This window comes from Mustelus asterias, chromosome 7, assembly GCF_964213995.1.
Source record: "Mustelus asterias chromosome 7, sMusAst1.hap1.1, whole genome shotgun sequence".
In the NCBI taxonomy this organism is placed as follows: domain Eukaryota; kingdom Metazoa; phylum Chordata; class Chondrichthyes; order Carcharhiniformes; family Triakidae; genus Mustelus; species Mustelus asterias.
This window is the reverse complement of record NC_135807.1, coordinates 59,384,877-59,456,965: the sequence shown is the minus strand read 5'-3', so window position 1 is coordinate 59,456,965 and position 72,089 is coordinate 59,384,877.

The window sequence follows — 72,089 nt, the reverse complement described above, 5'->3', positions numbered from 1 at the left end:
ATTCTGACTTTAACTCTTATGCACATTGGTTTCCTGGAACTCAAAGATTAAACATTTATTAGTGTCACAAGTAGGCTTCCATTAACACTGCAATGAAGGTACTGTGAAAACTCCCTAGTCGCCACACTGTGGCGCCTGTTCAGGTACACTGAGGGAGAATTTAGCATGGCCGATGCACCTAACCAGCACGTCTTTCAGACTATGGGAGGAAACCGGAGCACCCGGAGGAAACCCACGCAGACACGGGGAGAACGTGCAAACTCCACACAGACAGTGACCCAAACCGGGAATCGAACCCGGGTCCCTGGCACTGTGAGGCAGCAGTGCTAACTATTGTGCCACCATGAAAGGGGATAGCAGGAACTGATGACTGAGAATTGATAGGCAGGAAAGGCTGGTTCCTGTGGATGTGATTTTCAATACTTTGAAGGTCATTTCAGGAGCCCTGGAGCTTTTTACCGAGGATCTGCATGTTGCAGCTGCAACCTTCACAACAGCTCGGGAATAGTTAATGCAGCTTTACCTTGGACCGCAGCTGATGAGTAAGAATTGCAACACCTATTGCAAGAGGAGGAACAGCTGCAGGAAAAGCAGCCATTTTCTCCTAACCACAGGACGGGGGGGCGGGGGGGGAGGGGGGGGGGGATAAACACTGAGCTCCAACTCATAGGAGGCAATACCTCCAGCAGAGAGTATACAGGAAATGTTACCCGGACATGACAGCACACCAGTGCCTCAGGAAGTTCAGATCTTCTTGTCAAATGGTCACTACATTTTCAGCCTCTTGTAAAATGACCTTTATCCAAGAAGAGCAGATGGGCTGCAGTGCCAGTGGCCATCGAGGCAGGTGGGGAACACAGTGAGTTCAGAATGAATGTGTCTGCACTGCCAGGTTAAATGGCAGCTCAGTGAATGGCTAATGGTGTCTTCCCCACATCAAGCTTCTCCTCTCCCTCTCAAAGAGGCAGACATTCATCAGGCCCCTCCCCCTGGAATTCCAGCTCTCTGTGCTGCAGAATGGGTTAGGCAGCGGAGCCAGAAGGCCAGAATTTATTTGCTTCTGGCTCCTTCTGCTGATGATATTAGTTGAATCTCAGAACCTGTTGGCCACAAGTTTCACCTCAGAGACGACGGATGCCACGTTTACCAGTGTCAGTCAGAATGAGAGGGCACTTGGATTTGCTGCTCTGGCTGAATTCTCACATGTCCAGGGAGTCATAGATTGCACATATCAAAGTACATTAACTGAAAGAGTGTGACCAGGACTACCATCCAGATACATGCCTGAGGCCACCTGGAGCCTGACCATTGATGCCCAGGGAAGACACAACAAAAAGCACATTGGCACAAGATTTGTAATGGAATTAGAAACCAACACCCTAAAGTTGTGCTTCAGGTACCTGGACAGATCTGTGAGAAATAACTGAACCAGCCTGACGGTGCTCCGCTGCCTAACCCATTCTGCAGCACAGAGAGCTGGAATTCCAGGGGGAGGGGCCTGATGAATGTCTGCCTCTTTGAGAGGGAGAGGAGAAGCTTGATGTGGGGAAGACACCATTAGCCATTCACTGAGCTGCCATTTAACCTGGCAGTGCAGACACATTCATTCTGAACTCACTGTGTTCCCCACCTGCCCCAAGCACAAGGTAAATCCATAAACAATTCACCCTTCTCACTGATACTCATTGCTCATCTTTCACTCTTATCTTATCATTTTTCACAAAGATCAGTTGGCAGGTAGCAGTCAAAAGTGGAGAGAATGAGACAGTGGAATTATGAAATAAATGTTATGTTTCATAAACAAACAGAAAAGTGACCATGCAGCTGAGGGTTAACCACCCAGCCAAATATCCTTGTTCAACAACAAACTCTTTATCTTCTTTTGTCTCCCAATCCTATGGGGTGCAAATCCTGCGACTGCAGCTGAACTAAAGGCAACCTGCCCGATACGCTGTTCTAACTGCTCAGATGCTCTTGAGTGGCATCCTCTGGATTTTGGAGCTCATGAGGATGTAACCAAAGCCTACCTAAGCTGCACCTGTTCAGGGGCAGACTTTGCCATGTAGAGAGGAGGTGTGTGGCTTTGACTGATGGAGGGAGGAAAGTAGGGGCAAGAGATTATGAGTGGAAGTGTTTTGAGGGGAGTCCCCACTTCCATGTGGCCTTTCTCCATCTACTCATAGCTCACCTATACTTCTTTGTTAGTCATGAGTTGGAGACCAATTTGCTGCACTTGAGTGAGGCACTCGACAATCGAGCTGAAGTTTTCTTCAATCTTGCTTAAGGTGGCATTCTGAATGTGCAGCCCATTGGTGAGGGGCAGAATGCACTCAGTGGCCTGATGCGTCTGATGCTCCATGCAGGCGACCACTCATTCCATAGACATCAGCACAAAGATCTGAGACATTGTAGCACTCGTATAGAGATGGACTCTTCCAATTTCTCTCAAATCAGGCACAGTACCTCTGGGAATGTTGGCTGAATATCACACATTTTTTGTGCCTACTCCAGAAAAGTGTTTTTTTTCCAAAACCCAAAGTTCTGCATTTGCGTCCAGCCAAGTATAGCTTGAAGAGTCCTGCGCTCAGTGGTGGGGACTTTACTCTGCTGTACCTGTCTCTAACAGCTCCTGCTCACTTGATTGCTCACCAAGTAACAACCCTGTCCTGGCAGCTGCCACTGAGACATGCGTACCTGAGATGGTGGAAGGTGCCCATGAGTCATGTGGCAGTGCCTGCTCAGAATGAGGGATGATTGTAGACCGTGTGGGAGATGAAAGGCATCAATTAGAACTGACAAGGTGAGTGCGTTCTAAGTTATCATTATATAGATCATAATGTTTCAGTAGCTGCTGACATCAGGTCAACATGAGTGAGTGCTGCACATCCTGTGGCTCTGGTATCTTTAATTCTGTTACAAGTAGCTGGGAGACCCCCTTCTCTCCACTGTCAGTGACTTGGAATGCCGAGACTTAGTTATCTCCAGTGATTCCTCCTCAGCTGTCAAAGCAGAGATGTTGGAGGGTAATTTCCGGTTGTCTGCTTTTCTCTGGTGCTATATGCTCTTTTGTCCTACAAGGAAAGAAAGAAGAGATCGATGTGTGTAAACTGTTGGATGTTAGAATGGACAGAGGGTCACAGTGAGGAATGGGTGTGTTGTTGCTATAAGATAAGGATGAGTGTCAGCGATTTTTGGCCAGATGGAGATGTGAGGAGATGCCTTAACAAAGAGGGATGGGTTGCACATGTAAGGTGTGTTGGTCAGAGGAATGGTGTGCAGGAGAAGGCTGGGGAAAGAAAACTGAGAGGGTTCATACCTGAATGGGTCATGATCAGACCCTCAAACATCTTGCGGCCCAGTATGGAGGAACAAGGCACTACACCCCTGCTGCTAACCCACCTGGCCATTTGCACCTACGTGTGCTTGTCTTTTGAGGTTACCTTCTTCTTCTCGTCCACAGGAAACAGAATCTCCTGCAAGCCATTAATGCCTGCAGCATGTTGTTCAGAGGCACATTTAAGAAATCTGATGCTGCCTTTCTACATTGTGCCTCCATCTGTGAAGTTCCTGACTTTGTCACAACACTTCTATTATGTTAGTACATAAGCTCGAGTATTGCTGAATAAAGACACACGCTGTCAAAGCTTTTCACCTAACACCCATCAGGACAGAATACCATTTGTAAAGGGAGCAACAATTTATACTGGATAGAATAGAATAGATTGGAAGAGAGTAGAATAAAATAGAATCAAAAGAGAGTGCTAATAGGTTAGCAAGTGGACTGTGATTGATGAGTAACATGGTATATGAATTTCAATGCTGGTGTAATGCTATCCAGGTATGTAGGCTGTACATCCCAGTGACTTTCATTCCAAACAACACATCCCTTCAGCAGTTCACAACATGCAAAGTACTGACCATACCCAACCAGCCCAAGCTTGCAAAACTCAAAATGTAGGCCTGGACTTTCCACTTCCATTCGCGTTGGGCAGGTTTGGCCTCGAGAGTGGAAAATATCACGAGAAGATCTAATTCACGTTTTACATCAACATAATGGCAGGAAGCGATCATCCCCTCCTCCCATCAGTGGTAGGCCATTTTCCTGTCTTCAATGTCAGGGACTTTACTGTAACATATTAGCATATCATCATCAGGCCCATATACTGGAATCATAGCCCCACGTTAAATAATGCATCCACAGCAGCGTGCTGTCGGAACAGCAAGAAGTACGGCTGGTTTCAAAAGGCATGCATCTGATGAGCAGAACTCTGAGGGGAGCTCAGAGGGAGCACACTCAAGCTGCTTTGCATCTTCAGGACGGGGTGGGTGGCTGATTGAGGAGATGGGGGTAAATGGGCAGGAAAGGAGAGAAACTTGGGTGTAGAATGTTTCCTGTGTCTGGCAGCCATGACTTCACAGCTAACTCCAGAGTGTGCTAACTGTGCACTGGGGCACTCGGTGTCCAGATCATCAAAACACTAAGGCGATGGTGGGATGGGTGAATCAGAGGCCACACAGCATGGAACCCATGATTGCCAATTTTTATTTGTAAGTGCCACACAATACAGAGGAAAAAGCCACCATTGCCTTCGGTGGGCTCGATGTTGCATTTTCTGCCCACTATCAAACTTTGCCGATTTCTGAACTGATTCCACCCATACACTGGAATTCTACCGCCCCACCTGCCACAGAATCGGAGCAGCCAAGGGGCGGACAACGGAAATGTCTGCTGACCTCGGGTGGGAATTTCCAGTCTCGCCCGAATGAAGCTGTAAAATCCCGCCCACAGTGTCCAATATTATATGTGATTCTGCAATTGGACAGCACGTGCTAAACAATCCCGATGTTGCGAACAATTACATTGACAACCAATTTAAATGTGTCTGTCGGGCCCGCAGTGAGACTCACTTACTCGTGCTGGAGGCCAAATATATTTACACACAGAGGACTGTCCTTTTCAGTCAGAAGGAGCATATCCACACATCTACGCATGGACCTGCTCCTTCAACTAAACACAGCGGGCAGCCATTCCCTGCTTCATTCCTCATGGAAATGCCTTGACCCATCAGAGTCAACATGCCTGGTTTGAATTTAAACAAAATCTCAGAGGTTTACATTTGGCCACTTCCGGCTGCAATTCTGTATGCCGATAGCTTTCAGATCATGGTCATGGTTAACCTCCAGGACTTGGTTCTGATGCTGCTGCAGACTCTACAATTAAAATGCTGGTGAGTAAATGCATCATTAATATACAAACTTACGAAAAATGAGCAGGAGGAGGCCAGTCAGCCCATCAAGCCTGCTCCACTATCCCATAAGATCATGGTTGATCTGATAGTAACCTCAAATCTGCATTCTGCCTTCTTCTGATATCTGTCATCCCCTAGCTTACTACAAATCTATCCAGTTCTACCTGAGAAATATTTAAGACTCCGCTTCCACAATATTTTCAGGAAGTGTGTTCCAAAGGCACGCAACACACAAGAAAAAACACAAATAAAAAAGACCCAGGAGGCAAGAAGACAACAAGCCACAAGATAAGGGCAAGGCATCACAGGGAGCAACAAGGGTTGGATGTGAGCCGAAAGAAAAGTGGCAGAGCACGAAGTAAAGGGGACATGTCCTCTCTCTGTCCGACCCCCCAAAAAAACCCTCGGAGTAAAAAAGCTTTGCCTCATTTCCATTTTAAATGAGCGACCCCTTAATTTTAAACAGTGACTCCTAGTTCTAGATTCTCCCACAAGAGGAAACATCCTCTCCACATCTATCCTGTCAAGACCCCTCAAGATCTTAGCTGTTTTAATCAAGTCGTCACTTACTATTCTAAACTCCAGTGGATACAAGCTTAACCTGTCCAACGTTTCCTCATAAGACAATCCACTCATTACAGGTATTGGTCTGATAAACCTTCCCAGAACTGCTCTCAACACATTTACATCTTTCCTTAAATAAGGAGACCAATACTGTACACTACTCCAAACGTGGTCTCACCAGTGCTCTGTATAAATGATGCATAACCTCCCTACTTTTATATTCAATTCCTCTCACAATAAGTGATAACATTATATTTTGAGGCTAAAGGGATCAAGGGATATGGGGGAAAGGGGGGGATCAGGATATTGAATTCGATGATCAGCCATGATCAAAATGAATGGCAGAGCAGGCTTGAAGGGCCGAATGGCCTACTCCTGCTTCTAGTTTCTATGTCTATATTTCTATTAGCTTTCCTAATCACTTGCTGTACTTGCATAATAGCCTTTTGTGATTTATGCACCAGGACAGCCAGACCCCTCTGCATGCAGAGCTCTGCAATCTCTCACTATTTAGATAATATACTTTTTTTTACTCTTTCTGTCAAAAATGACAATTTCACTTTTCCCACATGATACTCCATTTGCCAGATCTTTTCCCGTTCACTTAAACTACCTATACATTTTGTAGCCTCCTTATGTCATCTTCACAACTTACTTTCTATATATCTTTGTATCATCAGCAAATTTGGCAACCATCCCTTCAATGCCTTCATTGAAGTAATTTATATAAATTGTAAACAGCTGAGCACTGATCCCTGTGACACACCACTCGCCACATCTTGCCAATATCTTGCCAACCTGGAAAAGATCCAATTTTGTGCACTCTCTGCGTCTGTTGCCAGCCAATCTTTTATCCACACAATAGGAAGCATCTAAATCACTTTAACCACTTACCTCCACTGTCCCAGCTGGGCAGACAGAGGGGGCAATTTTCAGCCCATGTTCGCCATCAGAGAGAACGGAAATGTGGGCTGAAAATCTGGAGAGAATCGGGAAATGCAATTCTCTCTGGAGAGATCACATTCCATGATTTTCCCTGCCTGTCTCCAGTAATGTTGCTAGGTTCACGCCCTCAAAGGGTGAGAGCCTCATTTAAGTGTATTTTAATAGATTTTATTATAATGAACATGTCCCCTGCCATATTCCCCCTCCCCCTGGCCATATTTTCAAACCTTTGATCGTGGGGGGCAGGGGGTGGGATGTGGCGGGAAGCCCCTAAGACCTCTGTGGTGGAGTGGGGGGAGGCAATTTCTGAGTCTGATGGGGTCACCCTTTAAAAAGGGTGGCCCAATGTCAGTGCAGCCGGTTTTACCAACGTGTTTAGGCCCCACTTCTCAAAATGACAAGGTGAGACATGTCCCCCCACTGTTTTGTTTTGATAAAGTGTCATAAAATCTGGAGAGAAAACCTATCTGTTTCTCTTGAGAGAAACAGACAGAGTACACTTTCCAACCATTCAACGCTCTCTTCTGATGCAGTATCAGTTGTTCTCTTTTCAACTGGCATTCTTGCAAATCTGTCCTGATGAGTACAAGATGAAAAAGTTCAACAACATATCTCTTTTTTCAGCAGTTTTTACAATGGTTCAGTGCTGACCCTCATTGGATCCTTTGAAACATTGGAGCTGAAATAGGTTATTGTGGGCTCTATCACACCCACCTTTTCTAATTGGTCAAGAAACTCAGAAGTCAGACGCATATGCAGTGAATGGTTTGGAAGGTGCTAACAAATGCACTGCTGAAACCTTCATGTTCTTGATGTGCTCCAAGCCTGACAATTACAATTCAGCCTAATCTACACATTTTGTGGACAATCTTGTATTGAGGTATGCAAGCTATTATTTAATCAAATTTAATTACAAAAACAGATGACAAAAATGGATTGTTGACATTTATATTGATGTCCCATTTATGTTGAAATGTTCAGTGCTTAATGATTCCATTTTAGGAGGATTATTTTAAATGTTACCTATTTCCATCCCTACACCAGTTCAATAACCAAGCAATAGCAAATGTTTAAAAGAGACATGAGGGAAATGGAATGAATCTGGTCCAATATTTCTGGAAAATTGTTGATCAGCTTATAGAGTTAACCACAAATAAATTGATGAAGGTAGATTATTAATTGTTCAAAAGTCAGTCAATATAAATAAGTAAACATTGCGTTCAGAGTAAAAGGATTTAGGCCTTTTTAAATATATATTCTGAAAGATTTCTGGCATAAATGATCTTCATAGCTTTTGAACGAGACAGTATAAATTGAATCAAGTGACAGTTAGATATGTTTGCAGAAGAGGAATGAATTACAAAATTGAAGCCTCAACTTTAACTATAAAGGCAAAGTAGACAGGATGCATCTAGAAATTGTCCCTTTAAGGGCAACACAGCCTGGATGACCAATCGGGACTCAGAGTTTGGAATCACCTCATGGTGAGATAGGCTCCTAGGCAGAGAGGTTTGGGAGCTAACTACAACCAGGCTGTACAATTCTTATTAATAAATACCTTTTGTGTTCACAAATGATGTCTGTGAAAGAGCACTTTCATGAAGTGTGTGACGGCATTGGCGTGAGGCTTGGGTCATTGTCATTCTTTAGCTTTATTTACATCTTCAAGGAGAGACTTCCCCCAAACCGGCATAAACATTGAAAAGGACGAGAGGCAGGGTCTTGATTTTGTACTGCGGAAGGTGTTGCCTGGAACCTGAGGGAATGCTCCCAGCACTCAGCTAATTGGTAGGAGGGTATCTAGAGATCAATATGGTCAGGAAAAGGGGAGAACTGACGTGGTGGAGGATGTTCTGGTTTCCTCATGGAATCCAAACGAACACTCCTAACAATTTACACCTATCTTGGCAACTTCCGGGAACTCAAAATTGTAATGTAAATTATTTTCTGCTTTTCTCCTTCATTTTGATTTTGATACTTTAGTTTAAAATCCTTACAGTCTTTATGTGTAGCATTCCTTCATTCATTACATGCCCAATGCTATAAGATTGTTCTAATGTTGGATGCCTTCTCATTTGTCACATGTGCGCTAGAAGTACACCTTCTATCCCACACTGCTCTAACTTTCCTTGCCTTCTCTTTTCTACATTTGAGCCGCTGAAATGAAACAAAAGACCCTGTCAAGTCCAGCCTTCATTCTCAGTGGAGAATGTTGCCTATACATGGCAAGAACATTGGTCTATATTTGGTGTTTTTCCTGAAAAACGCTGAAAGCCATGCAGATAGAGCTGATGGGGTGGAGAGGTAGGAGGGCCAGTAACAACTACAAGTTTACCTGAACCCTCAACAGATTGCCTGCATAATAGTTTGGGAACAAAAACACACTGTCAGGAAACATGAGTAGGCCCCTTCCAAGCAATGGAGGAGCTACCATGACAGTTGTGTAACTTTATTACATTGGTTCAATTAATTAATTTTTTTTCCATATAACTCAAACCAAGCCACAACTGAGAAAGAGGGGGAAGGAACAGACATTCCACCTCTGCATAACAACCCAAATGTGGTAATGTAATCAAACCTACTGATTTCACTCAACATCCCAGAGATAGCCACTGAAGGGACCAGAGTGTTGCTTTTTTACTGAGTGAGAAGCAACACTGTACATTTAGCCCGGTTCAATGCACTCTAAACAAGGACAATGCAAATCAATTTCTCCCCCATTATCTGCAGGAGGAAGATGAATGCATAGTTTACAATAATTTTGTCAGATTAATTAGCGATAGAATATTTGATATTTACACAGCCACAGCCCCTAGTCACAAATGCCAACAGATTTATTTGTGCCGTATGAAATGCGTAAGTTGATATCATCAGCACATGTCTAGCCTATTTCAGTCAGTCTCCCTATTTTATCATAAATGTTGATCAACACAAAGCTTTTTATCTGCAAGGTAATCATTTATAGTTTTCACTGAAGTTCAGATTTGTTTCAGTTCCACTGGCATGTCCTTAAATTAACATGACGCAACACACAAATGTAGCATGACAGTACTAATAAAAAAATGTATTCAGCAAATTTACCAATGTGAATTTTAACATCTGGAAAACAATTATCACAGTAATGCTGAAGAACAGAGATTCATTAATTTCAGGCAAGAATTGAATATTTCGAAACAATTTTTTTTCTTTTGTTGACGATGTGTTGTGAAACAAATTTTATGTTGTATGATTAATAGCCTTATTTTCTTCTAAAGTAAAAATTGACTAGTTTTTTTTCCCTTTGGATCCCTTTAACATCTAGGCAGTCTACAAGTATCTTTTTTAACAGCTGATGTGGCCTGAAAAATTGCATGGATTGGCTGATATTGAGTGAGCAAAGACCATTTTTCAGTCTAGGCACTGCAACCATCCAATTAGTAGAAATGTTCATACCTGAGCACCCAGAATGGTAGAAAATGGTTGGCAGCACCAACCAGCTAACACAGTGCTGGAATTAAAACAAAAACATGCAGGAAACTGTGATAAGTCTTTGGAGACAGAAGTCTCTTCACCAAAATCCCTTTATTTACAACTCTAACAGCAATACACAGAGTGCAGAAGTTAGCAGTCTATCTCCGGGAATGCCAGAGGAATTGACACTCGCGGTTATGTACAAGGCAAAGACTCCCTGATTGGCTCATCAATTGGATCCTTAATCATAGAACATAGAACAGTACAGCACAGAACAGGCCCTTCGGCCCACGATGATGTGCCGAGCTTTATCTGAAACCAAGATCAAGCTATCCCACTCCCTATCATCCTGGTGTGCTCCATGTGCCTATCCAATAACCGCTTAAATGTTCCTAAAGTGTCTGACTCCACTATCACTGCAGGCAGTCCATTCCACACCCCAACCACTCTCTGCGTAAAGAACCTACCTCTGATATCCTTCCTGTATCTCCCACCACAAACACTATAGTTATGCCCCCTTGTAATAGTTCCATCCACCCGAGGAAATAGTCTTTGAACGTTCACTCTATCTATCCCCTTCATCATTTTATAAACCTCTATTAAGTCTCCCCTCAGCCTCCTCCGCTCCAGAGAGAACAGCCCTAGCTCCCGCAACCTTTCCACATAAGTCCTACCCTCCAAACCAGGCAGCATCCTGATAAATCTCCTCTGCACTCTTTCCAGCACTTCCACGGGAGTTCATACTCCAATAGGCCACCCGCAATAGCTTGACTGAAGTCATTACAGAAACATAAACAGATAAGGCAGCATCGAGGAACAAATGATCAGGGGAGCAGGAGTAGACCATTCTGCCCTTCAAGCCTGTGCCACCATTTAATAAGATCATGGCTGATCTGGTTGTGCTTTCAACTTCACTTGGTGTCGAGAGAAGCAAAATTAATTTTTCAGGTTAATAACCTGTCACCAGAATTCAAGTCATTGACATGCAAGTTTGAGGGGTGGGGGGGATGGGGGTGGGATTTCCTGGCACCCCAGCACAGCGTGGTTCTTGATGGCAGGAGGAGGCCCACCATTGCCCAGTGGTGGGTCCTCTGGGCCGGCCACTATCGATAGTGTTTCCAATTGATCCCACCTCCTGCTGCCAGGTAATGTGCACCAGGGGGGTCACTGTAGGTGGGACCAAAAGATCCCACCGGTGGGAAGAGCTGGAAAATCATCCCCTATATCTTTCCATAGTGGCTGCCTGTCCTGTGGAGGATTTTGAGCATTTTCTGTTTTTATTTAAGATTTCCAGTATTTTGCTGGTTCAGCTGACTTGTATAGAGGATCCTCACAACAGATAAACTAGGGCCCAGCAGGCTGTCAAAAAATCCTGCAATCCGCCAACAAACATTTCTTCCACCACGGAATGCTTCAGAAGGGGTTGCAGCTTAGTTGTTATTGTTGTTAGCCATCACACACAATGCACTAGTAAAAGTGAAAAATACTGTAGCTAAACACACTCACAGTGTCTACACATTCTTCAATTAATTCGATAAATTTATGCACATGATTAGTACGTTCATTGTATTGAATTACAACAACGTGCATTTATAATAGTGCTCCTCACATCAAACAGATGTCTCTGAGCCTTTTACAGAGAGGAGTGGAAACTGGATATTAAGCAGGAGGGAAAGACCATATAGAATAATGATGGGTTCAAGACTGAAAAAGTGATTTGTGGAAAGTCTTCAGCAAGCAATTGAAAACAGGATGAGAGGAAGTGAGGTGAAGGGACATTGAGAAAGATTTTCAGAGTGGATGGGTACAATGGCAAGTGTTGGAGCAAAACAACAGGGAATTAAGTTGAGAAAGGAAGATGTGAGTGTTGGCACCTTGTTAAAAGAGATTCTCCACCTATGCCCATTGCCATTAGCTACTCAAAAATCATGTGCTCTCGTCACCCTAGCCTTTATCAGGGTCCGTTGGCTTCCTGTGTTCCTATGAATTAACTTCAAGGTTTCAACCTTAATTTCACATGCCTTCACTGATTTACCCATCCGGCATAATGTATCTCTTTTAACAATTCTCTGAATGTGCAGCACCCATAGTCCCTATCCTCAAACTCGATCATACAGTAAGAATCTGTGGGGATTATAAACTAACTGTAAATTGTCGAGCTCAGATAGGCAGATACCCAAATCCTAGAATTGAGGACCTCTACGCCAAATTAGCAGGGGGCCTGAAGAATTCCAGATTAGACCTCGTGCTTACCAGCAGCTGGAGTTGGATGAAGATTCACAGAGGTTGGTTGCTATCAACAAAAGGGGCTCTACCAGTACACACATTTACCTTTTGGAGTCTCATTGGCCTGTGCCATTTTCCAACATATGATGTAAAGTTTATTACAGACATTCCTAACCTAGTAGTGTATCTAGATGACATCCTAATTACAGGAGCCTCACTTTAGAAACACGGGTCAAACTTAGAGGGAGTTTTCAGAGGGTGGCACCGGGTGTTATAGTGCCACCGGAGGAATGGCTTTTATTACAGGAATTGCACGATGCACACTCAAGACAAAGTAGAATGAAAGCACTGGCCTGAAGTTATGTTGGTGGCCAGGGATCGATAAAGAAATCGAAAGAATGGTCAGCCAGTGCCTGACTTGTGAATCTGAGCAGGCATTGATGCCACTGGAGAATATGCATCCTTGGGAGTGGTCGAGTCGACTGCACTCATGACTGCACATGGACTTTGCCAGACCATTCATAGGACATATGTTTCTCATCTTGATTAATGTGCATTTAAAATGGCTGGATGTCCAGCTAATGTCCACGGGAAGGTGAGGAAAGGAATGGAGTGAGGTGGAGGATGAATGTGTGGCTGAGGGAATGGTGCAGGGGGCAGGGATTCAGGTTCCTGGACCATTGGGACCTCTTTAGGGGCAGGTGTGACCTGTATACTAAAAACGGGTGGCACTTGAATCCCAGGGGGACCAATATCCTGGCAGGAAGGTTGGCTAAGGCTACTGGGGGGAGTTTAAACTAGATAGGTTGGGGGGAGGGGATCAAAGTGACGTGACTGAGAGTGAGGAAGGTAGCTCGCAAACAGAGAAGGGTTATAGGCAGTGCAAGAGGGCAGATGGACTGGGAACAGAGAAGGGGAGAGGTCAGACCATAGGATTGAGATGTGTCTACTCTAATGCCAGGAGTATAGTGAATAAACAACTAGCTAAAGGAGGAGAGGGCTTGGGAGATGTTAGTAGCGCTTCAACAAACCGGGTCCAGATAAAGGCTGGCATAAAGACACTTTGCCTGAATGCACGAAGCATTCGAAACAAAGTAAATGAGTTGATGGCACAAATCCATACAAATGAATATGATCCAGTGTCCATCACAGAAACGTGGTTGCAGGGTGACCGGGACTGGGAACTGAATATATACAGGGTTATCAGGCATTTAGGAAGGATAGACAGGTAGAAAAAGGAGGTGGTGATAATAAAGGATAATATCAGGACGGTAGTGAGAGACGACATAGGCTCTAAGGAGCAAAACGTGGAATCGTTGTGGGTGGAGATAAGGAATAGTAGGGGGAGAAAGACACTGGTAGGCGTGGTCTATAGGCCCCCAAATAATAACTTAGAGGTGGGGAGGGCTATAAACAAGCAAATAATGGATGCGTGCAAAAGTGGATCGGCAATAATCATGGGGGATTTTAACCTACATATTGATTGGTCGACTCAAATTGGACGTGGAGGGCTTGAGGAAGAGTTCTTGGAATGCTGTCGGGATTGTTTCATTGAACAGTATGTTACAGAACCTACGAGAGAGCGAGCTATCTTGGATCTGGTTCTGTGCAATGAGACAGGTAGGATTAAGGATCTTCTTGTGAAGGATCCTCTTGGGATGAGTGATCATAATATGGTGGAATTTCTGATACAGATGGAGGGTGAGAAAGTAGGGTCCCAAACCAGTGTCCTCTGCTTGAACAGAGGGGAGTACGATAGGATGAGGGTGGAATTGGCTAATGTAGACTGGGCGAGCAGACTGGTTGGTAGGACAGCTGAGGAACAGTGGAGGATTTTTAAGGAGATTTTTTTAAGTACTCAGCAAAAATATATTCCGGTGATAAAGAAGGACTGTAAGAAAAAGGATAACCGGATGTGGATAACGAAGGAAATAAAGGAGAGTATTAAAATAAAATCAGATGCGTACAGAGTGGTCAAAAATAGTGGAGAATTAGTGGATTGGGAAAGCTTTAAAGGAAAACAAAGAATGACTAAGAAAGCGATTAAGAAAGGAAAGATAGATTATGAAACTAAACTAGCTCAAAATATAAAAAATGATAGTAAAAGTTTTTACAAGTATATAAAAAGGAATAGAGTGGCTAGAGTGAATGTTGGACCCTTGGAAGATGAGAGGGGGGATTTAATAGTGGAAAACGAGGAAATGGCTGAGACTTTAAATAAGTTCTTTGTGTCGGTCTTCACGGTGGAAGACACAAATAGTTTGCCGAATATTAGAGATCGAGAGTTGGTGGGAGGGGAGGTCCTTAATACAATTACTGTTACTAAGGAGGTGGTGCTTGGTAGACTAATAGGACTGAAGGTAGACAAGTCCCCGGGCCCGGGTGGAATGCATCCCAGGGTACTGAAAGAAATGGCTGAGGTAATAGCAGATGCGTTAGTAGTAATTTATCAAAATTCGCTGGACTCTGGGGTAGTGCCGGCTGACTGGAAAACAGCTACTGTTACGCCGCTGTTTAAAAAAGGAAGTAGACAAAAGGCGGGTAACTACAGGCCAGTTAGCTTAACGTCCGTAGTTGGGAAGATGCTAGAGTCCATTATTAAAGAGGAAATAACAGAGCACCTGAATAAGAATGGTTCGATCAAGCAGACGCAGCATGGATTCATGAAGGGAAAGTCGTGTTTGACGAATCTACTGGACTTTTATGAAGATGTCACTAGTGCGGTTGACAGAGGGGAACCGGTGGATGTGGTGTTTTTAGATTTCCAGAAGGCATTCGATAAGGTGCCTCACAAAAGGTTGCTGCGGAAGATTGGGGTACACGGAGTTAGGGGTAAGGTGTTGGCGTGAATTGGGGATTAGCTATCTAACAGGAAGCAGAGAGTTGGGATAAATGGGTGCTTTTCTGGTTGGCAGTTGGTGACCAGTGGCGTGCCGCAGAGATCATTGCTGGGGCCTCAATTATTTACCATTTACATAGATGATCTGGAGGAGGGGACTGAATGTAGGGTATTCAAGTTTGCTGATGACACGAAGGTGAGTGGGAAAGCGAATTGCGTGGAGGATGCGGAAAGTCTGCAGAGAGATTTGGATAGGCTGAGCGAGTGGGCGAGGATCTGGCAGATGGAATATAACGTTAGCAAATGTGAGGTTATCCACTTTGGAAGAAATAATAGTAAATTGGAATATTATTTAAATGGAGAAAAATTACATCGTGCGACTGTGCAGAGGGATCTGGGGGTCCTTGTGCACGAATCGCAAAAACTCAGTCTGCAGGTGCAGCAGGTGATCAAGAAGGCGAATGGAATGTTGGCCTTTATCGCGAGGGGGATAGAATATAAAAGCAGGGAGGTCTTGCTGCAACTGTACAAGGCACTGGTGAGGCCGCAACTGGAGTACTGTGTGCAGTTTTGGTCCCCTTATTTGCGAAAGGATATATTGGCCTTGGAGGGAGTGCAGAGAAGGTTCACCAGGTTGATACCGGAGATGAGGGGTGTAGCTTATGAGGAGAGATTAAACAGATTGGGTCTGTACTCGTTGGAGTTTAGAAGGATGAGGGGTGATCTTATAGAGACATATAAGATAATGAAGGGGCTGGATAGGTAGAGGTGGAGAGATTCTTTCCACTTAGAAGGGAAACCAGAACTAGAGGGCACAGCCTCAAAATAAGGGGGGGCCGGTTCAGAACAGAGTTGAGGGGGAACTTCTTCTCTCAGAGGGTAGTGAATCTCTGGAATTCTCTGCCCATTGAAGTGGTGGAGGCTTCCTCGTTGAATATGTTTAAATCACGGGTAGATAGTTTTCTGATCGATAAGGGAATTAGGGGTTATGGGGAGCAGGCGGGTAAATGGAACTGATTCGCTTCAGATCAGCCATGATCTTGTTGAATGGCGGGGCAGGCTCGAAGGGCCAGATGGCCTACTCCTGCTCCTATTTCTTATGTACTTATGTTCTTAATGAAGTCTACCATGACAAGCTGAGGCAGATTTTTTGCCATCCATGGCATTCCAGAGGTCTTAGTTTTATACATTCACAGTGGAGGTTTTTTGTAAATTTGTTAAGTTAAACGATATTCGCTATGTTCGGTCAGCCCCTTACCACCTGGCTTCCAATGGTTTAGCAGAAAAAGCTATACAAATGGTCAAATCAACAATGAAGAAACAAACTAATAGGCCATTACCCTTAAGTTTAGCAAGTTTCTTGTTGTCATTCAATACCACGCCAAATGCAACTACAGGGATCGCACTAGCTGAATTACGAATGGAAAGCTGCTTGTGGACATGAAGATGAAGACAAAATACTGAGGATATTGGAATCTGAAACAAAAACAGAAAATGCTGGAAAATCTCAAGCAGAACATGGACACGGGTTGGACATGATATTCCCAGATTTGGCGGGAGAGTGGAAGTTAGACAAGCCTCCCAGAAAATAAACCATGGCTCGAGAAAAAAGGACTGAGTTTTCCAAGTTGATGATTAGTTCTGGTCAGAAACTTCGCAGCAGGACTGGCATGGGTGGCTGGGAAAATTATGGGAAAAATGGAGTCGGTCTCCTACATTGTGGAAATAAAAGGTCATCGTGAAAAAAATGTGGATTGTTTGAGAGAGAAAGCTAGGCCTGATACAAGGGATCATCTGGCGTCTCCTGCAGTAGACTCGTGGACTCATGTTCAGCAGTTGCTGATACAGGGATCCCTGTTGTAAATGTGGAATTGGAGCAACTAGTGGTTTCTATAGCCGAGGAGACAGTAGTTACTGAGGAGGATCTTGACCCTAGATTGGTGAGTTTACATTTTGCAACAGCCCACCCAGATTCTTTACTCACTGAAGATTATAACACAGGATTGAGACATTCGTCCAGGGTCTGGAAGTCTCCGGAACGATTGAACTTGTGGTGGGTTTTTCCTGGGGCATTCATGATGCCTTTTTGAGTTTTGAATACCGATGTTTAGTGATATTCCTTTTGTTTCATTCAGAGGTGAACTAAGGAGTTAGGGGAGGAGGGGCATGGTGACATGGCCCCTTTAAGGGGGTCATCTTTTTAAAATTTATTCGTGGGACATGGGTGTCACTGGCTGGCCAGCATTTATTGCCCATCCCTAGTTGCCCTTGAGAAGGTGGTGGTGAGCTGTCTTCTTGAATCGCTGCAGTCCATGTTCTGTGGGTTGACCCACAATGCCGTTAGGGAGGGAATTCCAGGATTTTGACCCAGCAATTGCGAAGGGACAGTGACATATTTCCAAGTCAGGATGGTGAGTGGCTTGGAGGGGAACTTGCAGGTGGCGGCATTCTCATTTATCTGCTGCCCTTGTCCTAGATTAGTTGTGGATTAGTTGTGGATTTGGAAGGTGCTACCTAAGAATGTTTGGTGAATTGCTGCGGTGCATCTTATAGATAGTACACATTGCTACTACTGAGCATCGGTGGTGGAGGGATTGAATGTTTGCAGCTGTGGTGCCAATCAAGCGGGCTGCTTTGTCCTGGATGGTGTCAATCTTCTTGAGTGTTGTTGGAGCTGCACCCATCCAGGCAATTGGGAAGCATTCCATCACACTCCTGACTTGTGCCTTGTAGATGGTGGGTAGGCTTTGGGGAGTCAGGAGGTGAGTTGCTTGCCGCAGTATTCCTAGTCACATGGGCCACATGACTGGGCCGGACCCTATGGAGAGGCAGCGTGGGAAGTCAAGCCAATTGTGTGCAAGAGCGTGCATCTTGGGACTAGGTAGAACCTCAGTTGGAGCCAGGGAGGAGAAGAGAGTAGGCATATATGGCAGTTCTGTCAGACCCATGACTGTACAGATATAAATATTGTTGGTAATAAACCCTTTATAATTTGAAGCCACAACGAGCCACCTTCAAAGTTATTACATTAAGTTTAAAGGTACCAAAGACATGGATAAGCGTTTCAGCAGTAGAGGGGCAGCAACAGGGACAAAGTCTGACAATGTAACAGAGGTAGAAAGATGGGCGGGATTTTACAGCCTTGCTCATCCCAAAACTGTATAATCCCGCCTGACGTCAATGGACCTTTCCATGGTCCGCCCCTCACCCGTCCCGATTCCCTTGGTGGGCAGGATGGTAAAATTCCGGCCCTGGAGTCTGAGAGGTGACACAAATCTGAAGTCAGAAATTACACTGAGAAGATGGTGGTGAAATTTTACATGTCTCCTTGATCTGCTGTGGCCCTTGTGGTTACACAGTTCTCACAATATGTTAGCTAGGGTCGTGGTAACCTTGACAAGTTACTGACAATGTCACCTGAATTACAGATTTCTTGAGATTTCTGTGCAGAAGATTAAAAATTATGAGGCTATTATTAGTCTTAGTTCAGGCTATACCTGCATTGGGCACTTTAAAACACAGGAGGCTTCTTACACAAGAAGTATGAGATAGAGAATCGACTATGTTGAAAACCATGCATTGAAGTAAACCCTCAATTTTATTGCCTCATTTCCCTGGGGTGAATTTAATGGCCCACCCACCAGCTTATTTGAAGGCAGTTGGCGAAGGGTGGGTAGTTGGGGAGGGGAGGGGGCTATAAAAGAGAGTTCCATATTTGTTTTTAGTTCCCATTCCAAACTCCTTTCCTGAACAATAACTGTCTCCATCCCTGTCCCTGGCAACAGCCTGAGATTCCAATTTGTTCATAACCAAAGTGTTGGGCTGAGTTTCTGACCACATATTCGTACCATCACTAAAGACCACTTATTTTCCCCTCTATAACATTACCTGCCTTCACCCCATCTCAGCTGATCTGTTGATGACATTTTCAGTATTACCTTTGTTGCCTCTAGACTTGATTGCCCCTATGCACTCCTAGCTGGTCTTTAGGGAAAATCCGCCCCCCCCCCCCACCTGTAAATATGATGCTGATACCATGTAGGCTGTATTTGTTCACAGTACTCGTGTATAGTTACTGCCTAGCACTAACTTCACACTTTTAAAATAGAATTGCAGGCTGCCAACTGTGTTTGCTCAAAGATAGACTACCCTAAATAGTTCCTGCTACATATCCTCTGGGATCCCATCCGTCCAGAGACAGACACAATTTCATGGTGGGGCGGGCAAGGCTTCGGGCGGGAAACCCAACCTTTCACCTATTAAGACCCCTAAGTGGCCAGTTAATGGTCTTTATTCCCCAGCCTCAATATTTTAGGCTGGTGGGAGCGGGTGTGAGCAGGGTGAGAAACAAATAAACTTTTCTCAGGCGGGAAGTTAGGGGGGGCGGGGGGCAGCAGTGGGGAGTATGCCTCAATCTGAAGGCCCCTTGGGGTGCCCTCCCCTCTGGGACTTTGGATCTCCGCCAAGTGCTTGCCATCCTTCAGATTCTACCCACACATTCTAAAGTCTGCTTGGCTTCAAATTATTTTCAAGATGAAAATAATAGCTCAATTTTAAGGATTGTGAAGGTGTGTGACATTGTGCCTAGTCGTAAATATTATCTAATGGTTCCTGGGTTTTGGAATATACTTATTTAACTTTAGAATATAACCTGTAATTTGAATAATTAGAGCTTTAATTATAGAAAATGGGGTGAATGCAGCTTAAACAAGCTGGGAAGTTATTACACTTAAAAGATCAGAATCGGAGAGTTCAAGTTATAAAATAGCAGGTGGGTAACCTAAACAATACTTAACCAAACAGAAACTGAAAATGAAAACAGAAAAGAGAAACACAGAAAGGAAACTGACCCTCCCAGTTTCTAAGGCAACAAAAACTGAACCTGAGATTTGGAAACCAAAACTTATGTACAGGCTGAAAGTGGGTGAGGTTGTAAAAAGGGATGCAGAGCCACCAATGTAGGATTTTCAACTCAGACCTGGTGTGTGCAGTTTTCTACTCACTGAGACAAGATTGATAAAATAAATGACAGTTGGGTAGACTTGGACTGTAAGCAGAGTGTAAACTAACTTTACCATTCACTTAATCTCAGTCTGAATTTTGTGAGGGCACAGAGCTGGAAGATTGCCTGGTTTGAAACTATAGTAAAATAATCCATAACTGTCCCCATAAAGTTTTGTAGCAAGTAAAGCACCCATCAGATTAGCTTGGAAATATTGGAAAAGTAAGCAGAACAAGGGACTGAGGCATCGATAGCCAAGGGATAGTAAATGTAAGTTTTACCTCTGAGAATAGCTGGAGCGGAGGAAATTTAAAGTAGTCTCCAGGGGGCTGTGGCATACGTATGGGTGATCCTGACAGAATAATTCTAAAGATTTCATAAATTTAAGAGAATTCTTAGGGGAAGTAAGAAGTAAACATGAGTGCACAATATGGGTAGTAATATATCATATTGTTAAATTAATAATGCTTGCTTTGTTTGAGTCTCTTATATGAAATAAAACTGGTGTTTTTGTTTAAAAGTGTAAAATCTTGCAGCATAGTTCTGTTGGTTAGTGTTTAGATTTCTCTTCATATGTTAACAGTCCCCAGCCTGGAGGAGCCATTTCGAACAACAATGAAAAGAAGATAATCTCTTAGGCTGCAGAAGTCAGTGATGTCCCTATACCCCTGCCTGCTGAAGCCAGGCATTAGCTCGTACGATACATGTCAGATAAAGTCAGCTATGATTTGCCAAATGGAACACAAACATACAGAGAGCCACAGGTTCAGTCACATTTAGGGTTCCAGCTGTGAAGCTGCAGTAGATATAAAGATTTCCAGTATAGACAACAACCAGAAAAATGAGTGACATAACCACTTACACACACTGTACAGACAGTGCGGTGTGGTTCATCATATTCTGAAGAGACTTTCACTCTACTGAAAACAGCAAGAGCTGACTCATACCTATTGATTTTTCAATGTATCTTCGCACTGACTTATTTTATTGATACGGAACTTTCATGCTAAATAGAAATGTTGAAAAGCAGTGCCCAATATTGAGAATTATTATCTAATACTCTGATCTGTTCTGTTTAATGAAAAATATTTCTAAAATTCTGATATTTTAAAACTTATTTTCACCTACTTTCCAATTAAGGGTTCCATTGAAATTTTGAAAAGTAAGAGGTGGTATGTGACATGGTACAGAGACTTATCGTTAGTTATGAATACTTATTGTCACACCAAGAAATCATTGTTATACATCACTCATAAAACACACTCAAAGAAATCTGAACATGACAAGCAGTCAGATAAAAAGCTGATAGGAGAAGGTAAGAGAAATCTGAAGAGCTTGTTCAAAAAATAATCTTTTCTGAAAGGAAATGGATGGAAATGCAATCCATATGCAATCCTGAGTACCTGATCCCGGTAATGAGCCCTCTTCTTGAATCACTGCAGTCTTTGAGGCATAGGTACACCCACACTGTTGTTTGGAAAGGAGTTCCAGGGTTTTGACCCCGTGACTGCGAAAGAACAGCGATATATTTCCAAGTCAGGATGGTGAGCGACTTGGAGGGGAACTTGCAGGTGGTGGGGTTCCCATGTGTCTGCTGCCCTTGTCCTTGTAGGTGGTAAATGTTGCAAGTTTTGAAGGACATTTGACAAGTTCCTGCAGTGCATCTTGTAGATGGTACACAATGCTGCTACTGTGTACCGGTGGTGGAGGGAGTGAATGTCGTAGAGGGATTGTTTTGCCCTGAATGGTGTTGAGCTTCTTGAGTGTTGTTGGAGTTGTACTCAACCTGGCAAATGGAGAGTGTTCCATTACACTCCTGACTTGTGACTTGTAGATTCTGGACAAACTTTGGGGGAGGTCAGAAGGTGACTTACTCACCGCAGGATTTCTTAGCCTCTGACCTGTTCTTGTAGCCACAGTACATATATGGCTAGTCCAGTCCAGTTTCTAGTCAATGGTAACCCCCAGGATGTTAATGGTGGGGATTCAGTGATGGTAATGTAATTGTGTGTCAAGGGGAGATTATTAGATTTTCTCTTGTTGAAGATAGTCTTTGCCTGGCACCTGTGTTTCATGAATGTTACTCATCATTTATCAGCCTGAACATTGTCCAGGTATTGCTGCATGTGGACTATTTCACTGTCTGAACAGCTGTGATTGTCTCTAAACCTGTGGCTACCCAAGGTCGAAAATTCTGCCAATTGTTGTAAACTTGCCTTTCAAAAGAAAGCATTAGTATTAGCATGGTGAGATGTCTTGAGGATATCTATGTCAGTGTAGAAGAATGTTGATAGTGCATGAAAGATACTAATGGTATGAGAAGGTACGGGAAGTAATAACGCAGACAATACTCGGAGCAGAGTTTGGCAGGAGGAACAGAAGATGATGGAATTGAGTATACTGTAATGTAACTGGAGGTAGGTAATGGCATTTGAAGGGCAGAAATAGTTGGAACAGGTAGTGCAGGGTTAAACAGAAGGGAATGAAGGATGAGTTTGGATGTCTACCTTAGCAAACCTTGTGAGGTCATTAAAGTGGGCGACACGGTAGCACAGTGGTTAGCACTGCTGCTTCACAGCTCCAGGGACCTGGGTTCGGTTCCCAGCTTGGGTCACTGTCTGTGTGGAGTTTGCACATTCTCCTCATGTCTGCGTGGGTTTCCTCCGGGTGCTCCGGTTTCCTCCCACAGTCCAAAGATGCACGGTTAGGTTGATTGGCCATGCTAAAATTGCCCCTTAGAGTCCTAGGTAGGTTAGAGGGATTAGCGGGTAAATATGTAGGGATATGGAGGTAGGGTCTGGGTGGGATTGTGGTCGGTGCAGACTCAATGGGCCAAATGGCCTCTTCCTGCACTGTAGGGTTTCTATGATTCTAAGTTTATTTCAGCACCAGTCAGCCACCAATTATCAATCTTCAGGAGTAGATGATCATTCTCTGTCATGCTTATCTCTTATTGTCTCTGCATTAACTTCTTGCTGATTTAAGGCTGTGTTGATAATTGGAATTGGGGTGCTCCAAATTAACTTTTACCCATTAGGCTAGCATTAAAGGATTAGGCCCCAAAGAACCAGGCGCCCCTCTCCTTCTTCTACCCTGCTGCAGTAGACACAGGCCCTTTGCTTCTCCTTCGATTCCAAGACCATTACCAAGCAGCTGGTGGTGTATTCAAGAAGAATTCTCATCATCAATGTTGGAAATCTTGCTAAGTACCAATCAGTGCTGAGCGAGCATCTTCAGTACAGAGGTACCACAACTTTCTCATTGGTGATAAATTGTTATTAATACCGGCTATAATTCTGTCTGATTCCTGAGCTTGAGCTGAACTGCTGCACATGCAAAACTAAATGATCAAATCAGAACTGAAAAATGCTGTTCGAGTCGAATCACTGTTCTCCAATCAATGAATTAAAAGATATCACAGACAACTTTTGAAGACACTCCAATAAATAGATTAAATCACACAGCGTCACCTGAGCCCACAATGAAAGTAATTTTTTGAAAAGTAAATTATAATGCATTGTCCTTCATGTCAATGCTTAATGGTGAAATATTTCCTGATGTTTATGTATTCTGTTAAAAAAATCATAATAAGCCAGAAAGAATTCAGAATTAATAAAAGCGACATACATCTTGCGAGTTAATGGTGAGCATAGTCAACATGACTAGCTTAAACCACAACTTTTAAAATAGCTAAAAATATATTTGAAATATCAGAATTTGTTCGTGTGGGTACGACTAGTTTAGATGTCTTCATAGAATCCCTACAGTGTAGAAGGAGGCCATTCGGCCCATCGAGTCTGCACCGACAACAATCCCACCTCGGCACTGTCCGCATAATCCCATGTATTTACCCTACTAATCCCCCAGACACTAAGGGGCAATTTGCATGGCCAATCCACCTAACCTGCACATTTTTGGACTGTGGGAGAAAACCAGAGCACCCGGACCAAGCCCACTGTGGTGAACCATCATTGGTTCCCACTAGGTAGTACTGAGCCAGGGTCTGGCCAGTACTACGAGTCTGTATATATGTTGCTGTTGGGGTTAGGGATGGGTTGTTCTACTTGTTGCTGTTGGGGTTAGGGTTAGGCTGTTCTACCTGTATTATAGTTATTATGGTACATCCCAGTCGGGCTCCGCCTCCTGGGAGAGGTATAAAGGTCACTGCTCTGTCTGGGACCCCTCAGTCTGGGATCGTGTACTATACATGGTAGCTTCGTTGTAATAGTAAATAAAAGCCTTTATTTCCTTGAGCATCTCAAGCCTCGTGTGTGATAACGCGCATCACCCACGCAGACACGGGGAGAATGTGCAAACTCCATGCAGACAAATTGGCTCTTGTTTTTACATAGAAATTTGTCGTTTCCGACCAAAAAATTTCTGACAATGTTCCTTTTTAATATTTGTGTTCTTGAGGATTAACATCTTTGCATATTAGCAAGTACTGCTAGGCCAGGCGTGCAGCGGAGCATCGGTGCTGTGCTCCTTGATGTTGTTCCAGTAATCCAGTCTGAACCTCAAACAGGGAGGACAAAACAAAGACTATCAAAATTCTTTTAATTGGAACTCAATATAACCATCTGAAACTAGTGATGTTCCAGTCACACAACCATGATCCAGGATTCCTGAAGTGAAACAGTACAGAAATACAGACATTTTTCTCCCATGCACACTGTTTTGTGCAACAGTGTGGCCCCATATATATATAATGTGGTTATTAAAGCGTCAAATGCAGTTCTACAATCAAACATTTTCTCCGTGTGATCAATAAACATATTTTTGACTAAAAATGCTTAATAGTAATTACCTAAGGAGAAGTAATACTTGTAAATAAATAAGAAGTAGCAGCAAGAAAACTCAATCAACAATGTATGGGCCTGCAGCTCCTCATGAAGCCACATTCCCCATGATTAGCATGTGAAATGAATTGAAGTTTGCTGTCTTTCAGCCATGGCCCAATACTAACCAAGGGAAATGGTTCCTCAGTCACTCACCTAGCATCGTGGTTCCATTGCAAGTGTCAATTACACAAATTAAATTTTACAAAATCCGCAAGCCATGGCCTGAAAATGACATTGGAAATAAGTAAAACTGAAGGAATATGTGGTCAGACAATATGAACTCAGACTATGGGGGCGATTCTCCCAAAAGTGCTGAATTGGTGGGAAAACTGTTCTACATCACGACTGTTTTTTCAGTGCAACTTCTCACTTGAATCTCCCCACTCTGTGCACTGCAGAGGTCACAATCGTGAAGCTCATTAAAAACCCAGGGGGGTCAGGGCCTATTCGCGCCAGAGTTTGACAGTTCTGGAACTCTGCGCTTGCGCAATCGTCCCGATCTGTCAGTTTCCCCGTTTGCTGGGCAGCTCGATTGCTGGTCAGCTCGGGACACCCACAGTGCTGCCCCTCCAGCTCCCTCACGGCCCAATCGCGGCCGCCACAACAATTCTCGGGCCAGCCGTGACCCCCCCCCCCCCTTACCCCGGAGCGCTCCAATGTCCAGCCCCCTGCACCTAGCAATGGTGATCCCCCCACCCCCCCTCATCCTGCCAGACCCTCCCCTAATGACACTCCCCCCCCCCCGCCCCCCCCCCACCACCCCGGGGTCAAACCCTCCCGGGAGGCAAACCCCACCCGGCAGACCAACCCCACCCAGCCTGCCCCAATCACTACCCTCCCTCTAACCCAGACTGATCCCCACGCAGAGTGGCAATGGGACCCCCCACCCACACCTCCACCGATCACCCTAGGCCTCGCCCGCAGTAGGCTCTGCCCCCTTGGCACTACCCGATGTCCGATGGGCAGTGCCAAGGTGCCCGCTGGGCATGGCCAGGGGCCAATGCCCTGGGGGTGAAACCCCCCCTGCCACCCGACCCCCTTCATTCCGGTAAGATCTCTCACTAGTTCCCCGAACTTGGGGAATTGCTCTAAAGCCCGTCGGAATGAAGTACTCCTGGCAGGGTGGGAGATTCACTCAGGACTAGCAAGTTCCTGATAATGAAATGTAAAACATACTTAAACTATATTAAAAAATGATTCAAATCACTTACCTCTCTTCCCACCGGTTTTCAGCGTGGTCTGGACCCTAACTGTTCTCCGGCTCTGGGAGATGCACATGCATTCCTGCACATGCACAAATCCCTGAAAAATTTTGATTTTGATTTGATTTGATTTATTATTGTCACATGTATTAACATACAGTGAAAAGTATTGTTTCTTGCACACTATACAGTCAAAATATACCATTCATAGAGAAGGAAACGAGAGAGTGCAGAATGTAGTGTTACAGTCATAGCTAGGGTGTAGAGAAAGATCAACTTGATGCAGGGTAGGTCCTTTCAAAAGTCTGATGGAAGCAGGGAAGAAACTGTTCTTGAGTTGGTTGGTACTTGACCTCAGACTTTTGTATCTTTTTCCTGAAAGAAGAAGGTGGAAGAGAGAATGTCCAGGGTGCGTGGGGTCCCTAATTATGCTGGCTGCTTTGCCGAGGCAGCAGGAAGTGTAGACAGAGTCAATGGATGGGAGGCTGGTTTGCTTGATGGATTGGGCTACATTTACAACCTTTTGTAGTTTCTTGCGATCTTGGGCAGAGCAGGAGCCATACCAAGCTGTGATACAACCAGAAAGAATGCTTTCTATGATGCATCTGTAAAAGTTGGTGAGAGTCATAGCTGACATGCCAAATTTCCTTAGTCTTCTGAGAAAGTAGAGGCATTGGTGAGCTTTCTTAACTGTAGTGTCAGCATGGGGGGACCAGGACAGGTTGTTGGTGATCTGGACACCTAAAACTTGAAGCTCTCGACCCTTTCTACTTGGTCCCCGTTGATGTAGTCAGGGGCATGTTCTCCTTTGCGCTTCCTGAGGTCGATGACAATCTTCTTCACTTTGTTGACATTGAGGGAGAGATTATTGTTGCCGCACCAGTTCACCAGATTCTCTATCTCAGTTCCTGTACTCTGTCTCATCATTGTTTGAGATCCGACCCACTACGGTGGTGTCGTCAGCAAACTTGAAAATCGAATTGGAGGGGAATTTGGCCGCACAGTCATAGGTGTTTAAGGAGTACAGTATGGGGCTGAGAACACAGCCTTGTGGGGCACTGGTGTTGAGGATGATTGTGGAGGAGGTGTTGTTGCCTATCCTTACTGATTGTGGTCTGTGAGTTAGGAAGTTCAGGATCCAGTTGCAGAGGGAGGTGCCGTCTTCTTGAAGCAGATAGGGACCTCAGATTGTTGTAAAGAGAAGTTGAAGATGTCTGTGAATACTCCCGCCAGCTGATCCGCGCAGGATCTGAGTGCTCGTCTGGGTACCCCATCCGGGCCAGTTGCTTTCCATGGACCGACGACGCGCATCTCCCAGCCCGACCCGCCAGAAAAGTTGCGGGTCGCGATGGGAGAATCGCCTCCTATATTTCATAACTGAACTTTTGATGGAATTTTGTGCACTCATTAAAATGGAAAACAACAGATCAGCACTTTTGGGTCAGTGATGTCACAAGTCACGCTAAAGATGTGCAAGTTCGGTGGATTGGTCATGCTAAATTGCCCCTTAGTGTCAGGGGGTTTAGCAGGATAAATACATGGGGTAACGGAATAGGCCTGGGTGGGATTGTTGTCGGTGCAGACTCGATAGGCCAAATGGCCTCCTTCTGCACTGTCGGGATTCTATGATTCTATTCTAAGTTTCCTCAGTCTAGGGTTATCAATTGAGGACTCACCCCAATTTACTTGTTACTGTGCCTGTCAGTCAAAGGGAGAACAAACCGCTTCCTTCCATTTACTTAGCAGTTGGAATAGTTCTTCCTTTCTACCTGTTTTTAATGCCGTAAGATTTAAGCACAGCCACATGTTAGCACAGTTAAATGATATTGTTATAGTTCCACTGCACCCTCCACTGCCCTCTACACCAACCATGGGCCATTCCATTTTTCCACTGATTCGATTTTACCAAATATCGATTTCAATGGCCAACTTTACTGAGACCACCAACATTTCTGGCACTGGATAAGATATACAGTAGGACAGCATTTGGATCACAGCAGGTCCAGGCGCCTGGAATTGTAAGAGTGATGGTTCTCAGAGAGAGCTGATGGCTTTTCAGAATGCAATGCTTATTGATTGTTTCAGGGAAGAGCCATTCCACAAGTCAGAAGGTAAGTAATTCATATTTGTCAAGTTGAGTTGTTTGCACCAAACGCTGATCATAGAATCATAGAATCCTTACAGTGCAGGAGGAGGGCATTCGGCCCATCGAGTCTGCACTGACAACAATCCCACCCAGGCCCTTATCCCCATCACCCCACATATTTGACTCGCTAATCCCTCGATCCTACGCATCCCGGGACACTAAGGGGCAATTTAGCATGGCGAATGAACCTAACCCACACATCTTTGGACTTTGGACATCTTTTAATGATCATAGAATCATAGAAACCCTACAGTGCAGAAGGAGGCCATTCAGCCCATCGCATCTGCACCGACAACAATCCCACCTAGGCCCTATCCCTGAATCATTAAAAAGTGGTATCCATAATTATTATGAATTGCTTCTTTAAAAACCACATTGCAGAATAGACCCTTAGCATTTCCCCTCAGGCTTGATGCTGAGTGAAGAGCTGAAACTACACTGAAACTAGTTTCAATGGAAGCCCTGAAACCTAGCCCCAATCAGCCCACTGCATTGTACATTCAAATACTGCATTACTCCTAATTGTTTCGGGAAAAAAAACTATGATATACCTGCCAGAAATATTTTTTTTTCTGAGTTTCAATAAACATTTGTTGCTTGAAGCAATTGTATTGTATCTGAGGGTACATATTCATTTTAAATGACTCCCTTTCTTTGTGTGGCTATGCTTTATGTAAGTCTTCACACTGAGTTCAATTTGAAATGAAATATTCATTCAGGGTGTCAGTAAGAAAATAACTTCGGGGAGCTAACTGCCTATTTCCACTTTTCCTATGGAGGCAACTTACATATATTTAGCTTGTCCAATTTCCACCTTTTTCTGTCTTTCTCTCTCTATCAAAGGCGATTCTGCTTGCTACCCCTAGGTACAGCTCCATCAGTAACACAGGCGCTACACTGCGCCCATGTTGTGCTTTCCTCGGGAGCAGCTGAATTTCTCTTTTCCAGGCAATCTGTCAATGGGTATCCGTGGCTACACACTTGCTCTCAATACGGATTATCAGTGACTGATTTCGCTTATTGTTATAAAGCCTTGACAACATGGTGCTCAATCATCCTGCAACAACTTTCTTTTTTTCACTTGACCCTGTTTTACGTGGGCAAGTGAGAACAGTTTGGATTGATCGACTCAAATTAACTGAAACTTATTCCTGGCCATGCATCCATTTATACGCATTGCAATTGGCTACGGCTCGAAAGAAATAAAAGCTCAAAAATGCTTAATGTCAAAATAGGGAGTGTTTCCTTCAGGAAAGGAAATTAAGTATAACGTGAAACAATACAAAACAATGAATCAGATGGTAGATATAGACATAGCCGGGCTGACTCAGTTCCTTTATTTGATTTGAACTGGCAATGTTTGCACTCAGACCTTTTCATTAATGTTACTTTGCCCTTTGTTCAAGCAGTTAGGTTTCTGCATGGGTTTATGAAAATGGATCTGTGCCATTTCACCACTGGGGTTGCATTACTCAGTGTAGTGCCTCAGCACAGAAGGATCAGAACTCGAACCTTTCCCACAACTATATTAAAATATTGTAAAATAACTATTCACTCTTTGGATAGTGGCCTACTTAAGACCACACAGCACCTGAGACACAAATGAATGTTGCCTGAAGCTGTAAAGTTTATTAACTTTCCCTCATTATTGAGGAGTTGATCTCATGCAAGGGAGAATGGGCAAGCTGCATCTTAAAGCTGGATTCAGCCTCCTCTTCCTTAAACCAAAGGGAGAAATTTCAGTTGAAAATAAAACAGGGCAGGGAAGAAGTCTGAGAGCTGAGGAGGAAAAAGGATCACACGTAGATGGGTATGAGGGGACCATAGGGAGGTACAGAACTTTTGAAGGAATGCAGAGATAAAATCAGTGGCTATTTGCAGTATGTCAAGTCTCACGCTGTACTCCGATGGGTTCATGGATGTAATCCATTTGAATGCCATGAATAATTATTAGTGTAAAACTTTTAAAAATAAAGTCCTACCTTCAAGATGAAGTTCGGAATGCACAAAAATCTCAAGGCATTCAGTTAAGATTTGTTCAAGGTGCAGTTCAGCAGTTGGCTTGGTGCAGTTGTCATTTCAATTCTGCACCTTGCTCCCACTCTAGCCTCTCTGACCTTGCCCTGCTGTAGTGGAGCTCATCGCAAGCTCAAGGAACAGCACCTCGTCGATACTAATAAGCCTTCTGGACTCAACATTGAGTTCAAAAATTTGGGGTCATAACCTTTGCTCCCATCTTGATTTGAGTGTATATTTTTTTGTTCGGTGGTTTGGTTTTTATCCTGTTTCTTTCTTAATCCCTTTACTTTGTATTTGGATGGCTGTTATCCAGCCATTCACACCTCAACTAGACGCAACTTTTGTTTCATTACTTTGCTCATTACAAATCTCTTTGGTTTTTGCACCATAAAACCTTTTGTCATTTAATCTCTCTTGCCCTCCAACCTACCACACACCTCCTATTTTGTTCTTTCTCCCCCTTTCCCTTTCACTTGCTCAAAACCTATTTTCAATGGTTCTGATGGAAGGTTATAGATCTGAAACAATGGGACAAATTTTCCCATTCCGCCCACCACGGGAATTGTAAAGGGCGAGGGGCGGACTATGGAAAGACCCATTGACCTTGGGAGGGATTTTCCAGTTTTGGGGGGAGCGCAGTTGGAAAATCTCTTCCATTAACTCTATTTCTCTGCACAGATGCTGCCTGAGCTGCTAAGTATTTCCAGCATTTTCTGTTTTTAGTTCAGACAAGTTGGTGACATAGCTACATCGAAAGGTTCCAGAGGATAACAATGCTTCTGGAGACTCAGGCCTAAATGTTTCTGCTGATGGAAAGCTTCTCCGTTGTTACAAAAATGGCACTGGAGGCCTGAGTGAGGAAGCCCCACCTATGAGCCCAGCTCAGGTGTGGGGGAATGGTCAATGAAATTGGGCGCGTGTGTTTAAGAGGCAGCTGCCCACATAAAATTGCCTCTGCCTGCAGTCTGGTCTGATTTTTGTCGGCTCGGAGTGGTAAGTACAGTACAGATTTGACCTGGTAGGAGCAGGTCTACATTTTGCAGAGTTTCTTGGGGCCCCTTTTGAAAATGCAGCAAAGTTGCAGTAACTGCCACGAAGCTGGGGAAAATCATTTCCAAGTGTCTTATTTTAACCTGCGGGAGTAGGGAGTTCATAGACTCATCGAGGTTCCCAGCATGGAAACAGGCCTTCGACCCAACTTGTCCATGCAGCTCCTTTTTTTTTAGCCACTAAGCTCATCCCAATTGCCCGCGTTTGGCCCATATCCCTCTATACCCATCGTACCTATGTAACTGTCTAAACACTTTTTGAAAGACAAGATTGTACCCGCCTCTACTACTACCTCGGGCAGCTTGTTCCAGACACTCACCACCATCTGTGTGAAATAATTGCTCCTCTGGACCCTTCTGTATCTCTCCCCTCTCACCTTAACCCTATGTCCTCTCGCTTTAGACTCCCCTACCTTTGGGAAAAGATATTGACTATCAATGCCCCTCATTATTTTATAGACCTCTATAAGATCACCCCTCAGCCTCCTACACTCCAGAGTTGGGACAATTGTACCTGACATGCTAATTTATTTGCCCCCTGCTGACTTGGGCACAGAGATAGCAAGAGCAAGAGAGAGCCAGCAAAGGGCGTGTTACACATTGTGCCAAAGGAGAAACAATATGGACATGGCACCTTCACGCATTGGCACCATAGAGGCCAGAGGAGGACACAAGGTAAAGACAGTAAGCATGAAGGAGGAAGGAAGAGGGCCAAGAACCAGATCCTGTTGGTAGGGGTGTACTGGTCTTGGACATCATACCTCAGTATAACAGAAAAACAATGCTGAAGGCAGCTGAGATTAAACTAAAAAATAAGAACATAAGAATTAGGAGCAGGAGTAAGTAAATCAGTCCCATGAGCCGGCTCTGCCATTCAATATGATCATGGCTGATCTTATCTCGGCCTTATCTCCACCTTCATGCCCGTTCCCTATAACCCTTCATCCCACTATCTATCTCCTCCTTAAACCTGTTCAGTGTTCTGGTGTCCACAGTGCTCTGGGGGAGAGAATTCCACAGATTCATGCCCTTTGAATGAAGTAATTCTCTTCAATTCTGTTTTGAATCTGACACCCCTTAGCCTAACACTATGGCCTCTCATTCTAGAATCTCCAACAAGGGAAATATCTGCTCTACATCTACCCTGTTAATCCCCTTTAGTATCTTATATACCTCAGTTAGATCTCCTCTAATTCTTCTAAACTTTAGCGAGTATAGGCCTAAACTGTTCAACCTCTTTTCATAAGAAATAGTTATCGTCATGCATGGTGTGGCATAACAACATCGTTTACCACAGTCCATCAACCTTCATGCCCTAAAGCCCTTCCTTTCTCTCAATGTCCTGGTAGTTTGCGACCATGGTAAGGTTTTTCTGAACATTTGTGCAAGGTTCCCTGCTAGTTGCCAAAGCTCCTTCATACTGAAGAGTTCCCACCTCCTTCATCCACCTTCACAAATTCATGGTTGGCTTCTGACGAACAAGGGGGTACTACTTAAGGAAGTGGTAATGACTCCATATAGGCAGCCATAACTGAGCCTGATTGTAAATACAGCAGCCATGTGGTCACACAGAGTACAATTGAATAGGCTATTGGCATTCTCCAAATGCTCTTCAGGTGCTTTGACCACTGAGGTGGAGCTATATGCAGTAGCATTGTACAAGTCTATCCAGGATTGCAATAGTGTGCTTCATGCTGCATGGCATTACACAGCTGGGGACCTACAACTGGAAAAGGAAGATGTCACAGCCAGAGCTCCAACATCTGAGGAGGGGAATGAAGAGGAAGATGAACAAGAGGCAGAAGTTCCTGTCCATTCTCAGGAGGGTGAGGAGGGTGGCAATGCCTGAGTAGCACAGTGGCATGGCCATGTAGCTGAGGCTGATTCTGTGCTGGAGGGTGGCCATCACCAGATGCATCCTGGTACCAAACAAATTCACAGAGGGTTCTTAGGTCTAACGCTTGCTGTCAGCCATTCCCTGGTGAGCAGCTTCCACATCATGAACCTTTTATATGGAAGCCACAGTTACTCAGGGAAATGCCCATTCAAAACAGGAGAGGAAAAACAACATCAATGGGTTTGGTTTATAACATAAAAATGACCCTATCCATCATAATCACATCGACATATGGTCAACATAGAGCGCAAGCACCTCGGGAGAAGTTATTCACAACCTGAACCCTTCACCTTACCAGTAATGGCTGTCAATGAGTTGTCAAAGCTGCCACTTTGTGCTTACTCAAACTGAATCCACAATGCTGAGAGTGTCAGGAGGAATTATCACGGCACACCCAATACTTGCTGATGTGATTAAATTTGCCAACATACATGCAGATAATGCAAATTGTACAGGGTGAAGCCACAACCATGCAAGACCAGCACTTTGAATGACCTGGAGTATTAACCATTCACCCCATGGTCCAGTTTCAGGACTGGGTGGCATCTGCAACATGCAATGCTGCTATAAATCTCGGCTCCCCACAAACCACTGCCACCTGGAATACAAAGGCATCCAAAGTATTAGTGATACTAATAATTGAGTAATCTTCCCTGGAACATACACATTGGGCCCGATTTTACCATCGCATTGCGCCCGGTTTCGGGCATGAAAACTTGGTAATGTCGGGTGTGAGGCGAGTAGTGCGATCCGCTCCCGCCTCCGCGCCAGTTCCCCCTTTACCAAGGCCCGGAAATGACCATGATCGGGACTGCGCCTGAAATGGGCGCGACGGCCATTTAAATGCATTTGCATGCATTTGAATTGACTTAATGGGCTGCACACCCAACTTTACCAGCACTTCCCCCTTTACCACCGCGTTCGCCCATCCAGAATCAGCACGAAACAGACATGCTCCATAGAAGTCCGAATCGGGAGCTCCAGTTAGTGCGTAGCATCCGACGGCTTTCTGCTTGAGAGTGGTGGGGAGGGTGGGGTGAGGGGGGGAAGAGGGGTCCACTGCCACTCTGCCTGAGATCAGTGGTGGGGGAGGGGAGTCCGCTGCCACTCTGCCTGAGATCAGTAGGGGAGAAGGTGGGTCCACTGCCACTCTGCCTGAGGTCTGTTGAGGGGAAGGCGGGTCTGCTGCCATTCTGCCTGAGATCGGTGGCGGGGGGGGTGGGGGGCGGGGGGGGTGGCAGGGGGAGGGGGTCCGATGCCACTCTGCTTGAGGTCGGTGGGGGGGGCAAGGGGGGTCCACTGCCACTCTGCCTGAGATTAGTGGAGGGAAAGGGGGGTCTGCTGCCACTCTGCCTGACATCAGTGGGGGGGAAGGGGGGAGAGGGACCTGTGATTGGTCTGGGTGGCGGGGGTGGGGGGGGGGCTGTTGGGAGGATAAGGGGGTCAGTAATGTTGTGGGGATGGAGCAATGTCTGTGGGGGCCAGGGGGAGGCATTATCCGGCCCGGGAGGGATGTGGCAGGTGAGCAGCATTCTATTTTTTTAAATCTGCGCTTGCGCAGTTGGAGGCGCCGATTGGAGCTGTAGGATTTTGGGCACGTTAACACCCGCCCACAGGCTTGTACAGCATGATTCAGAATCACTGATATTTTTGCAGGCAGAGTGTGTATGGGGCGCCTCAGAACGGGCCCAGAAGTCGGATCTGAAACACTCTCAGTTTCAAGTCTGCCCAGCACTTAGAATCAAAATGGTAAAATAGGGCCCATTGTATCTTGACATGCAGATCTCACAGAGACAAAGTTGTGGTGTCAGAGTTCTCACAAACTCCCAAACAACTCATCAACCTAACTCTCCAGGCACCACCTGCCCAAATGTGGTAGCATTTTCAGATTGCACATTGGACTTATCAACCATCTCAGAGCCCATTGAACTGGAATGGAAATAAGTCACATTGACCCTGAAGGACTGCCGAAGAAGGAAAGGTGTGATCTCTGCTCTTGACTCTCATCAGAGGCGCGAGCTGCAGCTCCATAAGGTGGTCCCAATGCCATGGCGAAAGCTGGCAAGAGGAAAGGCAGCTGAAAGTGACTGAAGTTCTCGACTGCCCAGTGTCTTCATTTTCCCGAATGGTGGGGATATGATTCTGACCGTGGCCATTTTATAAATTACTTAGTCGATTAATGGGATTGTTTTTAAACCAAAATAAAATTTCATCGCAGGGTTTTTGAGAAGAGTTTTGAATGGGGATTGTGTCACAATACAATCCAGACACTCGCAAAGCAGAAAGCGATCTAGGCAGGTCCCTTGATAGCCTCATTAGCGATACAAACAGATATAAAGTCTTCAGTTGTCAGTGATGAAAGTTTTATTATTCAAGGCAAACTAAATAAGCTAATTATCTAAATAATTCTGCATGATATAAGCAATCTAACAAGCAAAAACAGTTAATGCAATCTCTATTCTGAGAATCTATAGAAGAATCATACTGATTGACCCTAACCTCTGCCACTAATGATTAGGGTGATGAGGGCTGGAGTACAATATTAGTGGCCCCACTTTCTTTTCTTGTTTACACTAATGCCTAATCTTTGACTTTTTTTGATCCTAATTTCTCATCAAAATAATAATATTTTAGATGCAATGTTATAGCAGAAAGTGAAAGATAATGAATTATAAAGGTAGGGACTGCATTTGATGATCTCAGTGAGTGCTGAGGGGTCAGATGATATCCAAGCCTCAGAGATCCAGTATCCAATTGTTTTAATTTGGAATGGAGGAGATTCCTATACTTCCCTCGGGCTTTCAATTTCCAACACGAGAAAGCGTTCCATTTTAATTTTTTTTTGGGTCCTCCAGCAAGCCGAGTTAAAATGCATTTTTCCTAGTTTTCATTGGCTTCTGGAGCCTGCGGTTTATGAGTCTGCCACCAGTTCTACAAAAACATCTTGACAGCACTTATACCCTGTAGTTGCCTGTTGGAGGCTGGTCTTCAAGAATCGGAATTAAAAGTGGAACAGTTTGAATATCGCGGATTGAGTTTTGTTGGTGTGCCAGAAGTCCTGATGCCAGGTCAAAAAAGCAGGGGGGTAGCCCTGGTTGCTATGGGGACCCCCCCCCCAACCATATTTATCAGTGCTCAGGCAATGAACAGCCTGGCGGAAGTGTTGCCGGCCAATCAGAGAGCTGGCAACTCCTCATTCATTCCTCACAGCGACACCCAGAGCGGAGGCCACTGCTGGGACTGCAACTGCCAGAAATGGACGTCAAACTCCCACAAGTTGAGGGTCGCAAGAGGCCAATCAGCAAGGCCCTGGTGAGGGGTGGAGTGCTGCTAAGGGAAGAGGGAAGCGTTTCTGTGGGAACAGCCCTTGTCACCAGCATCCCCCTCTTCATCCTGCCACTCCCGTGTTCCTGGGAGTGCCCAATTAGGAGGACTAAATCCAGCCCGCAGGGACGCTGTCAGGTTTTACTGGATGGTCTCATTATCTGGCAGGGGAAACACCACCCCCCACCTTTACTTGCCATTTTATGAACCCCCCCCCCGGCGCCCGCACCACCTCCCAGTCCATCCTTAAAGAGTTGATAAAATTCAGCCTGATTAATCAGATTCCAATAAAGAGTGACATACTCCAACAGGTGAAAAACTGAAACAGAAAAGGCACGAAACACTGACCAGATCAGGCGGTATCAGTGCAGAGAACAAACAGACCAACATTTTGGGTTGGACACTTTGTCAGGAGGAACATTTGAAAATGGAATAAGTACATTAATAGAGTGGGTCCAAGCAACACAAACTGGGCACGATTCTCAGGGACTGTTCGCCACAGGCGCAGATCCCATTATGGCCACTAACTCTTGCCAGAGGGCCAAACCGGGGTGGCAGCGGCGAGATCTCAGTTTGAGATGTCCCCCTCCACCGCACCCCCCCCCCACCAGTGAGGTAATCAGATTCACGCCCAAAGGGGCCATGAAGCTGATGTTCATGAAGTTGACTGTATTTAAATATCATTACATGGCTTAACACCATTGTTTCTGGGAGCACTAAATGTTTCCCCTGCTGACATAATGTCATGCCAGTCAGATTGACTTCTGGTTTTCAAAACATAATCCAATCCGAATGACCATGCTGAGGCTGTGGAGGTAAGTATAGCACCTAGGCGGTGAGGGATGTGACAGGGCAGCACCCTGGCACTGCCCCCTTGCACACTGACAGTGCCAACCTGGTTAGCACTGCCAAGCCAGGCTCTCTGTGCAGTTCCATTGGGCATTCCCTTATGTGTGGGGGGCATTGCCCACATCCAGGAGGGGTCCCGATATTCTGTGGGGGGTCCCGATGTCTGTGTGGGGGGCCTTTAGCTTTACTTTGAGATTGGAACACCCTTTAAAAATGGTGCCCTGATCTCTGAATCCTAGGTTTGCTGGTATGCGTAGGCCCCACACTCCCAGCTGGTTGTGTGATCCTCACCAGCACTTTGAAATTGTACAGAGTGCTCTTTCATCAGGCTGGAAAAGGCCGCTGTGAAACCAATGAATTTTACACAGCTTATCTCATCTGCTCCAGCACTCTGTGCAATTTTTGTAAAATTCCACTCACTGTTGGACCACATATTTAACTTTCATTGTGGTGTATTGTGGCACAGTGGGCAGCATCACTGCCTTTGAAGTTGAAGCTTCAGGTTTTATTCTCATTCCAGGACTTGATGACCAAGGAAGATGAATTTCAAGTCAACTTGCAAATCCTACCAACACAACAGTAAGAGAAGGTGGGATTCCTGGTCAGCTACATGATGGAATGAAAATTGGAGCCCATACTATCACCATTCATAGCTCCGGAATACAACATGCATGTAAAAGTACATGTTACCACAACAAATCGGACTTATTGGTGGATTGGAAGGGAGGGATGTTGTTGTCGGTGCCAAAGGGCATGGGGTTTGATTCCCTGTTCCCGCTAGGGTGGATTTTGCACAACCTCTTTGCCCTACCTGTGGTGAAGATTACCTGACTGTGTACCTCATTGTGGCTTGGACCTCCCTTTCGGCAGAGAACTGAAAAAGAAGTGTTGGAATACGGTTTGCTATATTGTGCATTCCTGCTACTTCTGGAGAAAAAACGCCCAGGAAGTAGGAGAACCAGTACAGCAGCTCCTGAAAACATTTTATGTTCCAGCCATGCAAATTATGCTGGGGAGTCACTGCAACTCAAGCAGAAAATCTAAACCTACAACTCCAACACAAGGAGAGTGTTGAATACCTTCCTGTTTCAGTCTATTGGCTTATGTAGGCATGGTTTAGAATTTTAAGATGAATTATCTGTAATCTTATGTTGCAGACAAGTCTCCTGACATCACCATTGCTATTTAACACATCACACACTGCCTTAATAATCCGAGAGAGGACTGATAATCTCTCCTGAGAGGCCATTGGCTACATTGGGGTCAGAAGAGGGAAAAACATTTTCATTAAACTCTTCCCGATTCAAGGCAACCCTCCAATATTCTGACCACAGCAGGCACCGTTGAAGCACCCTTGTTGGTGTGTTGCACCTGACTATATAATGACCCCTGACCTCACAATTTACCTAGGCTTTTGGGCATGGATGAATGGATTTCTGCTGCTTTGCTTTGATGCTGGAGTACCCAAGCCAACGATTTCTTTTCCCCCAACCCCTGGGATTTCAGCGTCAGGAGTCTCTGAGAGCCTGTTAATGCAGTAAATGCGTTAACAAAATGAAGCTGTGATAATAGAGGTACACCAGCCTGAATTTGAGGTTGTAAGGCTAGGATAATGCTGGATGAATTCTGCCCCTTATGTGCTACTTAACTCTGAAAGCCATAAAAATAATTGTTGAGAGCCACCACAATGCACACACTCCTACAATGCCAGTACACTCATTCAGCTGTAATAAATTCAGGTGTCCAGATACTTTTGATTGAATTTAACCATGCATAATGCTATAAACTACATGCTGGTGTTTAAACTGCTTACTACATTATAGGCTAGAACAGGCTTGTCCAACACAACATTTTCACGATCATCTTCTCATTCAGAGGCTGCAACATTTGGGAAGTATAACAATAAAGTTTCCAGTATATATTCATCATCCACAACCCCCCCTCCCACCCACCCCCCCAAACGCCCTCACAGACAGATAGTTGCACTCTCGCAGCCTTCCTCACCTTGCAGCCTCTCTTGCACCAATACCCCCTCCCTACCACCACCCCCACAGCCACACAGCTGCTCTCACAGTCTCATGGTGTTGGCCGAGGTTCAGGCAATGTGGAGATTATTGCGGTATCTCCACAATCTCATCATAGGTTCTCGAGTCTGGTTTTTCTGGCTGCACCAGACTTCACAGGAGGTTTAATGATTTCCCCCCATGATGCTCAGGATGGTTGGGATTATTATGTCTGCTGCAATTTTGTTTGGTTGGACAATGCATTTGAATATTTCAGTGTATGTGCTCCACTGCTCAGTGTTCTCATCATATGGTCCCACGGTACCAAAAACTCTTTCCATTTTTACTATGGCAAGGCTTGCATAAGCACAATATGCCACGAAGTTTTTAGCACTACCTTTTTTATTTTTCTTTCAAACAAGGTAACCCTGATCTCAGCCTGTTTCTTTCTGGGTTTTTCAAAACCCCCAGCTCTAAATAAATATTTCAGGATATTATTTTACTCACAATACTCTGTGTACTGATCCATGTCTTTTGAGCAGAGTACATGGCAAGCTTCTTTTCAATATTGTTTTCTTCAAAATGTTTGTTTAATTTTCGGTTCCTTCAATGGCTGTGACCATGATTCGGCACTCCAGCTTTGGTGTAGCGGTGTTTTTATCTTCTTAATCCTTTTCAGATGTCTGCAGTACGGGTTGACGATTTTTCTGTTTTTATTATTTCTCCGAGTGTCTGCCAGTGTGGTTCTGACCTCCTCCTCACCAGTTCTCTTTGTGGTATTTTTAAAAGATGGGTTTGTAGACCACAAAGGTACAAACAAACAAGGGTTTATTGAAAAGATGTTGACTCTACAGGCTGTTGGGATAGACTGTCCAAATGTCCAAGGACATCATCAATACATCATGTAATCAGACTCTGAAAGCGACCTCATGGAATAGAATCCCTACAGTACAGAAGAAGGCCATTTGGCCCATCACATCTGTACCAACCACAATCTCACCCAGGCCTTTTTCCCATAACCCCACACATTTATCCTGCTAATCCCGCTGAAATCCCTAGGGGATTTTTGCAGTAACTTCATTGCAGTGTTAATGTAAACCTACTTGTGACACTAATAAATAAGCTAAAAATAAACTGAAACTAGGGTCAATTTAGCATGGCCAATCAACCTAACCACACATCTTTGGAGCACCCAGAGGGAACCCACACAGAGAAAGTGCAAACTCCACACAGACAGTGACTAAGGCCAGAATTGAACCTGGGTATCTGGCGCTGTGAGGCAGCAGTGGCTAACCACTGTGCCACCGTGCCACCCTGTGACCTTGTTCTAACTAGGACCAAACATGAATACACAACACCCTTGGCAGACAGGGCTTTCTTCTCGAAGTGCAAGATCAGAAAATCTCCTAATCTCTTTAAAGTATGTTTCAATCCAACTTTGGCAAGATTAAAGTGTAGATTTTATGAATTTGCACTTCTGGCAAGGAGATTAAAATGGAAAAATCCTGCAGAGTGTGTTGATCTCCATAACTGAACTTTTGATATACATCCCAGCACACAAACCTTCACATCAGAGTGTAAATTATTAAAACCTACCCTTAAAATTAATTAGTATGGTGTAACAATAAAACCCACACCCATATTGGAATTTGACAAGAGTCTGCATCATGCATTATGCAACGTTAACATGATTTGCTTTGTACAGCTGCTACTAATTGTTGCATACTTACAGTCAAGTAATTTTTCCTACATTACAAAAGTGACTACACTTCAAAAGTACTTAATTGGCTGTAAGGTGCTTTGGGACATACTAAGATTGTGGAAGGTGCTGTATAAATGAAGTTCCTTATTCTTTCTCGCTGCAGTCTTTGGAAAATATGATGATTCGTGTGTGACAGAATGGATAGATCCTACCATCCAACAGAGAATGCACCATCCTACCATCCAACAGAGAATGCACCATCCTACCATCCAACAGAGAATGCACCATCCTACCATCCAACAGGGCGGCACGGTAGCACAGTGGTTAGCACTGCTGCTTCACAGCTCCAGGGACCTGGGTTCGATTCCCGTCTTGGGTCACTGTCTGTGTGGAGTTTGCACATTCTCTTCGTGTCTGCGTGGGTTTCCTCGGGTGCTCCAGTTTCCTCCCACAGTCCAAAGATGTGCGGGTTAAGTTGATTGGCTATGCTAAAATTGCCCTTAGTGTCCTGGGATGCGTAGGTTAGAGGGATTAGTGGGTGGATATGGGGGCAGGGCCTGGGTGGGATTGTGGTCGGTGCAGACTCGATGGGCCGAATGGCCTTTCTCTGTGCTGTAGGGTTTCTAAGATTCTAAGAGAAGGAAGAGGTCATGAGGGTGTGCCAATAGGTCAGACTTGCTTTGTTTGAGCAGTTAACTTGGAATTCCAGTCTTGCTGAATGCCTTTCCGCTTGCTAAGGAACCAATGGGCTTTTCAATCACAAGTGTTGAGGGTTCTTTTCTAACTCAGCCATGACAGGAAGTGATAGGAGAGTGTCAAATGGATTGGGAGATCACGGGAGTACAGTTCACAGTAAGGTTTTATCCAGTGGGACATCTTTTTACTTCTGTAGGTAAGTAGTTCAGCATTTGCTGATTTCAGGAGGGCAGTGACAGTAGCACCAGGAGTCCTTTTGATCCTATCATACATACCAATGGATTTCTGTTGCCGAAGGTGATTTGGATTTCTTGCCATAGGTTGATGCAGTGTTTAATTGCACAATTGTCTCAACTGCTCAGGCATGGAAAGTTTCAACTACTGCCACAACTCAATGACCTCCTCCTCTGTAACGGAAGAGGATCCATTCCACAGAATATGAGTGATGTGAAAATCATCACCCTATACAAAAACAAAGGTGACAGAGGGGATCGCAACAACTGCAGGGGCATCTCACTGGGAAGCCATCACAAGGTTCATTTTCAAAGACCCCATCCACTGCAGATCGAGTATATCCAGAAGCACAGTGCAGTTTCTGTACTGGCAGGTTTCCAGTGGACTTGACCTCCTCCATACACCAGCAACAAGAGAACTATAGGGGACAGAATATACTTTGTTACCTTACTCCCATAGGCCTCACTAAAGCAATCATCACTGTCAGCTGATCAGGCCTCAAGATTTGGGGGAAAATTGATACCCCAGCAAAGCTCCTCAGACTGAGACTCCTCTGCCTCATCCGCTCCTTTCCTAGCAGCATGTACTGTACTGTATAATTTGGCAACAACACCACTGTTTCAGGGTGAAGGCTGGAGTGAAATAGATGGTGGTGTAATGGTAATATCACTAGACCAGTAATCCAGAGACCCAGGGTAATGCTCTAGGAACCTGGGGTCAAATCACAACAGATGGCGAAATTTTAATTCAATAAAAAAAATGGAATTAAAAGTGTAACCGTGAAGCCATTATTGATTATTGTAAAAACCCACCTGCTTCACTAATGTCTTTTACAAAAGGAAATCTGCTGTCCTTACCAGGTCTGACCTACACGTGAGTCCAGACCCACATCAATGTGGTTGACCCTGAAATGCCCTCTGAACAAGGGCAATTAGGAATGGGCAAAAGATGCAAGCCTAGCCAGCAATGCCCGCATCCCATGAATAAATAGAAAAAAAATGCCTATGTCCTAGTTCCAATTTGTATGATTATCTTCTTTTGCAGCTCTTACCTTTGCCTTCCCTGCAGATATGGAAGCAGTCAACCTGGATACCAGGTCAGCTAACTCGACAATCTGTCACGACTGAAAACAAAAACTAAAATGTAGAAGCTCTTGCTCAGGGAATTCCTCTACAATGATGGCACCACACTAGTCACTCAAACTGAAACTCAGCTTCATGGATTATCTCTCCAATTCCTGTAACCTATTCACCCTGACTATAAACATGAAGAAAACCGTGGTTATTGGACAGAGTGTCACATCTTCGCCCTTGATCACACTAAATACCCCCTTGAAAGTGGTTTGAGAATTCTGAAACATTGCTGTCTAAAACTTGGTGACGGAAAAGCCATTCCTTGATGCAGAACTCGACACAGGGATAGAGAAAGCAGTTATCACCTTTGGCTGACTCACAAAACGTGCATGGAATAATGTCAAGCTGACTATTAGGACCAAGGTGCGGGTTAATGAGGCCTGTGTTCTCAGCACCTTGTTGCACAGCTGTGAAACACGGAAAACTTCCAGCTAACAAGGAAGGAAGCTCAACAACTTTCATCTTCACTGTGTGTGGCACATACTGGGCATCTCATAAAAAGACAAAATCACAAATGTGGCAGTCCTCTTAAAGTCTAAACTCTCAAGTATGTTGCCACTCATCGAGCAGAGGCAATTTCACTGGATCTAGCAGACAATTTTCTGTTTGGTGAGGTTGCAGAACTAGGTGGCCAGTAGGCCACCCAAAGTTCCACTTCAAAAATGCTTGCACGCGAGACATGAGGGCCCTAAACGTTGATTTTCAAACCTGGGAGACACTTGCATATGACAGAAAAAATTGGCAACATTGCATTGGGCCGGCTTGTACAACCATAAAGATCAGTGACCACAGTGTCATGGCAACAAGCGCCAATCCCAAAAACAACTATGCACGACAGCGCCTAATAACCACTGATGAAGCATCATACGACTCAAACCGTTAACTCTGCTTCTCTCTCCACAGTTGCTGCCAAACCTGCTGGGTTTTTCCAGCACTTTTGGTTTTTAAACCACTTGACATGTGGTACTTGTGGCAGAACCTGCTTCTCATGGATTGGTCCAGTCAGCCACCAGCAAACGTGCACCGAGTGAAGCTATGGCAACAGATTTGATTTTTCTGGATGTCCACCGTATTACCCTGATGGAAGGGTGCTAATTAGACAAATGGCTTTCTTTCTCTATAGATATGTGAGATGAGAGCAGCTCTTTGAAAAGAAATAAATTCTGCTTTTGCATTGAATGTGATCATTAACACTTCAAAGTAGTGTTTCCCACAGTTCTGACATCATGTGAAAATCTACTGGGGTACAGATTTATAAATTAGTGCCTCCGCCGAAGACCCTTGTGCAACAGAAATGCATATCAAGAATTCACAGTCCAACGTCCAAATATGTGCAGGTTGGTTGGTTGGCCATGCTAAATTGACCCTAGTGTCAGGGGATCAGCAGAGGTAAATATGTAAGGTTACGGGAATAGGGCCTGGGTGGGATTGTGGTTGGTGCAGACTCAATGGGCCGAATGGCCTCCTTCTGCACTGTCAGGATTCTATGATTCGATTACTCTATGAAAGCCAACAAGCTCCCATTACTGATAATAAGGAAAATCTCTTACGCCAATATTGGTTGACACCAGACTGCTTTCTTGGGGCTCATTTTAAATTATTGCACAATATCAAAGTCTACTCCAGTCTGGCAAAGTGTTATTTTTACATCTACCAAAGGAGCATATGGTGGGCAGCCTGTACTATTTCCAGTTCAAGTGTAACAACGTATCTAGGTTCATACAATCCTGATTCCTGCTTTAAGGACAGATAACAAGCATTGGGAAACAACTCTACAGGTAAATTGTTGGCCGTAACAAGACATTAAATGTTCCACTGCTGAGGATCTTTCAAAGAGAGTTAAATAATTAAGTTGATTTAAGATCATGTTCACTGACCCTAAAAGTGTGAAAGACTATTTTGCTACTAACATTTTCTTTTGAGAAAGGAAGACTTCAATTCCTATTGTGCTTTTCACAGCCACCAAATATCTCAAAGTGCTTTACAGCAAATTAAGAGCTTTTGAAGTGTCATCATTGTTGCCATGTGGGAAATGCGGCTGCCAATTTGCTCACAGCAACCTCCCAAGCAATGTGATAATGATCAGAAAATCTGTGATGAGGGATCAATATTAGCCAGGATATTGAGAATAACTCCCCTACTCCTCTTTGAAATAGTGATCTTTTATGTCCACCAGAGAGGACAGAGACTTGGTTCAACATTTCATCTGAAAGATGGCACCTCCAACAATGCAGCAGTCCCTCAGTACTGCACTGGAGTGTCAGCTTTGATTTTTGTGCTCATAGGTTGATTGTAGGAATTCATGTCCCTGAAGCAACGCTTCAGGTGATAATAGTGTACATTGGGGATATGGACATTGAGTTGAGGACAACCTGAGTGATTTATCATTCATTAGATTTTGATGGATAGAAAATTGTCAAGAATCAATAGACACTGCACCTGAACCCTCCTTCTGTATTCCCAATAATGTGAAGTTCTCTAACAGGAGTGATAACTTATAAAATTTAAACACATATTTCACAATTTTGTGATTGGGACTATGAAAGCCTTGAAAAATCCCAGACCAGAGGCCTGATCGGAGTTTCCACCTCTGGTCCAAGTCAATTTTGTTATGGCTGAATAAAGGAGCATCATTCAAAAACAGGCACAAAAGTCCAGGATAAGTGCTTAAACCGAAAGAATGGCAGCCCCCCACCACAAATTTCCCTGGATGCAGCTGTTTCAACAGAGTAATGGATGTTGAAGCTTTCAGCCAAGAATGCATAATGGGGCTTTGCTGAGAGCCCAGACATGAGAATGTTGAATCAGCTGTGCCTCAAAGAAAACATTGTTTGATTGACAGTTCTTGCTCTCTGATCTATTCTGTTCATTGCACAATGTTTATTTACACAAAATAATGAGATTTGAAGTGATTCCAATTTCCACTATTTATGCTTTGAAAGGTTTGACATTTTCATTGGGTTGTAGTGAAAAGGGATTATTTGAGGAAGTGGCAAGTTATGAATGAATTTATTTAAAGCAACTTAAACAAATCCTATTGTCATTATAAGATGTGGAGATGCCGGCGTTGGACTGGGGTAAACACAGTAAGAAGTTTAACAACACCAGGTTAAAGTCCAACAGGTTTATTTGGTAGCAAAAGCCACACAAGCGTTCGGAGCTCTAAGCCCCTTCTTCAGCCTCTGATATTTGGGTAAGCGTTCTCCAAGGCGGCCTTTGCGACACACGACAGCGCAGAGTCGCTGAGCAGAAACCGATAGCCAAGTTCCGCACACACGAGGACAGCCTCAACCGGGATATTGGGTTCATGTCACACTATCTGTAACCCCCACAGTTGCGTGGACCTGCAGAGTTTCACTGGCTGTCTTGTCTGGAGACAATACACATCTTTTTAGCCTGTCTTGATGCTCTCTCCATTCACATTGTTTTGTTTCTTAAAGACTTGATTAGTTGTAAGTATTCGCATTCCAACCATTATTCATGTAAATTGAGTCTGTGTCTTTATAAGCTCTGTTTGTGAACAGAATTCCCACTCACCTGAAGAAGGGGCTTAGAGCTCCGAAAGCTTGTGTGGCTTTTGCTACCAAATAAACCTGTTGGACTTTAACCTGATGTTGTTAAACTTCTTACTGTCATTATAAGATGCATTGGTCAATACAGAATTCATAGTACGTTAATGGAAATTGAAGTATAATAGATTGGCATGAAAGGTATGAGGGGCTGTGGGGGTGGGTGGAGGAGCATAACTTCATATGGATGCTATCTGTGGCCAAGCGGATGGGTGGGGACATAAGATGGCATGGATTTGATTTGATTTGACTTGAACTATTATTGTCACATGTATTAGCATACAGTGAAAAGTATTGTTTCTTGCACGCTATATAGACAAGGCATACCGTTCATAGAGAAGGAAAGGAGAGGATGCAGAATGTAGTGTCATAGTCATAGCTAGGGTGTACAGGAAGATCAACTTAATGCGAGGTAGTCTGACGGTAGCAGGGAGGAAGCTGTTCTTGAGTCGGTTGGTATGTGACCTCAGACATTTGTATCTTTTTCCCGACAGAAGAAGGTGGAAGAGAGAATGTCCGGGGTGTGTCGGGTCCTTAATTATGCTGGCTGCTTTGCCGAGGCAGCGGGAAGTGTAGACAGAGTCAATGGATGGGAGGCTGGTTTGCATGATGGACTGGGCATAGGAAGGAAGTGAGCGAGGATTAGGGGCAGTGAGGGTTAGGGAGCTGTACTTTGTTTTCCGCTCATTATTCCAAAGTCCCACGACACTGAGGCAAGCCTTTTAAACATGGACTGCTTTGGCACTCGGCAGGCTTTGGCTCCTGCTCCCTGCTTTGAAGATGAAAATCCAGCCCTATATCTCCATTTCTTCACTATCACTGAACAAAAACCCTGGCACCCACTCCTTAACAGCACTGTGAACATACCAACACAGTAGACTGCAGCAGTTCAAGAAGGTGTTTTGCCACCAGCTTCTCAAAGGCAATTAAGGATTTGCAATAAATTCTGGCTTTGCTAGTCACACGCACATCCTATGAACGAATAGAACAAAATATATTTCCAAAATATCTAGTTATTCTGACTAATCAATCTTCCACTGTAAGATTTGAGATTTAAGATTTAAAGGACTTCCTGATACTTCTCATGCTGGCTCCTATTTTCCAGTAATCTCTCGAGATTGGTATCACCGTAAAGCGCTGTGATCATTTTTGCTGCATTAAAATTTTATACAATTGCACATAGTAGTTATTGTTAATGATTTTGGTGCTTAAGATACAGGATAAAGAGGGAAAGTTAATCCAGTGGACTAAACCATTGTCTTATGCCTATATTCACCCTTGATTTCCAGTATCACTATAACTATTATTATAAAATTGTCTCTAAAAATCAAACTAAGCATTTCAACAAATAATTGTTGAATAAATAAAATAAAACTAAGAAAACAAATAATTGGGGGAGGCGATGGCCCAGTGGTATTATCGCTAGACCATTAATCCAGAAACTCAGCAAATGTTCTGGGGACCTGGGTTCGAATCCCACCACAGCAGATGGTGGAATTTGAATTCAATAAAAAATATCTGGAATTAAGAATCTACTGATGGCCATGAAACCATTGTTGATTGTCGGAAAACCCATCTGGTTCACTAATGTCCTTTAGGGAAGGAAATCTGCCATCCTTACTTGGTCTGGCCTATATGTGACTCAAAGCCACAGCAATGTGGTTGACTCTCAACTGCCCTCTGAAATGGCCTAGCAAGCCACTCACCATCACCTTCTTAAGGGCAACTAAGGATGGGCAATACATGCTTCCTTGTGACTCAAATTAATTAAAAAAAACAAATGCATAATTAATTGTCACATTCTGAACCTTGAATAAAAATAAACAACAGGCCCATCAATGTTTCTAATATATGTTAATGCTGGTCAGGTCATTGACGATCATCTTTCTTTTTCTGTTACTAATTGGACTATTTTCCAGTACCACCATTTTATCCAAGATTTATATTTTTGTTTTCTGATTCACAGTTGCCATATGGAGGACAATGCATCAAGGTTTGGAAATCTATGACTTTCCTGGCAATATCACAAGATAATTTCTCCAAGTGTATCTGTGTACCCAACAATCACCAAGGTCAAATTAGCAAAGTGTCAGACTTTGCACAGAGTCTCTGGACTCTGTCATTATGCCACCTAACCTAGAAAAACAATCTTTAAGCACCATTTTTTTGTTTAATTTTGACCTCATATACAGCACATCATTTTTAAAATAAAAAATCCACTCTTTGGCCCAGGCTTAACGATCTTCAGCTGATGAGGTGTGCTGTTCAGCTTCACTGACCCATTTACTGCAAGCTTGATGTCCTTGGTTTATGTGCTTCAGCTTACGAGAAATTACAGTTACTTTCAAGTCGGCAGTTTTTAGCACTGAACGTGCCTCCGTTGGTGTAGGTTAGGTGCAGAAGATCAGCCCTTACTTCAGTTACTGAGAAACACTAATTCCCACTGGGAGAGACATGACCTATTCTAGTGCAGTCTTTAGGTGGAGATTAGACAGCAGGGTTTCTGATCAACTGAGCTGGTGTTTTGGGCACAGATCAAGCAGAGGATTGGAAACTTAACCGAGTAAGTCTTTGGCAAGTTCCTCATTTAATTCCTTCTGCTCAATTATAGAAATTCCTTCTTGGAAATATTTATTTTTGGAAAGAAGCATTTATGCTTAACTTTTATTTATTCTTGATAATAAGTACCATTGTATTTCTGTAATATCCCCCACTAAAGCCCACTATTGTCTGCTAAGTCACTGGAAACATTTTCAAGACTTCAGTAGAACGTAAACAAATAAAAAGCGAACATATGAAAAGGAGTTCTTCGAAAACCAACCATCACCTGTGTTTAAAGAGCTACACAGGATATCTAAGTGTAAGCTGGAGTCGTGATAACATAAGGGCTGAGATTCCACTCTGTGCACCTTGATGGATCCCATGCATTTGCAATTTTTTTTTGTGAGAAGTACAGAAGGCTTGTGCTGCTCCATGGTACAAACTTCATTCATGCATTCATTGGGAGTGGGTGGCTGGAGGAGGTCCTGGCTGCCTTGAAAACTCCATTGTGCTGGTCTTTTCCTGAAGTGTTTTGAATAGGAGCTGTACAAATTAAATTGAAACAGAACAAACGGGAATAAAATTACTGAAGAAACAAAAAATCAAAACAATGCAAGGAAACCAGAAATGATCCAAAAAAAGTTTGAGTTTGATCAAAAGGTTAGGATGGCCAGTACTGAACCACTTCCAATAGCCCTGCTGTCCGAAGGAGTATGAATAGTTCCAGCTTTCAAAGATCCATATTATTAAAAATCTTCAAATCCCTATCAGTTTCTCCTTCCTAATATTCCAGAAAGTAGAGTTTCCTCGTCACTACAATCTCAAGAATTAGTCTTGATGCCACACCCACAATCCTCCCCATGAGGTCTTTCTTGTAATACAAAATGGAAAAGTTTCTAGATATTTCAGCAAGGGCAGTAATATCTCAACATCACCCATGAAGTTAAATTTTGACTTGATTTGATTTTACTATTGTCACATATATTAGTATACAGTGAAAAGTATTGTTTCTTGCGTACTATACAGACAAAGCATATCATACATAGAGAAGGAAAGGAGAGTGCAAAATGTAGTATTACAGTCATACATAGGGTGTAGAGAAAGATCAACTTAATGCGAGGTAGATCCATTCAAAAGCAGGGAAGAAGCTGCTCTTGAGTTGGTTGGTACGTGTCCTCAGACTTTTGTATCTTTCCTGACAGAAGGAGGTGGAAGAGAGAATGTCCGGGGTGCGTGGGATTCTGATGGCTGCTTTCCCGAGGCAACTGGAAGTATGGACAGAGTCAGTGGGTGGGAGGCTGGTTTGAGTGATGGACTGAGCTTCGTTTACGACCCTTTGCAGTTTCTTGTGGTCTTGGGCAGAGCAGGAGCTGTATCAAGCTGTGATACAACCAGAAAGAATGCTTTCTATGGTTCATCTGTAAATGTTGGTGGGAGTCGGAGCTGACATGCCAGATTTTCTTAGTCATCTGAGAAAGTAGAGGTGTTGGTGGGCTTTCTTAACTATAATGTTGGCATGGGGGGACCAGGACAGGTTGTTGGTGATCTGGACACCTAAAAACGTGAAACTTTCGACCATTTCTACTTCGTCCCCATTGATGTAGACAGGGGCATGTTCTCCTTTACGCTTCCTGAAGTCGATGACTATCTCCTTCATTTTGTTGACATTGAGGGAGAGATTATTGTCATCGCACCAGCTCACCAGATTCTCTCTCTCATTCCTGTACTCCGTCTCGTCATTGTTTGAGATCTGGCCCACTACGGTGATGTAATCAGCAAATTTGAAGATCGAATTGGAAGGGAATTTGGCCACAAACTCATTGGTGTATAAGGAGTATAATAAGGGGTTGAGGGCATAGCCTTGTGGGGCACCGGTATTGAGGATAATCATGGAAGAGGTGTTGCTGCCTATCCTTACTGATTGTGGTCTGTGGGTTAGAAAGTCAGGATCCAGTTGCAGAGGGAGGAGCTGAGCCCCAGACCACGGAGTTTGGAAATGAGTTGTGTAGGAATAATGGTGTTGAAGGCTGAGCTGCAGTCGATAAATAGGAGTCTGACACAGGTGTCTTTGTTATCTAGGGGTACCTCTAGCTAGACCTCCCAACATCTCACTTGCTTTCTTCACACTCTGCCAACATAATGAGTCCTTACAACATTCTAGGTGACACTATTGCCTAAAAGTCCAGTTGTATCAGTTACGCTAACACACTAGCCAAAATAGCAAGACAGAACATAAGATATTCTGCAACAAATGGTTTTCCTCCTGAGCATTCAATGGATCCTCACAATTAACAAGATTTAAGACAGGAGAGTGATAGAATATTCACCAATTCCCTACACAGCTTAGCAGCAATAGTCAAGAAGTTCAACAAGGACAGAATGGTTTACTTGATCAATGACCATGTATACAATATCCACCCTTCCATCACAGTGGTGACAATATGTACTGTCCACAGCAGTGGTTCCCAACCTTCTGTATGTCATGGCACACCTCTACACTGTAAAATACTTTGGAGACCCACCTCCTATTTTCTCTATTTTCCCTCACTGGGAACTTCATTTTTAAATTCTCCCCGTCCTCACAGCTGTTCTTTGTTAAACCACTCTCTGTCTCTCTCACTTCTCCCAGGGGTTTGGGGAATTTTGAGTTTTTGCTTTTTGTGTGGGTGCATGGGACCTTTGTCTCCAGCTCCAAGTCCCGTTGGACCTGACCAATGTAAAAAATCTAAACCATGCATCTGCGGCTCTTTCCCAGACCATGCGTGGGAGGCCCAAGCTTCATCAGGTCTTGGAGATGCCAAACACAAAGCTGAAGACTGAGGTTAGTTTTAGTTTAATTACATGAGTTTTGAATAATTTTGCATCTTTTTTCACGGCACACTTGGGGGGGTCTTCACAGCTTACCAGTGTGCCGTGGCACAATGGTTACAAACTACTGCTCTACAGGATGCACTGCAGCAACTTGTCAAACTTATTTCTTTGACAGACCTCCCAGTCACATGACCTCGACCACAAAGAAGGACAAAAGCAGAAATGCCATCGCTCTTCTCCAAATCACTGGGTAGATATCAATGTTCTTTCATTGACACTCAATCAAAATCATGGAATCCCTATCTAATACCATCATGGCGGCACTGTCACCAAAAGAACTGTGGACGAAGAGGACGGCCGCCACCACATTCTGAGGGCAACTAAAGACGAGTAACATGGATGAGTGGAGCAGGCTCGTGGGGCCTACTGGCCTACTCCTGCTCCTAATTCATATGTATAGCCTTGTAAACATTTACCACCTCTCATGAATCATTTACAATAAACACTGAACTGATAACTTTTCAATCAGCGGGTTTAGTAATGGTTGATTTGGATGGGCCCCAAAAGAATATTTCATGGTTTAAGTATTACAAGCTAAAATAAGACATGCTGGGAAAATTAGCTAACCTAACCCATACTGACCACATCTGCATAGCCCCTACCAAGTATCCATTCTAACCCTCCTACTTCACATCCATTTACTGTCTTTAGTGATATAACCTAAAAATGCAGCATGAGTTTCCACATGTATGCTGGTGATGTCCAATTCTACCTTAGCAACACCTCTTTCAACCCCTCCACTATCTCTGGTTTGTTAGACTGCCTTGTTCAACATCCAGTTTAGGATGAGCTTTAATTTCCTTCAACTAAATCTGGGAAGACTGATGCCATTTTCTTTGGTCCCTACTGTAGCTTTGTTTGCTTGCCACCAACTTTATCCCTCTCCCTAGACACTGCCTGGGACTGAACCAAACCATTCGCAACCTTGACATCCTATTTGGCCCTTGGCATGTGCTTTTGGCCACATATCCGCTCCTTCAGCAAGACCACTTACTTCCATTTCTCTAGGATCGCCACTCCTCCCTCTAGTCAACTAGTAAAACACCATCAATGCCTTTGTTAGGTCTGGATTTGATTATTTCACTCTCCTGGATATTGTTCCATCTTCCACCCTTCAGAAAATTGAACTCGTCCTAAACATTCCTCCCCATCTCCTAACTCATACCAAGTACTGTTAACCCATCTTCTCTTTGTTCACTGTTCTATATTGACTCTCGGTCCAGCAACACTTCAACTTTAAAATTCTCATTCTTGTTTTCAAATCATGGCCTTGCCTCTTCCTGTCTCTGCGACCTCTGAGATCTCTGGGGTCCTCTTGTTCTGAATTCTTATGAATTCCTGTTTTTATTCACTACGTAAGAAGTCTCACAACACCAGGTTAAAGTCCAACAGGTTTATTTAGTATCAAAAGCCACTTGCTTTCGGAGCGCTGCTCCTTCGTCAGGTAAGTGGGAGTTCTGTTCACAAACAGGGCATATAAAGACACAAAGTCAATTTATAAAATAATGGTTGGAATGCAAGTCTTTACAGGTAATCAAGTCTTAAAGGTACAGACAATTTGAGTGGAGAGAGTGTTAAGCACAGGTTAAAGAGATATGTATTGTCTCCAGACAGGACAGTTAGTGAGATTTTGCAAGCCCAGGCAAGTCGTGGGGGTTATAGATAGTGTGACATGACCCCAAGATCCCGGTTGAGGCCGTCCTCATGTGTGCGGAACTTGGCTATCAGTTTCTGCTCAGCGACTCGGCGTTGTCGTGTGTCATGAAGGCTGCCTGAAGATCAGAGGCCGAATGCCCGTGACCGCTGAAGTGCTCCCCAACAGGAAGAGAACACTCTTGCCTGATGATTGTCGAGCGGTGTTCATTCACCCATTGTCGTAGCATCTGCATGGTCTCCCCAATGTACCATGCCTCGGGACATCCTTTCCTGCAGCGTATCAGGTAGACAACGTTGGCCGAGTTGCAAGAGTATGTACCGTGTACCTGGTGGATGGTGTTCTCACGTGAGATGATGGCATCCGTGTCGATGATCCGGCACGTCTTGCAGAGGTTGCTGTGGCAGGGTTGTGTGGTGTCGTGGTCACTGTTCTCCTGAATGCTGGGGGGGGTAGTTTGCTGCGGACAATGGTCTGTTTGAGGTTGTGCGGTTGTTTGAAGGCAAGAAGTGGGGGCGTAGGGATGGCCTTCACAAGATGTTCGTCTTCATCAATGACATGTTGAAGGCTCCGGAGAAGATGTCCTAGCTTCTCCGCTCCGGGGAAGTACTGGACGGCGAAGGGTACTCTGTCCACTGTGTCCCGTGTTTGTCTTCTGACGAGGTCGGTGCGGTTTTTCGCTGTGGCGTGTCGGAACTGTCGATCGATGAGTCGAGCGCCATATCCTGTTCTTATGAGGGCATCTTTCAGCGTCTGGAGGTGTCTGTTGCGATCCTCCTCATCTGAGCAGATCCTGTGTATACGGAGGGCTTGTCCGTAGGGGATGGCTTCTTTAACATGTTTAGTGTGGAAGCTGGAGAAGTGGAGAATCGTTAGGTTATCCGTGGGCTTGCGGTACAGTGAAGTGCTGAGGTGACCGTCCTTAATGGAGATGCGTGTGTCCAAGAATGCAACTGATTCCAGAGAGTAGCCCATGGTGAGTCTGATGGTGGGATGGAACTTGTTGATGTCATCATATAGTTGTTTCAGTGATTGTTCACCATGAGACCAAAGGAAGAAAATGTCATTGATGTATCGAGTGTATAGCATAGGTTGAAGCTCCTGTGCGAACAAGACCTCTTCACTGCACAGGACCTTCAACCGATGCTATACACTAGATACATCGATGACATTTTCTTCCTTTGGACTCATGCCGAACAATCACTGAAACAACTATATGATGACATCAACAAGTTCCATCCCACCATCAGACTCACCATGGACTACTCTCCGGAATCGGTTGCATTCTTGGACACATGCTTCTCCATCAAGGACGGTCACCTCAGCACCTCATTGTACCGCAAACCCACGGATAACCTAACAATGCTCCACTTCTCCAGCTTCCACCCTAAACACGTTAAAGAAGCCATCCCCTATGGACAAGCTCTCCATATACACAGGATCTGCTCAGATGAGGAGGATCGCAACAGACGGCTACAGACGCTGAAAGATGCCCTCATAAGAACAGGATATGGCGCTCGACTCATCGATCAATAGTTCCAACGCACCACAGCGAAAAACCGCACTGACCTCCTCAGAAGACAAACACGGGACACGGTGGACAGAGTACCCTTCGCCGTCCAGTACTTCCCTGGAGCGGAGAAGCTACGACATCTTCTCTGGAGCCTTCAACATGTCATTGATGAAGACGAACATCTCGCCAAGGCCATCCCCACACCCCCACTCCTTGCCTTCAAACAACCGCACAACCTCAAACAGACCATTGTCCGCAGCAAACTACCCAGCCTTCAGGACAACAGTGACCACGACACCACACAACCCTGTCACAGCAACCTCTGCAAGATGTGTCAGATCATCGACACGGATGCCATCATCTCACGTGAGAACACCATCCACCAAGTACACGGTATATACTCTTGCAACTCGGCCAATGTTGTCTACCTGATACGCTGCAGGAAAGGATGTCCCGAGGCATGGTACATTGGGGAGACTATGCTGATGCTACAACAACGGGTGAATGAAGACCACTCGACAATCATCAGGCAAGAGTATTCTCTTCCTGTTGGGGAGCACTTCAGCGGTCATGGGCATTTGGCCTCTGATCTTCGGGTAAGCGTTCTCCAAGGCGGCCTTCACGACACACGACAATGCAGAGTCGCTGAGCAGAAACTGACAGCCAAGTTCCGCACACATGAGGACGGCCTCAAACGGGATCTTGGGCTCTTGTCACACTATCTGTAACCCCCACGACTTGCCTGGGCTTGCAAAATCTCACTAACTGTCCTGTCTGGAGACAATACATATCTCTTTAACCTGTGCTTACCACTCTCTCCATTCACATTGTCTGTACCTTTAAGACTTGATTACCTGCAAAGACTCGCATTCCAATAATTATTTTGTAAATTGAGTTTGTGTCTTTATATGCCCTGTTTGTGAACAGAACTTCCACTTACCTGACGAAGGAGCAGCGCTCCGAAAGCTAGTGGCTTTTGCTACCAAATAAACCTGTTGGACTTTAACCTGGTGTTGTAAGACTTCTTACTGTGTTTACCCCAGTCCAACGCCAGCATCTCCACATCATTTATTCACTCCACCATTGGTGGCAGCGCCTTCAGCTGTGCCAGCTCTAAGTTCTGGAATTTTCTCCCTAAACCTCCTGCCTCTTTACCTTTCTCCCACTCCTTACCCTTTGCCAAAGTTTCTGATCGCCAATCCTCATGTGGTTCAATACTTGGTAACATCACCACGATGTACCTTAGGATATATGACTGTGTTAAAGCTGCTTTGTAAATGCAAATTGTTGTTGTTTTTACCATTATGCAAACAATTGTAGGCTGAGACATAGCCACCTGCTTGCCAATGAAAATAATTCCTTCTACAGGCAGTGTGTCAAGGAGGTCATAGAATCATGGAATGGTAACTGCATCGAAGGAGGCCATTTATCCCATTGTGTCTGTGCTGGCCCTCTGAAGGTGAGTTTTGTCATTGACTGCAAGCACACCAGCAACCAACTTGCAACATTGATATGACATTATGAGTGGTATTCAAGATCACCTCAATACCTAGTGCTTGCACAGCAGGCGTGATAAAAACTTTCACTGTTGCAGGAACTGATGAGTTGGCCAAGTATGTATCAAGCAGGTAAGTGATACATCAGTAAATGTGGCTTGCTCTTTTCTCTATATCCTGATATATTCATCATGTAATGTATTATCATGAGCAAATTGTGTTTAAATGTAGCTTTCATAAATACTGGAAGGGGAAAATTTTGCAGGGCGATGAGGATATGGCATTAATTGGATAGGTCTACCGAGGGCTAGCACAGACAAAATGGATCAAATGGCTTCATTCTGCGTTGTATCATTGCACAATCTTATGATTCTGTTCTCACTGGAGAACAAATGGGCATTAATAAAACTTTTCTATTGCACCATACTGCTAAATTTTCAGACATACAGGGCTCACTTATGGCAGCCATATGGACACTCAGCCAACAGGTTCCTGCATCTCTTCTCCATCACCATCTGCTCCACCTCGCCTGTGTGCTATCATTCACCTCAATCTCAAAGACTGCATCCTCTGGAATGGATGTAACTGTGGGGATGCTGGCTTAATCTGCGTAGGGGACACAATTGCCAGGATTTTACCGCCTCGTCCGCCCGAGGCTTGTAAGATCCCGCCTGAGCCCAATGGAGAATGCCATTCTGTGAGCTTCACCCGCCACAATTCTGGGGAGGATGAGGTGGTAAAAGTCCGGCCAATATCTTGATATCTTGTTCTGTGTCTCTGGAAATGTCAGGAGACTGCTTTGAGATCTAAGAAATAAGTGACTGTTAGAACTGAAGACAAACTTTCAAATGACTTTTATTGAAAGGTATATGCCATAAATTTCCTCATAGCTGATGTAACATTGGTGGAAATGTTACAGAAATGCCCTTTACACATATTTCTAGCAAGGTTACGTTGATGGATCTGCTCCAATCAGAATTCACATCTACTCCACGTTAATGTGGTTGTGTGGAATGGGAGGAGAAAGAGAAAAGAAATAAGCATAAGATTGTACAAGTATTTGGGCAAAACCTGCTTTTCATCTTCCTTTATTTCTGCTACTGTATTTGGCAGTGTCCAAGGATTCCTCACAAGGAGCTAAAAGCCTACAATATCTGCACTCTTTAAGAATCACTGAAGTATTAAGTTTTTCAGGGTTAATGTGTGCGACTGTGTAAATAGCACCTCCTATAATGGTGATGTAAGAGAGCACGTGACTAAGAGATGGAGGAGAGAATGTTCATGGCTTCAGCAGTGTAACACGTAGTCATGGATAGCTCTTAGTTTTATAAAATAATCCAGCATCTCAGTAATCACTCTGAAGCTAGACTAACCAATATATAATATTCATTGCTCTGGCCATTCTAATAGGTGGCATCCATTTTAGCAGAATATTATAGTTAGCGTAGGACATGGATTTGCACATTCAGGCAATTCCCAGAGGGTCTCAGGTGTGCGGTTCATCCATTTACAAGCCCACCTGTAAAGATGGCAGATCTTCGGCTGTCATTGGACAAACAAGAAGCCTTCCGCCCCCTTTTGATTTTCAATAATCAGGCATCAATTTCGAGATTACAAACAAACTACCTCTTAGTATTTCAAATAAAAATGTGGGTGTAACAGGTAAAGCCAAAAAAAGCAGCAGAATTTGGGGATTTATAAGTAGGAGTCCTGGAATAAAGAGGTCATAGTTATGCCACAGTTAATGTATCATTTGCAGTTCTGGAAGTCCCATTATAAAAAGAACTTTACGTTCTCAGAGAGTGTGCAGCAGGCATTCACAAGCATGGCACCAGAGATGAGAAACTATAATTATGAGGGAAGAAATGATTACTGGGATTATTTTCACTGGAGCAGCAAAGGATAAGAGAAAATTTAATAAAGATCATAAAATTTTCTCTTTGGGTGCATAAGGGAAGGACTATTTTCTCATAGGGAGTCCAGATCAAGTTAAAATGATCAGTAATGAAGTAAAGAAGCAGATTAGGAAAAATGTATTGACAGAGAATTGTTAAAAGTTTGGAATGCTTTCCCAAAGAGAATGGTTGAGGCAGCGATAATTGTGTTTTTAAAGGCAATAATGAGTAAATGTGGAAGCAGAGCAAGATGGGCTACTGCGAAGCATGGGATTAATTTTTGATAGCACCTACACACATACAATGGATCAAATGGTCCAACACTTAATTGCAAACTTCCATTATTCTGCTTATTCCCTGGTCCTACAGGCAGTTTGCACAGCACTGAGTTAGGCTGCCTGCTTCTGTCAGATATGATGCTTTGCCACCTTGTTAGCCAAACAAGACAATCCTCCTTGCATCCATTTCATGCAGCAGAACCTTTCCCCCAACCATGGCCTTTCCAAAGACGAACAACTTTTGAAATCAATGTTGAGCTTCTATATAATTATTACCCACATTTAGCCATCAAAATTAATTGGTTCAAGAGTTCCTGTACAGAATGAATGTGAGGAATGCTTGGAGATTTAGTCCCTGATTTCATAGTTCATAGAATGTATCCGCGATAGTTTCCTCAAACTGTATGTAATGGAACCTACGAGGGAGCAAGCTATCCTAGATCTGGTCCTGTGTAATGAGACAGGAATTATTAATGATCTCACAGTTGGGGATCCTCTCGGAAGGAGTGATCGCAGTATGGTTGAATTTATAATACAGATGGAGCGTGAGAAGGTAAAATCCAATACCAGTGTCTTGTGCTTAAACAAAAGAGATGACAATGGGATGAGGGCGGAATTGGCGAAGGTAGACTGGGAGCAAAGACTTTATGGTGAGACAATTGAGGAACAGTGGAGGACTTTCAAAGTGATTTTTCACAGTGCTCAGCAAAAGTACATACCAGTGATAAGGAAGGACTGTAGAAAAAGAGTTAATCAGCCATGGATACCTAAGGAAATAAAGAAAAGAAAATGCATACAAAGTGACAAAATTAGTGGGAACCTAGAGGATTGGGAAATCTTGAAAGATCAACGGAAAGCCATGGAAAAAGCTATCAAGAAAAGTAAGATGGATCATGAGAGTAAACTAGCTCAGAATATAAAAACAGATAGCAAAGGTTTCTATAAATATATAAAATGAAAGAGTGGCCAAAGTAAACATTAGTCCTTTAGAGGATGAGAAGGGGGGTTTAATAACGGGAAATGAGGAAATGGTTGAGGCATGGAACAGGTATTTTGTGTTGGAAGACACAAATAACTTGCCAAAAATTGATGACAGGAAGGCTATGGCAGGTGAGGACCTAGAAATGATCATTATCACTAAAGAGGTAGTGTTGGGCAAGCTAATGGGGCTAAAGGTAGAAAAGTCTCCTGGCCCTGATGGAATGAATCCCAGGGTACTAAAAGAGATGGCAGGAGAAATAGCAAATGCGCTCGTGGTAATTTACCAAAATTTGCTGGACTCTGGGGTGTTTCCCGCAGATTGGAAAACAGCAAATGTGACGCCACTGTTTAAAAAAGGAGGCAGACAAAAGGCAGGTAACTATAGGCCAGTTTGCTTAGCTTCTGTAGTGGGGAAAATGTTTGAATCTATCATCAATGAAGAAATAGCGAGACATCTGGATAGAAATTGTCCCATTCGGAAAATGCCGCATGGATTCGTGAAAGGCAGATCATGTTTAACTAATTTAATGGAATTCTTTGAGGACAACGGGGAACCGGTGGATGTGGTGTATCTGGATTCCCAGAAGACATTCGACAAGGTGCCGCACAAAGGGCTGCTGCAAAAGATAAAGTTGCATGGCATCACAGGTAATGTATTAGCTTGGATAGAGGATTGGTTAACTAACAGAAAGCAAAGAGTGGGGGTAATTGGCTGTTTTTCTGGTTGGCATGATGTGGAGATGCCGGCGTTGGATTGGGGCGGGCACAGTAAGAATTCTCACAACATCAGATTAACGTCCAACTGGTTTATTTGGAATCTCAAGCTTTCAGAGCGCTGCTCCTTCATCAGGTGAATGGTGTTGTGAGACTTCTTACTGTGTCCACCCCAATCCAACGCCGGCATCTACAAATCGTGGCTACCACCGACACCGCAAACCATCGGCTCAAAGTGGAGAGGATCTCCAAGAAGATCACGCATACCAACATGGATATCAAGTTTCTACAAAGATGCAAGAAAGCAGACAAGATCCCAAAAGGACTACAGATCACAAACCCACTCAAGTCGACAATCCACTCACCTGATGAAGGAGCAGTGCTCCAAAAGCTCGAGATTCCAAATAAACCTGTTGGACTTTAACGTGGTGTTGTGAGACTTCTTTCTGGTTGGTGATCAGTGAGTAGTGGTGTGCCTCAGGGATCAATGTTGGTACTGCAATTGTTTACCATTTACATAGATGATTTGGAGTTGGGGACCAAGTTTAGTGTGTCAAAGTTTGCAGATGACATTAAGATGGGTGAGAGAGCAAAGTGTGCAGAGGACACTGAATGTCTGCAAAGAGATATAGATAGTTTAAGTGAGTGGGCAAGGGTCTGGCAGATGGAGTACAATGTTGGTAAATGTGAGGTCATCCATTTTGGTAGGAAGAACAGCAAAATGAACTATTACTTAAATGGTAAAAAATTGCAGCATGCTGCTGTGCAGAGGGACCTGGGTGTCCTTGTGCATGAATCGTAAAAATTTGGTTCACAGGTGCATCCGGTAATTAAGAAGGCAAATGGAATTTTGTCCTTCATTGCTAGAGGGATGGAGTTTAAGAACAGGGAAGTTATGCTGCAGCTGTATAAAGTTTATTTATTAGTGCAGGCTTACATTAACACTGCAATGAAGTTACTGTGAAATTCCCCTAGTCGCCACACTCCAGCACCTGTTCGGGTCAATGCACCCAACCAGCATGTCTTTCGGACTGTGGGAGGAAACCAGAGCACCCAGAGAAACCCACACAGACATGGGAAGAACTTGCAGACTCCACACAGGGAGTGACCCATGCCAGGAATCGAACCTGGATCCTTGGTGCTGTGAGGCACCAGTATTAACCACTGTGCCACCGTGCTGCCCTTGTGCCACCGTGCCACCCTATAAGGTGCTGATGAGGTCACACCTGGAGTACTGTGTACAGTTTTGGTCTCCTTACTTGAGAAAGGATATACTGGCACTGGAGGGGGTGCAGAGGAGATTGACTAGGTTGATTCCAGAGTCATGATGTGGAGATGCCAGCGTTGGACTGGGGTGGGCACAGTAACTCCAGAGTTGAGAAGGTTGGCTTATGAGGAGAGACTGAATAGACTAGACTATGCTCTTTAGAATTTAGAAGAATGAGGGGAGATCTTATAGAAACATATAAAATTGTGAAGGGAATAGATAAAATAGAAACAGGGAGGTCCACTGGCAGGTGAAACTAGAATGATGGGGCATAGCCTCAAAATAAGGGGGAGTAGATTTAGGACTAAGTTGAGGAGGAACCTCTTCACCCAAAGAGTTGTGAATCTGTGGAATTCCCTGCCCAGTGAAACAGTTGAAGCTACCTTGTTGATTGTTTTTAAGGCAAAAATGGACAGATTTTTGATCAGTAAAGGAATTAAGGGTTATAGTGAACGGGTGGGTAAGTGGAGCTGAGTCCACGAAAAGATCAGCCATGATCTAATTGAATGGCGGAGCAGGTTCGAGGGGCCAAATGGCCTACTCCTGCTCCTAGTTCTTATGTTGTTATGTTCTTATTTTTTAGTGTTGGCCACCTCTTGGTGTGTGCACTGAACCAGAAATAGTCTTTACAATTGTTCTACTAAAAGTCAAGAGACAAATAAATTCAGCTAAAATTCATGAATTCAATTTCTAATGTTATGGGGAGAACACTGCAGAAATTCAGACACCAGGTTCATTGGGCCATAGAGGGACTGGAAAATCTTCTGGTCCCACTGACGATGAACCCCCGTCGCAGGTTTCCCAGCAACGGGAGGGTGCATACAATGGTAAACACCATTGGCAGCGGCGGGACCAGAAGATCCCACCGCCGGCCAATGGCAGGCCGCATCCGAATTGCAAAATACACCACGGGGGCATGTGGAAAATCCTAACCAGGGCCTTCCAACTATTAACAGGTAGAAAACATTTTGAGGCTCAATCATCTTCTTGTTTACGTCCCCAATATCCATTCCCAATAGACAAACCTTCTGAGAGCACAAACTTGTAAAAATCTAAAGCAACAACTTGCATTTATTAATTGCCTCCCTCATGACCCAAACTGGCTCACTGCTGGTCATTTACTTTTGAAGTGTAATCATTGTTGTTCGAAAGAGAAAAAGCAGGCACGTTGTACACAGCAAGATCCCACAAATAGTAAATGTGGTATGAGTTGAGGAACGCACACAAATGCATCCAAATATCTGAAATCTACTGCTGACAGGCAAGGTTCTTGCTGGTAGCTCAAAGTCAGTAAATGACATAAATGTGCATAGATTTAATTATAAAACACTCAGATGGATTGATTATGGACTAACAGACATGCATTGTATGTAGGGAGCATAAATGAACAATGCAATGAATGGAAGCAATTAAATACAGGAAGAGGAACATGTAAGTGTCAACATAATCTCTCAATATCATGAAACAGCAACAAAATTCCAAATAACCTGCATGTCATATAGCTCAGAAAATGGATTATGAAGCATTCGTAGATGTCAGTGCAGTGTGCAGAATCTCGGCTACCACGTTGTGGACAAATATCTGACCTACTCTTGTGTTCAACAGTGTTCTAAACTGACTGTGAGGTCTTGCAATATTGGCCCTTAAGTTTCCAGAGATTGTCTGACATTTGATCATACTTTGAAAATGCAGAAACATGCTTTGACTAAAGCCAACATATTTTCCCAAAGGTAGGGGAGTCTAAAACTAGAGGGCATAGGTTTAAGGTGAGAGGGGAGAGATACAAAAGGATCCAGAGAGGCAATTATTTCACACAGAGGGTGGTGAGTGTCTGGAACAAGCTGCCAGAGGTAGTAGTAGAGGCGGGTACAACTTTGCCTTTTAAAAAGCATTTAGACAGTTACATGGGGAGGATGGGTATAGAGGGATATGGGACTAGTTTAGTGGGTAGAAAAAAGGGCAGCATGGACAAGTTGGGCCGAAGGGCCTATTTCTATGCTGTAAACCTCTATGACTCTAAGTGCCCAGGAAAAAAGCAAGGATAATCCTGAGTAAAGAGGATGAGTGAGGATCTAAAATAATCAAACTTTAACGGGGTATTTCATTTAAATATGTAAAGTGTTGAATGATATCAATGAAGACAATCCAATATAATCAAGTTAAGTCTTGGCAGCAGGACGAGAGGTTATGGGCAGGATTTGATGGCTTCGCTCGACCTGAGACTGGAAAACCCCACCTGAGGTCAATGGACCTTCCCATTGTCCGTCCTTCCCCTGCTCTGATTCCCGTGGCAGGTGGGGCGGTAGAATTCCAGCGTACAAGTCTAAACTTTCATAAACTTAAAAGTAAATCTAAGACTAACATTAGAAAACAACGTCTTTACTCAAAGACAACAAAAACAGAAAATGATGGAATATCTCAGCAGGTCTGACAGCATCTGTGGAAAGAGAATAGAGTAAGAAGTCTCATAACACCAGATTAAAGTCCAACAGGTTTATTTGGTAGCAAAAGCCACTAGCTTTCAGAGCACTGCTCCTTCATCAGGTAAGTGGGAGTTCTGTTCAAAAACAGAAACACAAACAAACGGTTGTGAATAGAACTCCCACTTACCTGATGAAGGAGCAGCGCTCCGAAAGCTAGTGGCTTTTGCTACCAAATAAACCTGTTGGACTTTAACCTGGTGTTGTGAGACTTCTTACTGTGTTTACCTTAGTCCAATGCCGGCATCTCCACATCAAAGAGAATAGAACCAATGTTTCGAGTCTGAGATTTTCCAGCATTTTCTGTTTTAGTTTTGGATTCCAACATCCACAGTATTTTGCTTTTGTCTTTACTCATAGAATGATTATGTAATTGAAAAAAATCATAAGGTAAACTGAACAAACTCAAAAGTCACAGGAATAAGGTGACATCTGAATGTAAGTGCCACGATAGGTCACTACCACTAACTAACCTCATCAAGAATGGCATAGGTCAAGGGAATCCACTGATTAACATCAGAGTGGTGGACACACCTCTGGTTCCTGTCAACTGAATGTAAAGTGGAACTGAAGCATGGAGCCCAGAAATGGCTCTGCCTCTCGACGAGGTCGCCCAGATCTTGTTGTGGTAAAGAGTCTTAGGATCTTCTGATGTAGGGAACCCTGCCTCAACTCCCACTTACGCAAATGCCCTTGTTTGGAGCAGACAGAGGACATCTCAGAAAGTGCAGTGCAAGGCTGGGTCCCCGTGTAACTGCTAGAGTGACATCAGGGGCACATCAGAGGGTCACAGATTTTCAGGGACATAAAGTCAAAGTAATTAGGGTGCCCAAAATGCAGTTGATCCTAAGTTGAGTGAGTTAAGCTTTGAGGACTGATTGAACTTTTCGCATCCTCATATTCCTCTCATGTTCTTAATTTAGTCTCAGGACGTTAATGAATTTGATAAATTGATGTTTATAACTAAGCTTTACCCATTCCTATTATCCTATTATTGCAACATTATTCAAAAGTGAAAGTATGGTAAAATTTTTAAATTACTGTACATCAAACCCCATCCAGCATTCTGTTTACCCAAACAGAAAATTGAGCGTTAAAGAAAATCTTGTTAATTTTCAACTGGTTACCAAAAAATTCTTAATACTTGAACTCACATTTTGATGTTCAATCTTACTTCAAGACAAATTTGCAAGTGTCAGAGGCAGCTATCTACTAAATATATATCATTTGTTGGATCTCATTATTGTTTTGTGTTTTATTAAGGTTTAAAAGAAAGTGAATATCAAGCAATTTGGCCTTGGTTACCAAGTTTAATCTCAATTAGCTACAACACAATGGTGAATCATTATAAGACCAATTTTGATGAAGAGCAAGTTTACCTTGAGAAGAATTGACTATACTATATAAAATCATAATTTTACTGTCAAAGAGCTTATCTTGCTATTGCACTAACTGAGAGGATTATTATCAGTTCAAAATGTAGACGAAGTACCATAAATTTCAGCACATCCTGGAACTTACTGTACCTGAACTGATAACCTTATTTTAAACTGTTATATACTGTATATGCTCTGCAATATTTTTATATGCCTGTACTACATTATCCAGCAAAGTGAATGTAACATGTATACTATTACTGTAGCTATTAACTAAAATGTGCAATGCTTTTAGAGAAATGTTTTGCTAAACCTCTTTATGTTTAGCTGATGTAAACATTTTTTTAGTCCTGTTTTCTTTGAAGGGCTTCAGTCTATAGGAAATGACATTATGCTTTAGTAAATTCTTGCAGAATATAACAGATCATTGGTTTTATAACACAGTTGGTGCTTTTGCATTCTGATGAGATTATTAGTATCAGCTGAAAGAGTGTTTTGTGCTTGTGTTTTTACTGTAAAAGCAGGAGTTCAGTTGTATGACACTACTTTTTGATCACCTGTAGGAATCAAGGTACATCACGACACTTGCTGTTGTTTATCATCCATGTTTTATTTAACTGCATATTATTTCATAACAAATATTATTTCCACAGTGAATATCATGCGCTTGTACATTCATATTCATGAAAATCCTCATGAGATCCCCATCTCAGAATGCAAAGATGTCTGAACAAAAAAGCATGAGATGGCTGACAGCTCTATTAATAAGTAAAATACATTTTTGATTAGTAGCATGACTCAAGTCTTAGATGATTTTTTTTTCTTCTTGAAGGGCAACCGTTTTTGTGTAGTAACTATTATGTATCAGGGCCAAATAATTCTGAAGGTTATCTAACCTGCTGAATTCTTGAATCCAGGGTAATTCTTCTTTCCCCAACTGTGAGACATTCACCTGAATGTCTAACACCCCCGAAAACCTATGTGTATTTGTTTACCTTATGAAATCCCTACAATTTATAAATCAGCTGAAAATTCTAACAAGAATATTGGATTAGGCCGCAGAAAAAAAATAATGATTTAATTTTTTTACAAGCTTCAATTGACCTATATCTAATGTCAAGGTGTAAGCCATGCTCTGAATTTTTGCCACGATTTTCTAATGTTATTTTTATCAGGATCATATTCATCACTTTCCTTTTAGAAGTCATATTGAAGTAATCTATTTATAGTTGGCCCATTTTTAAGTAATATACACAGCTTGCTAGACTGTAGATTCTTGAATTTATGAAACTGACCTGAAATAGAAACAGAGATCATTCTAAAAGGGCTACTAACACTTGAGCCTTTAATTGACGCTTCATAATTATTCAGATATGAATGTTTGAAGGCATTTGGGTATTAAGGAATGGATTACTCATAAAATGCATACAAGCTTTCATGCCTAGTAATTACTGCTGTTTATTGATAATTAGCACTTCAAACTGCAATTTCCCTTTTTAAAAAGCCAACTTGTCAATTTCATAAATTCAAAATCAGCCAACCAGCATGCTCTGTGTACATGGCCTAATGATACCATCACTAAGTAGAATTGCTTTACTAAACATTAATATCTCTTAAAGCTAGGAGCAAGTTAGGCGGTCCATTGGTGCAGTATGCATTTATTGTACCTCAGAGTACTTGGCTACTTCACAGGACATTGTCCATATAGATTTATTAATCTGGAAACTATCAAGCCAGTAGAGTTGCATTCCTCTTGAAGAAAGGCAAATTGCTGGGTAAGCCTACCTGTCTTCTTTTTAGCAGCTTGATGAAAGGTCCATTGGTAGAGGTACAGGAAAAGGTTCATTAACTGCTCTATCATTTAGGGGTTGTTGTGTAACATGGAAAGCACCATCTTCCTAAACCCCTCTCCACTGTTTCTTCCACCCGCACCTCCAACAAGTGCAAGGAGGTCATGGATATCTTGTCAAGAAGACTGCAACCATACAAACTTCTGCCTCTGCTGTTTCTATTCAACTGTGGAAACCACCTCCATCACCTTCAAAACAGAGTATGAGAGATGGGTTAAAGTCTTTGCTAAGGGCCCAAACCTTATCCAGACTAATGTAGTTAATTGCAGAATGTAATACATTTTCTACCAGTTATCCTTGGGCTATCCATTAGCCTCTGGGCAATTGAAATTCCCAATATTCCTCATCATATTCTGATTCATTCCTTCTTACTTATGATCATCAGTTCACTTGTGAACTTGGGTAAGGGTCAGGGAGGAGTAGCACCCACAGGTGGACTCACAGCACTCTTTCAAGTGACTCATTTGGCATTGGCCCTCATATTCACCCACTTCTCATCTGTAGCTCCATATAATTTTTAGCATACACAGGCCACACCCGGGTAAACCACTTTGCCGGGCGGACCAAATCTGGTGAGGGCAACCAGCAAGACTCCTACCCTCAGTTATTTAGGGATTTGCCTACCATGGCAAATAAAGACCTCAGTTGATGTTATAACTGGATGGGAAGATTCCAGAATGGAACTCCAAACTCAAAAGAACATAACTTTTAGTTTATTTATAAAATAAACTGAGTCACATGGTCATTAATTATTTTACCAAAGAAAAAACATTCAGTAAACATGAAAAGTTGGATTATTACACAATACACTTCTATTCCCCCTTTAGCTTAAAAAATACACACAGATTTTAAGATTAAAATTGATTACAAAGCACAACTTAAGCTATAATGTTCTCTTTAACACAAAGTCCCTTTAAGATTGGCTATGGTCAAATTCACACACTTTACTCTGAATCCAAGTTAGTGTCTGTGGAGCTCTCTTCAGAGTCCCCCAAATGATTGTCATGAAAGAGTTTCCAAACTCCACTCCCAAAAACAGGCTTTAAATTCTTCTTTCACAATAATGCTTTCCATTAATGTTTTACATTCCAAAATCCAGTCCAGCATTTCCAAATGACTCTTTCAAAAGAAGCTTCCACTCCACTTTTGACAGCAGATCCAGTATCCAGGTGACAGATATTCCCTGGTTTATTACCCAGGGCCTTGATCAATCAGAGTCAACCTGCCTGAATTGAATTTAAGCAAATCTTGGCAGTTAACTGTCATTCTTCAGTTGACTGGTGCCTCCTTCATGGCAATGCCTCTAACAATCAAGTCCACTTGCCAACCAATCAGCATTCTCTTTTCATAAAATATAGATTGTTATTAGTTTTACATTTGGTATTTTTATAGAGCTGTCAGTTCAATTTCAAACAGAAACTTCACATGGCAATGCAGGCAGATGGTTTCCCATTTGAACGCATTCATTTCTACACGTGTTTGAGTGGCCAAGTAGCCAATTCCCTAAGCAACTAGGCCCAACACTGAAATTGGACGCTCTAAATTAAACACAGCTAAACAGCTTATACAAGGAAGGCCTGAATGCAGACAATGTTTCCTCAGGTCAAAAGCTAACAGGGACCAGCCTAGACCTGTCTTGCATATTGAACAGAAATGATTGACCTGAACAAAGGGAGAGTCATTATGACCCTCAAGCCATCAAGAGATATTCAGCCAGAACAATAGGAAAAGACTGTTTCTGACAGACTCCCTTGAACCATATCTTGAAAGGAGATATATCTATCTCAGATACACCTAAGCAATGGACACCTACGATGACCTGGCCTAACCTCATTGAGAGCTGTGACCCCCACACCATGATGCGATTGGCTGAAAGCCAGAGAACATCCCAGAAGGTCTTGGGGGATAAAAACGGACATCTGGAGACGATCCCTAGCGAAGACCCAACTGCCCTGCTGCAACCTGCGACCCACGATGATGGAAGAGGATGTGCAAGATCCACATCGCACCAAGAACCTCAGTTCATTCATCAACGCGAGCTCAGTGAATTGAATCCAACAGCCTGGTCAAGTTCAGCAGAATGGGTAATATATATGTTTTTCAGGCTAATTAGGGGAAAAGTGAACTTCATTTATTGTGTAAGAGCTGTTTCTTAAGTTGCAAGAGTTTGAATGAAACGAAGGGGCCGATTTTACCAAATCGAGACTACGTGCCGGGTCCGGTCATCAAACGGATCCGCGCCCAGCAGCCGCGCTCCAGCGCGCCCATACGCCTTTTTTCAGCGCTGGTCTATTGGGCGGGGCTTAGCACTGTTGGAGCAGCCGGAGCTCCAACTGCACATGCGCAGTTCAGAACAGCGCAGGCAGCGCGCCCGGGCGCGAAAGGCAAAGCAGCACAGACAGCAGAGAGGATGAAAGGAATTCCCTTTGGAGGATAATGTCCCCGTTATAATCACAGGAACTAAAAACCTGACAGTCCAAAATCTGGGATAATATTACAGAGTAAGAAGTCTCACAACACCAGGTTAAAGTTCAACAGGCTTATTTGGTAGCAAACACCATAAGCTTTCGGAGCACTGCTCCTTCATCAGATGGAGTGGAAATGTGCTCTCAAACAGTGCAAACAGACACAAAATCAAGTTGCCGGCATCTCCACATCATAATATTACAGGACAGGGATGGGGGGATATACATTTTGAAATATTATCCCAGATTTTGGACTGTCAGGTTTTTAGTTCCTGTGATTTGGACATTACCCTCCAAAGGGAATTCCTTTCATCCTCTCTGCTGTCTGTGCTGCTTTGCCTTTCCCTGGGAGACGGGGGGGGGAGGGTGGATGGAGAAGGGGAGTGACGTGTCTGCCCCTTGGGTGGGGGGGGTGGGGGGTGGAGGATCCCTCCTCCGATCCCTCCTCCGGTGGGGAGGAGGGATCGACCGCAGACTGGCAGCGCCCCCCCCCCCCCCGCCCCCCCAGGGGCAGACACGCCACTCCCCTTCTCCATCCCCCCCCTCCCCAGGGAAAGGCAGACCAAGGCCAGGAACGTGCAGGAGGCTGTCGACGGACTGCAGATCAGAAGGATGGTGGAGGGAGACCAGCGATCAAGCTAGGTCGGGGTTGTGCCTCCCAGAGGGGTCCGATCTTGGGGGGGGCAGGGGGCGGGGGGGTCTGCCGGCGGGGCCTCTCTCCCAGGGGGGTCCGAACGGGGGCGGGGAGGGGGGGTCGTGTGGGCTGCCGGGGTGGTTCGCGGGGGGGGTGGGGGGGGGGGTCCGCGAAGGTTGGTCGGGGGGGATTGGCTTAGGCGGTTCCCCTGCTGAATTGGAGTCCCATTCAGACTTTTATTTAGCAGGTCGTTTAATGCGCGGACGCAAAATGGGCTGCAACCTGGTAAAGTCGGATTCGTCGGTAAAGTTGGGTGCAAGCTTCATTAAGTCGATTCAAATGCAGGCAAATGCATTTAAATCGTCGTGCCGGCCGATTCGGGCACGCGCCAGATCCGCTCCCGGATCGGGGCTCGGTAAAGACGGGATCTGCCATGAGTCGGGTGCAGATCGCGTTTTAGGCCCGACGCCCAACTTTACCGCGATTACGCGCCCGAAAACAGGCACGAAATTTTGGTAAAATCGGGCCCTAAGTTTGAACAACAGTCTTTTGTTTGTCTCATAAAGTAAAAGCACCTGGGTAAACGTGATTTTGAGTGATAAACTGGTCAAAGTGTCTATAGAATATTTCACGGGAAACATTTAACTATGATAAAGGTGGCAATTTTCAGGTCTTTATCAGTTTTGAGATTGTCTGGAGGGAGCTTCAGTCCATACTCTCAAGTCACTTGTTCAAGTCTCCTCAAAACTCTCTGATTTTTGAATAACATTAACCGAAACAAGCAGGTGGGGCCTTGGTTTAATGTTTTTTTTATTCATCCGTGGGAGATGGGTGTCACTGGCTGGCCAGCATTTATTGCCCATCCCTAGTTGCCCCTGGAGGGCAGTTGAGAGTCAATCACATTGCTGTGGCTCTGGAGTCACATGTCGGCCAAATCAGGTAAGGACTGCAGATTTCCTTCCCTAAAGGACATTAGTGAACCAGATGAGTTTTTCGACAATCAACAATGGTTTCAGGGTCATCAGTAGATTCTTAATTCCAGATTTTTTTAATTGAATTCAAATTCCACTATCTTCCACGGTGGGATTCGAACCCGGGACCCTAAAATATTAGCTGAGTTTCTGGATTAATAGTC